We start from the raw sequence: 72,089 nt of genomic DNA on the forward strand, positions 1-72,089 counted from the left end.
TTCCTTTGGTTATTACTCCCTAGAATATCAACTCCAAATGCCTTTTTCTCACTTTTAGGGCCTTTGCCTAGCTAAATTGTTCTTATTATAATTTATTAGTGTTGAACAAGGACACGACACTTTAACCAAAGTAATTATTACCATTTAGAAAAATAATATTTCTTCTATTTGAGAGGTCTTTTATTCCTTTTCTGTATTACTCTAAGTTAATATTCTTTTTTATTGTAAAGGTGGTGTACAGCGGGTTACATAAGTCAGGGAATGAGAACACTTCTTTTTGAACAGTGTCATCCCTTCCCTCATTTTGTCCCAGGTTATTCCCTCTTGACCCACCTCCCCCACAAGTTGTATAGTTCATTTTCAACATTGTGTCTAATGAGTATCACTGCTGAATGAGTTCATCCTTTGTCCCACCATTGCTTCCCCTTCCCTTTCCCAAATCAGATAAAATTACATACAAAACAAAAGTTATTGAAATCAAAAACAGCAACAAAAGGGGAAAAACAGATATACAAAAAGTGAAATAAAAAACTTGCATTCATAAATCTACAAATAAAACCAATGGATAGTAGACTAAAAATTACACTTGAAGATGTTAAATTAAACAAGACTCTAAACATTCACACAGTGAGACCAAAGGCAAATATTCTTAGGAGAGGATCACAAGGGTTCAATATCTATGTGCATATAAAATGATGCTTATCAAAAGGGCTTTTGTCCTTTTCAAAACACAATTCCAAACTTACTTTTCCAGGACGCTTTATATTTACATATCCAACTATCACTGTGACACAATACCTGAGATTAAAAAACAAAAATTTATAATATGGAAAGGTTTCTTTTCATTCATGGTTTTATAGGTTTAAGTCCATGGTCAGTTGACACCATTGAATTTAGGCCAGTAACAAAGCAATGCATCATTGTAAAGAGCACGTGGTGGAGGAAACTACTTCATAACAGCTGCTAAGCAAAAAAAAAAAAAAAGATGGCAGAAAGGGGGTGAGGAAACAAAATGTCCCTCAAAAGCACGCCACACTAACCTAACATCTTTGTACTAGACCCCACCTCTTCCCAGGAGCACCAAGTTGAGAGTCAACAAAATCTTTGTAAGATATTTGAGGTCTGAACTATAGCACCTAATCTGTGTATTTCTTTTCTATTTTTTTCTTTTCTTTACTTTTTGTTGTTGTGGTGGTGGTGGTGGTGTTTGAAACTATGCACCTGGGCGCTGTCCCTCAGCTCTTCAACTCAAAGAAAGAAAGTGCTCTATCACTTGAGCCACAGCACCACTTCCAGTTTTCTGGTGGTTTATTGGAGACTTTCACAGACTTTCCTGCCTGGGATGGCTTTGAACCATGATCCTTAGATCTCAGTCTCCTGAGTAGCTAGGATTACAGATGTGAGCCACTGGCGCCTGGCTTATAGCACTTTACCTGATCAACTCTATGTATGATATAGAGTAGATAAACATACCTCCAAAGTCCATGTGTAAAGTTTAGTTACTTCTCAATTAGTTTCTACTGGGAGGCACCATAAAAAAGTGTGTCCTAGTGGTATGAAGTTAGGCCAATTGAGGTGATTCCTTAAAGGAGATGGGACCTCAGCCCTGTTCTCACCCTGCTTTCCTTCCCACCATCATTAGATGAGAAGCTTTCAGCACCATGTATTCCTTGCCATAGTACTCTGTCTTGCTCCAGCTCCAAGACAAAAGGGCAAAGTGACCATATGCTGAAAGCTCTGAAATTGTGGATCAAAATAAGCTTTTTAAAATGAAAAAATAAGCTTTTTCTCTTTGTCAAAGTGATAGGAAGTAAGCTGACTACCGTAATTTCTATTGGTAAGCCCTCCAAAATCCTAAAGCATCAAAATATCAGTAAGCAGTACAAAATACTCTTCAAAGAGCTTCCCTTCCAAGGAGGGCTCTCTAAATTCATTCACCTCAAGATATTTACTAGAAGTTTTCTCTGTATGAAATCAAATTTTAAGCTTTGAGGATACCACAGTGAGCCATTTTTGCTTCTAGAGGGCTTATTCCCTCTAGTAGCAATAGACAAAACAATTAGTCAATATTATCTAAATGATATCAGATGACAGTGAATGTTAAAGAGAAGAAGAAAGTGTTTTACAAGACAAACAGTTGTAGTTTTTATGTTTTGGAGTGCTTTTGTTTGATTTGGGTTTTTGTTTTGTTTTGGTTTTTTGGTGGGGGGGGGGGGGGAGAGGGGAGGCTGGTGCCAGTCCTGGGGCTTTAACTCAAGGCCTGGTCACTGTTCCTGAGATTTTTGTGCTCAAGACTACCACTCTACCACTTAAGCCACAGCTCTACTTCTGGCTTTTTTATTTTGGTAGTTTACTAGAAATAAAAATCTTATGGACTCTCCTGCCCAGGTTGACATTGAACCATGATACTTAGTTAAATTTCAGCATCCTGAGTTGTAGGGTCTTTGTCCATCCTGTGGAATAGGACGGGGTCTGAAGAAAAGTAAGTGCGCAGCTCGCCCATTCCCCAGCCTCCCTTAGCCCCAGAGACAATCAGACGCAGCAGGGAGTCAAGTCAAGCAAGAACTCGTTTATTACCACACAGCAAGCACTTTTTAAAGCAAAAGACTGCATGGCATGGGAGGAGGAACCAACCAATCACTGTAAAGGTCATCCTATCATGTGCCTAAGCTTTCTGTACTTTCCTTGCTGTCCAGGAGCTGTTCATGCACTGACGTCACTTTGCCTGATTGTGGTATCCAATTAGATTTTAACGTAAACAACTCAGGCTCTGCCCACTCAACTCCCTCTCAGCTCCATCTTTGCTGCCCATGTGTCCTACACTGAGTAGCTAGGATTACAGGTGTGAGCCACCAGCACCTGGTGGGTGGCAGTTTTTTAATAGACTGTGTAAAGTAAACTTTACCAAAAAGACAATATTTGACACAATTCAGATAAAGACTGGATTCTTTAACACCTAACATCTACTTCTAGATACTTGCTATTTGAATAGTAAAATAGAAGTGATGAGACAGAATGTCCAATAAAAGAAACTGAGCAGCACAGACTTTGACGTTAAAGCAAGTTGTGTGTCAATCTCAGCTCTGCCACTTCTATTTTTGGGGCAAGTCACTTGGCTTCTGCTGCAAAATGGGAATGTAACTTCCATCTCAGAGGATATCTCAATGATTAAATACGACAAGCATTGTGAAATATTTTGTGGAGTAGTCATCAGACAGTGCTTGGTATACTTGTTGCTCTTGAGCTTTGTCAGCACAATATCAATTGGTGGCCACAACACACTAAAACAGACATGGGTTCCTGATTTTTCAGCCCCAACTAGGAAAATTAACTTACTTATACCTCTATGTTGAAAGTATATTTTCAAATCGTTTTTGGAATGTCCAACTATATATAACAATGGCAAACAAGTGTAGAAAAACAAACCAACAAGATCGCTAGGTTAGAACAATAACAGCACTGCTGCAAGTGAAAAATAATTCCTTCAACAGCTACTTAAAAATATAAAGAAATTTTCTTTTAAGAGAAAATAAAGTCTTCTACAAAGTTGGGAGTGGAACCTATTTGGACATGTGACTTAATGCTAGAAATATTCCAAATCAGTAATGACGCATTGCCTATTTCATTTGAATGCATATTTTTCTATTTTAATGACAATTGTGAGTGGACAATGCATCAAAAACATGTGCTTGAACTAGGGAACAAGAGTCCTAATCTAATTTCAAATATAAACAAACTCATTTTGACGTTCAATGAAAAAAAAATTTTTTAGAGTAAATAGCTAATATGCTACATTATAGCCTAAAGTCTAGTTAGTTGGCCAAGTAATAAATCTGATGGGATGCAAGTACAGAACAGAAATACCAACATATTCTTCACTCATATTAAAGAAATATATTGGGGGGAGTGAGTAGTTGAGGTGGGAGGGAAGGGACGGTAGAGGGAAAACAAAGGAGGAGGCAACAATGCTTAATAGGAAATGTATTCATTACCTTGCTCATGTAACTGTAACACCTCTCTACAGCTTTTTTTTAACAATAAAAACATACAAAAAGAAATATTATCTAAACTTAATGCTATTTGGATCTTGAGTTTACATAAATCTTTTGCATCTTACAATAGTCTAAAAAGTAAAGAGAAAGTAGGCACTGGATCCTAGTTTTAGCCGACTTGACTACTATTTATTTACTAATGATAAATTCAGTGTGTGTGTGTGTGTGTGTGTGTGTGTGTGTGTGTGTGTGTGTGTGTGTGTGCTGGCGGGCACGTGTGTGTGCATGCACATGTGTACATGCACATGCACGTACATACTGTGAAATTATGTTACATTATAATTACTGAATACTACTAGCTCATAATTAAAATGAAATTTTGAGCCTGGTATCATATGCCTATAATCCCAACATGCTGAAAGGTAAGGCATGTGGATCATGAGTTTGAGGCCAGCCTGAATGACATAGTGAGACCCTGTCTCAAAATAAGACATCAGAATCCCTTTCCTTCATAAGGTCTAAATATTTCATAGTCCCTTTGGATCTTCTCTTCTGATGTACTTGCAGTAATTTGTCATGAACCAAGTCTTCCAACAGAATATTGGTTTCCTTTTATATACTCCAGACTCAGGTACCCACAAAAGTTGGAAAGCAGTAATACTTTTTTTTTAATTTAATTTTATTTTATTTGTGAACATACTGTACAGAGGGGTTACAATTACATGGGCAGGATAATGCGTACATTTCTTACCAAGCATTGCAGCCTCCTCCTTTGGTTTACCCTTCACATCCCTTCCCAGCCTCCCCCCTCCCCCCCAATCCCAATCCTTCTCCTTCCCCCCCTTCCCCCCCAACCCCCCCCCCCCCGCACCAACGTTGTAAAGCTCGTTTTGGACATGACAACTTGTACTTCTCATTGTTGCAACAGGTCCACCTGTATCCTTAAACAACTGGTTTTTCCCCATCTCCTCCACAAGTTATACTGACATCAAATATAGTGAAAGCAGGGGTTATACTGTGGGGGAGGGACATACAAGGCAACAAAGAGATAATCTTATAAATGCGTTAGAAACACATGCATGAAAGAAAAAAACATTAAAATACAAATCTAAGGGTTCATTTTCCTGACATCACATTATCTGACCTTTTCCGCTTGACTCATACATATATTAGATATTGCAAATAAGGGAAACCATGGGACCTATGTTTCTTTGGGCCAGGCTTACTTCACTTAATATAATTTTTTCCAAGTTGGAAAGCAGTAATACTTTTGAAGAAAAGAGTACGCTCATTGCTTTATTTAATCATTTTCATTCTTTATTATGTTTCTGATCTTCTCTCTAGTGTTTCTCTTCCCCATTATCTCCAATCTGCCCAGTTTTATAGTCTTTATTTTCTGCTCCAAAAAGCTCTTCCTTTAACCCTCTAGTCCATTACCATGATTCTCCTAACCTCACTCTTTTTCTCTTATTCATCCTTCCTTACAAAAAGAATTTCTACATTTTTTCCAGTCTTGGGTCTTGAATTCAGGGCTTGGGCACAGTCCCTGAGCTATTTTGTGCTCAAGGCTAGCACTCTACCACTTGAGCCACCGCACCACTTCCAGCTTTCTCTGAGTAGTTTATTGGAGATAAGAGTCTCATGGACTTTCCTGCCCAGACTGGCTCTGAATCATGATCTTCAGATCTCAGCCTCCTGAGAGAAAGATTCTAGCTAGGATTATAGGTGTGAGTCACTGGTGCCCAGCTGAATTTATACATACTAGTAAGTGCAAATAGTGCCACTGTTTTTTGAGCAGAAATCTCCCCCTAGAACCACAGGCCTACTTCTCTAGCCTTATACTATCCATGTCTGCAGCCCTTGTTTACCTCAAAATCAAGTTTCTTCCAGTTGTTATCTATTATTTCCTAGGTCATCCAAGTTTGAAACCATAAGTTATTTTAACCCTTCCTTCATCTCCTTAAGCACAGTCAGCCAGTAATCAAATCCTCTAGTCTTAATTTCTACTATTGACCATCTGACTTACAGCACCTACTCCTTTGCCTTATGCCCATTTAGGTAAATTTTATCCTCATTTAGCTTCAGGTGTTAATATGATAAGTGTATCCAAAACGTACTTCTTACACCAACAATTCTAACATATTATGAATTCATCAAAGGATTACTTAATTATGTCAGAGCCCTTATGATGTTATCATCTGTGACACATCCAAAAGTACACTTTAACATTTCCATCATGATTGGTGACAGTAATCATTTTTAATTTACTTCTTTGCTTTTTGTATAGATTGAAACTTTTAGAAAAATGAAACATTAACTAAAATACAATAGAAAAAATTAAATAGAGTATCAACAGCCAAATTATTCAAACAGAAGAAAGAAATTGTGAAGTAAAGATCACGTTATCTGAAAATAAACAGCTGCAAAGAAATGAAAAAACTTAAGAGATTTAAAGATGAGCATCAAAAGAGCTTATTATTGTGTTATACGAGGAAAAGAAAAAGAAACAGAATTTATTTAAATAAATAATAGCATAAAACTTCCTGAATCTGGCAAAAGAAATAAATATCCAGGCAAATAAAAGTCAAAAGTTTCCAATTAAATTCAATCCAAACAAGAACACACTAAGAAAATATAGCCAATTATCAAAGTTCAAAGACAAAGTATCTTCAAAACAAGATAAAGGAGAAACTCTAATATAAGACAGCACTAATAAGACTAGCAATACATTTTCAGCAGAACCTTCCAATCTAAGAAAAATTGGGATAATGTATTCAAAGTGCTGAAGGAAAACACTATCAGCCAAGAATACCATACCCAGCAAAGTGGTCCTTCAGTGATGGAGAGATAAAACACTTTCTAGACAAACAAAAGTGGAGAGATTTCAAGATCTATTTCACAAGAAAAGCTGAAGATCATATATTTGTTCACTATGAGTAAAGAATGTAAATTCATGCAAAGTGTCAGTCTTCTGTCCAGTACATGAAACTGGAAAACGAGGAGTAATCTACTATAAAAGACAAGAATGGGAAGGAACTAAGATACTCTGTGCACTCCCACCTCCACCTCCCCATCCCCTCTCCCAGCCAGAGCCTGGTATCCCAAAGAACAACAGAAAGTCACTATCTTGAGAAAGTTTCTCAGGGAGCCCAGAGACAAGCAATCGCAGCTTAACAAACCACAGGACACTTTACCATAGAACTTGGGTGTAAATCAGCTATAAAAGTATGTGAGGAGTATGAGTGGCAAGCAGATACTTGGAAAATTAGTTATCTGTGGGATGCAATGTTCCATCCAGACAAGAAGTCAGAAACTGCAAAAATCTGCTGTACTAGGAGTGAGAGTTCTAGCAGAGCCACATTTCAGACACACCTGGGTGGCATCTGTGGTTCCCACTTTGTTTCCACCCAGGTCCCACTGTGGAAAGAGCTGTGGTCCCCCAGACCTAGGTATATGCATGATTGATACACAGGACACCCCAATAAAGTCAAGCACAGCCTATTAGATGGAGGCAGATATTCCAGATGCCTGGCAGTAAAGTAGCCTTGAAACTAACTCCCTGCTGTGCCAAACAATAGAGTCATCACATCAGCTTGAAGGCAGAAGGCCTTTTGCACATGTAAGGTTGTCTAAGGTAAGCAAAGGCTTCATACCCAGGCCTAAAGCTGCCTCTTGTATCCTGCAAAAAAGCTATATATAAATTTGCATATATAGGGCTGGGAAGGTGGCTCACTGGTAAAGCTCTTGCCTTGCATGCCTGAGGCCCTGGATTCGATTCCTCAGCACCACATAAGCAAAAAGAAAAAAGCCGGAAGTGGCGCTGTGGCTCAAGTGGTAGAGAGCCAGCCTTGAGCTGAAGAGCTGAAGGACAGCTCCCAGGCCTAGAGTTCAGGCCCCACGACTGGACCCAATAAATAAATAAATAAATATGCATATATAGATATGCAAGAAAAATCTTATTTGTTGTATATGTCTGTTTTTGTTCCTATTTTGGTTCAACTGTTTTTGTTTTTGTTTATCATGGGGCATAAACTCAGGGCCTGGGCACTGTCCCTGAGCTCCTTTAATCAAGGCTACCACTCTACCACTCTGAGCCACAGTTGTACTTCCAGTTCTCTGGTGATTAATTGAAGGTAAGAGTCTCATGGACTTTCCTGCCCAGGCTGGCTTTGAACCACCATCCTCAGATCTCAGCCTCTTGAATAGCTAGGATTATGGGTGTGAACCACCAGCACCCAGAACAACTGTTTTTTGTTTGTTCATATTGATTTTTAGAATTTTATTTTTAATTGTGTTTTATTTATATTGAAAAGGTGATGAGCAAAGGGTTACAGTTATATAAGTAAGATAGTGACTACATTTGTTTTTAATCATTGTTACCCCATCCCTCATTATCTGCCACTTAACTCTCCCAATTCCCTTCACCACCACCGCCAAGTTGTAATGTTCATATCCAACATAGTGTCAAGTGAGTATCAATGTTGCTTTGGTTCATCCTTTGTCCTGTTTCTGTGATTCCCTTTCCCTTCCATATACTGAATAATCTTATATGCAAGACACAAAGTACAGAAAACTAAGAGAAATGAAAAAGGAAAAGAAAAAAAGAACAAACTAAGTACAAGGCCTAATAAAAACCTCTTGTTTCCATATATTGGAGTTCATGATGATACCCTTCATTATAGATGGTCCTATGCACTAAGCAGTTGTGTTATTGAGATCCCATGTTAAAAATATCATAGACATATTCTAGTTCATACAAATGAGAGGAATCATGCAAGCTACTTTTCTTTGGGTCTGGCTTACTTCACTTAAAATAATTTTTTCCAAGACTTTCCATTTCCATATGAATGGAGCAATATTATTCTTTCTGATGGAAGCATAGAACTCCATTGTGTATATATATATACCACATCCTCTTGATCCATTCATCTACTGAGGGACATCTGGATTGGTTCCATATCTTAGCTATGGTAAATAATGCTGCAGTGAACATGGTTGTGGTAGTAGCTTTAATATGGTTTTGTTAGTGGACATTTGGGTAAAGGACCAGTAGTGGGATTTCTGGATCATGGGGGAGCTCTATGTTTAGTCTTTTGAGGGATTTCCATACTGCTGTATAGAGTGCTTGGACAAGTTTGCACTCCCACTAACAGTCCAACAGTGTAGTAGCCTAACAGTCCAACAGTGCAGTAGTGTTCCCCTTGGCTGCATTCCTGCCAGCATCTGTTGTTATTAGATTTCTTGATAATGGCCATTCTAACTGGTGTAAGGTGTAATCTCAATGTTGTTTTGATTTGAATTTCTTTTATAGCCAGAGATGTTGAGCACTTCTTCATGTGTCTCTTGGCCATTCATATTTCCTCTTCAAAGAAGTCTCTCTTTATGTCTTTAGCCCACTTTTTAATGGGGTGGTTGTTTCTTTTGGGGTTTGTTTTTAGGGAATTTAATTTATTGAACTGTAGGTATATTTTTAGATATGAGGCCCTTCTCTGTTGTATGGCTGGTGAAGATTTTCTCCCAGTCTGTGGAGTTTCGATATACCTTGCTGGCTACACCTTTTGCCGTGCAGAAGCTCTTCACTTTAATGCAATCCCATTTATCCAGCCTTTCTTTGGTTCTTTCTTGTGTTTCTGGGTCTTTATTAAGAAAGTTTTGACCTGTACCAGGGAGCCCTAGTGTTTCTCACATTCCTTCTTGTAATATTTTCAGAGTGTCTGCTTTGACCTTGAGGTCTTTGATCTACTTGGAATTGATTCTGGTGCAGGGTGATATATAAATACCTAACTTTAGTTTTTTACACTTATTTAGTCAATTCTGGAGCACCATTTGGTGAAAAGGCTGTCTTTCTTCCATTGTTTTGTTTTGGTTTTTTTTTTTTTTGGCTCCCTTGTCAAAGATCAGGTGTCCATAGGTCTGCAGGTTCATTTCTGGGTCTTCAGTTCTATTTCATTGGTCCTCAAGCCTGTTCTTGTGCCAGTACTAAGATGTTTTTGTTGCTATGGCTTTGTAATAGAGTTTGATGTTTGGTATTAATATTCCTCCAGCACTGTTCTTCCTAAGGACTGTTTTTGCTGTTCAGGGACTTTTGTTGTTCCATATGAATTTTTGAATTGCTTCTTCTATTTCATTAAAGAAAGAAGTCGGATATTGGTGGGTATTGCATTGAATTTGTATACAGCCTTTGGCAATATTGCCAGTTTCATGATGTTAATCCTCCCAATCCAGGAGCATGAAAGGTTGGAACAACTGTTGGGAGTGTTGTTTTTGTTTAACTGAACTTTTTCTGTAAAGCATAGAAAGACCATTTATTCTTTACCTTCCATGTTGTAGCATTGCCTTCTTACTCCTTCCCATTTAAAGTTGTGTTTTGCTTCTGCTCCTTTCTTTAATCCAAAATTATCATACTTGATCTTCATTGCCTATCTTTTGGTGTTCTTTTTTGAATCATAGTTTCATCTCCTTCTCATAGCTCCTCCCAATGTATATCCTCCTTATTTCTATATGGAACTGTTCTTCTGTCTACCCTTTCCTGCTCCTGTTCCTCCATTCCTAATACTTCCTCAGTACCTAAACTCATACTTTAAGACTAGATCAATTGAATATCTTTTGTTTTTACTTTTCTTCTTGTTTTGTGCTCTGTTTGTTCACTTTTTTCTCTTTCATCCTCCTGGATCATTGGTGTCTACTTTTATTTGTGCACATGTATACACACAACTGAATTCTTCACATTTCACTTCCATAGATCCCTAACCACACACAAATTAATGTTTTCTACTTACCTCACTCCACCTTCCCCTCAGCCTCTCTCATAAAGTTTAGCTCTCACCATTTCCTACCCTATACAAACAAATATCTAATATTATTCCAGTAGAACTATCCCCTCCATATCCACCTCATTTAAGAAAAATCTTCCTAAAACATGAAGATGCACTTTGATTTCTATATTGAATATATGTTCTATACTCATGATTAAAACATTATAGCAATAACAGTGACTAATCTTCATTAGAGCCTACCACAAATACAAGATGTCATCAACTTTTAAGGAAGATATAACTATTGTAAATATATATGCATTCAACATTGAAGTACCTAATGTATCTGAAAAAAATATTAGTAGATTCAAACAAAAAATAAACTTGAATACAATAATAGTATAGAATATCAGTACACCACTTTAAACAATGTACAGATTATACAGATAGAAAATCAATAAGGAAACATTGTACTTCAACTATACTTTGGAACAAATGGACCTAATGGACATATACAGAATATTGCATCCAATAGCAGTAGAGTCCACAATTTTCTCAAATGCCTATGGAACAATCTCCAGGAGAAATCACATGTTAAACCACAAAACAAATCTTAGTAAATTTAATAAGATTGAAATCACAAAAGTATCTTGTTTTGGCCATAGTGGTATAAAAGTAGAAATTAATAACAGAAGGGATGACAGAAAATTCACAAGTTCATGAAAATTAAATAACATTCTCTTGAATAACCAACGAGTCAAAAATAAAATTGAAAGGGATTTTTAAAAATATTTTGACACAAATTAAAATGGACACACAACATACCAAATCATGCAGGATAGTGCCAAATCCATTTAAGAAGGAAGTTTATGGTAAGAAATGCTTACATCAAAGAGAAGAAATATCCCAAATAACACTAATATACTTCAAAGAAGTAGAAAAATAACAAATTAGGCCCAAAGTTATTATAAGGAAGTAAATAATGAAGATCTGATCAGAATAATTTGAAATAGAAACTAAAAAAATACCAGAAAAATCAACAAAACAAAGATTTGGGTTTTGGAAAGATAAACCCAATCAACAACCTTCAGTGAAGCTAAAAAAGGCAAAACTGAAATAAATAAAATCAGAAATGGAAAGGAAACATTAAAACTGACGCAATGAATAATGGAAGTATTGCTTACTCATAGAGTGCCTGCCTAGCAAGGCTTAGCCCTGACTTCAAACCTCAGTGTTGCAAAAGGCAGGCAGGCAGGAAGGAAGGCAGGAAGGCAGGAAGGCAGGCAGGCAGGCAGGCAGGCAGGAAGGAAGGAAGGAAGGAAGGAAGGAAGGAAGGAAGGAAGGAAGGAAGGAAGGAAGGAAGGAAGGAAGGAAGGAAGGAAGGAAGGAAGGAAGGAGAAAGGAGAAGAAAGAGAAATGAGAAAGGAGATAAGGGAAGGGAAGGGAAGGGAAGGGAAGGGAAGGGAAGGGAAGGGAAGGGAAGGGGAGAAAGAAGAGGTGGGGAGGGGAGGGAGGAAGAGGAAGAAAAGAAGGTAAGAAAGGAGGAAGGAAGGAAGGAAGGAAGGAAGGAAGGAAGGAAGGAAGGAAGGAAGGAAAGAAGGAACTGATATAATGGAAACATAAGGCGTTCCTACACGTGTTAGTCACATACAAATTACCATGATTGAATCATGAATAGAAAAATTCAAACATATCATACCAATAACAAATAATGACTTTGAGTCAATCATTTAAAAAAGACTCCATTTAAAGGCAAGCCTAGTACCTGAGGATGCAAGTAATTAATCCTTTTCAAACTATTCCTGATGAGAAGGAAGCACTACTTCCAAATTTATTTTATGAGGTCAGAATTATCCTAAAACTAAAGCTAGACTAGATTAGATCAATGAGAAAAGAAAAGAAGGAAGGAACTGACCAATATTTGCAATGAACATAGATTTAAAAGTATTCATAAAAATACTAAAAATTTAAAACAGCATATTAAAAACATCATTCACCTTGGTAGAATGAGAATGTATTGACCCATGAAGATTAATACATGGAATAATACAAGAATATTTCAAAATATTCAAGTCTACAAATATGATACACCATATGAACAGAATCAAAGCCTGTACTGTTAGCTGGAGGCTGAGAGCAGGAAGATCATGGTCCCAGGACAGCTTGGGAAGAAGGTTTCATGAGACTCCATCTCCACAGAGGGAAGCTGTATCCATTGGTGTGCACCTATGACCTCAGCGATGATGGGCAGTCTATAGTAGGTAGATTGTAGTTCAGGGACACACTCAGAAAGAAATTGAGACCCTATCTCTAAAATAACCAACAGAAAACAGTGTTAGAAGTGTGGTTCAAGTGGTGGAGTGCCAAACTAGTAAATGTGATACCTGAATTAAAATCCCAGTACTGTCTTCCCTCAAAAAAGATCATAAGTCTAGGACAAGCAGAAAAGGTCAAAAGCTATGTACATATGACCATATAAGATGATGTTAAGTGAAATGAACCCCAAGATAGGGACACGACTAGTGTTTCCTTTCTTGCTATTGTTTTTAAAAAATTTTAAATGTACTATGTAATTTTTTGTTTCTCTTGTATGTTCTTCCCCAATGGTATATATAACTCCTGTTTTCATTGTATTTGATGTCGGTGGTTTGCATCTTGTATATACATTTTTCTAACTTGGGGAGGGGAAGGGAAATAACAGAATGCTGAAATAAGGATACAGGATGACCCATTGTAACAATGAGATGTACAAGACACTATGTAGAAAACGAACTTTAAAACTTGGGGGGGGGGTAGGTGGGAGTTTGGGGAGGTGGGAAGGGAAGGGATGGTAGGGGAAAAACAAAGAAGGAGGAAATAATGCTCGATAAGAAATGTAGTCATTACCTTACTCAGGTAACTGTAACCCCTCTGTACAGTATTTCTACAATAAAAAATATATAAAAAGATTAGAAAAAATCTGACAAACTTTACATTTCTCATCACTAAAAGTACACTCTCAACAAATTATATACAGAAGGAATTTACCTCAGCTACTTGGGAAGCTTAATCTTCCAGAAGTAGAGTGTGGCATCATTGAACCACACTTGTGTCTCACTCAAACTATGTATAATTATTTTTCGTGGAAGGCAGAGGAATATATACAAAAGGTAAAATGCCTCTGTCCATGCTCTGCTGCTATGAATGAATAACACTAATTAGTTAATTTATGAAGAGCAGAAGTTTACTTTTCTTATAGTTCTGGAGGCTGGGAAGTCTGAAAGTATATGCTAGCATCTTGAATCAAAATTTTCTTTTGCTGAGTTTCTCTGTTCTGTAATTTCATATATAAAATTCTGTGTATATTACTAAAATCCTTAAAGAATCCCTGAGGACCAAGGATCACCAATCTCAATACCTTTATACAATACAGATGTGTCGAAGCTACACAAAGTCACAGAGGCATCTGTGGACATTGAGCATTGGACTCAATGCCTGACAGGCACTGGCAAGAATGAATACAGATTGTGAAGGAATGTTGTCAGCACTGGCACTGGGGTGACATTCCACTCATCCTCAACAATAGGGCTTACCTTTTTGCAAGACTCATAATCCTTTCGAGTCTCTCCCAAGAAATGCATTTAAACACAAACCAAAACATGTACTTCAGAGACTCTCATGCAGTGAATTTCTAAGAGGTTTAAGACCCCATAAGAGAAGATGCAAACAGAAAGGGAATCCAAACAGGGAAAGATGAAGTAAAACTCTCACTCTTTGCAGGTGACATAATCTTGTATTTAAAGAATCCCATGGACTCCAGTCCCAAATTACTCCAGCTGATCAGAAATTTTGGCAAAGTAGCAGGGTATAAAATTAACCCTCAAAAATCAACGGCTTTTCTGTATGCAAACAATGAGAAGAGCGCAGCTGAAATCAGGAAAGCAATTCGTTTTTTAATAGCCCCCCAAAAAATAAAATACTTAGGAGTTAACAGCTAAAGAAGTGAACCCCAAGATAAGGACTCAAATGTTTTTTCTTTCTTGCTATTGTTTCTAACATATTTATAAGATATTTCTTTGTTGCTTTGTATGTCCCTCCCTCACGGTATAACCCCTGTTTTCACTGTATTTGATGTTGGTATCATTTGTGGAGGGGAAGGTAAAAAAATAAATTGTTTAAATAGGGATAGAGGTGGACCCATTGCAACAATGAGATGTACAAGACGTTATGTCGAAAAATGAACTTTACAACTTTGGCACTGGGGCTGGGGAGAGGATATGGGAAGGGATGGGAAGGCGGGAAAAAAGAGGAGGCAACAATGCTTGATAAAAAATGTACTCATTACTTTGCTCATGTAACTGTAACCCCTCTGTATGGTATTTTCACAATATAAAAAAGAAGTGAAAGACCTCTATGATGAAAACTTTTAAAGCCTAAAAAATGAAATTAAGGCATAAATTAGGAAATGGAAAAGCCTCCCATGCTACTGGACTGGGAAGATTAACATCATGAAAATGGCAATACTGCCAAAGACTATCTACCTAATCTTCCATAAAGGAGCTAAAAAAAATAGAAGGGAAGAAAGACAGCCTCTTCAGTAAATGGTGTTGGAAAAATTGGTTAAACACCTGTAGAAAACTAAAGCTTGATCCCCATATATCACCCTGCACCAGAATCAACTCCAAATGGATCAAAGACCTCAATGTCAAAGTAGACACCCTGAAAACATTACAGGAAGGAATAGGAGAAACTCTAGGGCTCCTTGGCATGGCCAAAATTTTCTTAATAAAGACCAGGAAACACAAGAAATCAAAGAAAGATTGGATAAATGAGATTGCATGAAATTACAAAGCTTCTGCATGGCAAAGGACATAGCTAGCAAGATCAATAGAAAACCAATGAAATGGGAGGAGATCTTCACTAGTCATACATCGAACAATGGTCTCATATCTAAAACATACTTAAAACTCCAAAAACTAAATCACCCAAGAACAAATCCTCAAAGAAACAACTGTGCAATAAATAAGTAGGTTAAAGACTTAAAGAGAAACTTTTCTGAAGAGGAAATAAGAATGGCCAATAGATACATGAAGAAATGCTTGACTTCTCTAGCCATAAAAGAAATGCAAATCAAAACAACATTGAGAGTCCACCTCACCCCAGTTAGAATGGCTATAGTCAAGAAATCTCGATAGCAATGCTCCATAGGAAATGTACTCATCTAACTGTAATCCCTCTGTACATTATATTTACAATGAAAGTTATAAAACATAAGAAAGAAAGAAAGAAATGTTGATCTACTCTTCTACCAGAAGCCAATTCACTCCTACTACTGAATAACCTGCCAAACAACCTTCTTATTCTCTTTCTGATACTTAGCGCTGTAAGACTGGATGGGTTATATATAGTGGGAGGAACCTATCAATATGCAGCCTACTAAAGTCTATATACTTTATTATTATCTTTGTTTTTAGTTATTTTAAGGTTGGTCCATAGTACTTCAGGAAAGCATTAAATTTCAGTTCTTCATACAATACTTCAAAAACAGGTCAAAGTTGACTAGGAAAATGGAAAATGCTCCACATAACCAAACAACCAGTGGGGGACTATGACCAAATTGGAAATATGTTATTCTCTCTTTAATGTTAGGTTAAGGAGACCATCTGGAGGATGGCATTATCTCACGCCCTTTTTTTCCAGATGATAAATCTGGCCTTAAACATACAGAAGTTATTTCTGAAGCTGAAGGGTTAAAGTACTTGACACAGTGACCATTTTGTTGCTTGTTTCAGAGCAGAGCAACACGTGGTGCTAAACCACCTGGTTGTGTGCCTTTATAAGACCTGCAAATCCTTAGCTCCGGGCTCTCCTCCTGGGCTCCACTGTGTCTGAGTGTAGGATGAGGTACAGCATATTATTGGGGGCATATCCAGGATCCCTCAAAAGACCCCCGAAACCTCAGACTCCAAAGGTAAAACAGCGCTGTCTTTGTTAATTTGTCTTGTCCTGTCCTTTGTCTGTTTTACTTTCATTTTCCTTTGTGAGGACGGCCACTCAGATTCGTATTGTGTAAAGGGTTGTCGAAGTGGACGCACTTACACAAGAACACTGGAGGAACTGGGAGATGTCCCAGATCCTAGTGTGGAGTGGGGGTCCTTGGAACCCCGCCATGTGAATTGTGGTGTAGGGGTCAGTTCAGTGTTGGGCTGGAACTGACCAAGAGGGCCTCCTAACCAAGGCCCAACTCTCCCACTGTGGGTCTGCTCCTTCTGCTGTGGGGTATGAGTGTGGAACCCCGCTGTGACAGGAGTCAGGGGACCAATTCAGAAGATCTCCACTTCATAAGCTTTTTTTTAACTGTCAGGCCTGCATGTGTTTTGTTTGTACTGTTTGTTTTTTGGATTGTATAACTGACGGGACTGGAAACCATGGGCACCACTCCATCTAGCCCCCTAGACTTACAAAAAGAAACTAAGGAAGAGGAAAAGAAATTGTACCCCCAGCTTTTCAGGGAGATAACTTGGAAGAAGAAATGTTTCCTCCCCCATACTCCCCTTCCCAGGTTCCTTTTGCAGAACCTGAGAATGATCAAGAGGAGGAGGGAGCTATAGAAGCCTTGGCACCTGCCCTTAAAGTTTCTGAGGGGCCAGTCACTCGATGAAGCCGTGGGATCAACCCCCCTTCCAATGCAGCTATTTTTCCCTTACCCACCCTAGGTCCTGTGGATGCAGATGGTCAACAGCAACTCCAATATTGGCCATTTTCTACCAGTGATCTATAAAATTGGCACACCCAAAATGCCCCCTTTACTGAGAAACCCCAGGATTTAATTCGTTTGCTTGAAACTATTCTCTTTACTCATCAGCCTACTTGGGATGATTGCAGTCAGCTTTTACAGATCCTTTTTACCACCAAAGAGAGAGACCGTATCTGAGAGGCGGCCCGGAAACATAGCCCTGGCCCCACAGGAGCGCCAATCATGGATCCTGCCCTGATTGCTGCCCATTTTCCTGAGACCTGACCAACATGGGACTACAATACAGTTGAAGGTAGGAAGCGACTCCTTGACTACTGCCAGGCTTTTGTTGGCAGGTCTCAAGGTGACGAATCGCAGACCTACTAATATGGCCAAAGCTTATGTTAGACAGGGAGGAAGTGAAATTCCGGCAGCATATCTTGAGCAGCTCATGGAAGCTTTTAGTGGTCTTGAGACCCAGGAGTCGGCTCAGATGATTATGTTTGCCTATAAAAATCAAGCTACACCAGACATAAAGCAAAAGTTGCAGACCCTAGACAAACTTGGTGAAAAGTCTATTAGGGATCTAGTAGCCACGACAGAAAAGGTTTACAATAAGAGAGAGACAGAGGATCAAAGACAGGAAAAGAAGGACAGAGAACGTGAAATTGAGCATGAAAAGAGAGACCGGGCCCTGGTCTACTAGAGTCAGTACTTCTGCTCTGTGTATTCTGGTGTACTTTTCTAAAGTTGTGTAACAATTGTTCTACCATTCCTCCATTATTTGCAAATTTTTTGTCAAATCCAAACATAACTTTTCTTATTTTATTTTATTATCTTCAGTATAAGGTGGTTTCAATGCAACCAATTTATAAGTACAATAGAGCTTGATCAATACCACCTATTCTATCTTTCTGTACCCTCTTTCCCAACTCCACCCATAGCCTCACGTTCCATGTTTCCATTTTCACATATTTACACTGAATATAATTATTGTATTTGCCCACCCAAAATATATAATTTTGAATGAGGTAAGTGGCTTCTCTCATGCCCTTGTATTTGAGATGACTGTCAAAGCATGTACTATGAAAACACTTGTCTCCTGGAGTGCAGCATTGAGGATAAGTATCTGTGACTGGTAAAGCTTCTTATTTGGCTGTTTTCTCGGTCTTGTCCAAATTATGTCTACTCTTTCTTCTTAAATGATCCTTAATTTTGCTGAGGATATTCATGCTGTTTTTGAGTCATGTTTATGGCCAAAATGGCCAGTATACCTGATCCAGTGTAGCTAGGTCTTGCCAGGGTTCTTGTCCTTGTCCATAGGAAGATCAAAATTGATGATTATACACATTTGTTCAGCATCATTACCTTGAAGACACACATTGGTGGTCATTAGAACTTGCTCTTTAACTTCTCAATCATTGCAGTCCTCTTCTCCACCATAATTTCACCACTTATTAGGGCCACCTGGTGGTCTCTTTTGATCACTCTACTACCAGCTTTCCAGATATGGCAAAAGATGATGGCTTGATGGTGATAGTTCCATATTGCACAAAGACTGGAATTTCTCATCTCAGTTACTGCACAAGACAGAATACTGCTTGGTGGTGTTCAACATCTCCTCCTCATGCTTCAGTTTGATAACACTATGGTCTGAGACTTTCTGGAGAAACTTTTATACTTAGTCTTCAAATATGGCAGAGGCAAGGCACCTAGTGACTCATGCCTGTAATCTTAGCTACTAAAGAGGCTGAGATCTGAGGATCGTGGTTCAAAGCCAGCCCAGGCAGAAAAGTCCATAAAACTCTTAACTTCAATAAACCACCAGAAAACCAGAAGTAGTGCTGTGACTCAAGCACTGTGCCTTGAGCTGAAGAGCTGAGGGACAGCGCCCAGGCCAAGTTCAAGCCCCATGACAACAAAAAAGATAGTAGAGAAAAAGCAACATCTAACCATTTCTGTGTATCAATATCTGGATATGGCTGTTTTGATATTGGTGGCAAATACCTTGGTCTCCTTAGGGTGAGCTTGAGCACCAGTCCAGGGCAGCCTCAGAAATATCAATGATGATCTGTTTACTGGTATTCTGACCTTTTTCTAATTTATTAACTCAAACAGCATAAACTAACTTCAATTTGAGGTAAAAATTTGCCCATCTGTTTGATCACTTTTCTTGTTTGAAGGATGAGTTCATACATTGGGAAGAGCTATAGGCACTAAGGGAAACTTCAGGTTCTACTTGCCTAAGCATGGACAACAACATAAAGGTACCAATACCAGGACTAGTACCAAAGTGAGTCTGTACAATAAAGTTGATGGGTTTCAGCAAACATCAATTGAATGCATTCTCTTTTATTTTAGTTGAAGTCAATAGCATGCATTTCCTGAACAAGCTGTGGTTTCAGGCTACTTCACTGAGTAAAGGGGAGAGTTGGGATCCCATTGAAAGTCTTCTATTTGGCTTATATGTTATCCACAGGTTGCATCTGATCCATTTATTGAGTAAAGACTGAGTATCTCTGTTCTTTCTCTTTATCTGTTCTCTTTGCATTAACATTGATCTTAACACCACCAATGATATCTGGTTTGATATTTCTTCCATAATATGCAAGTTACTCGAACTGCCCAAAGGGTAGAAAGAATAGAAACAGTCCTGGAATCAGCTTCAGACATGGCCAGGCACCCTGGCCATCACAGTTTAACATAGCAGTTAGGGCTGTCCCATGTCCACTCACTTCCTACTGTACCTCTTTTAGTTCCATATAAAGTTGGAGCTAGAGTTTCAAAACATTTCAAGGGATAGATGTTGGTAAATTTTTGTTTTATTTTGCATTTTATTAGCCTATATTCATGTGTAGGGTGGTTTCATTTTGACATTTCTATACATGCATACAATATACCCTGATCAAATTCACCCTCATTCACCCTCTCTATTAGCTCTCTCCCCTCCTGCAGGTACCTGCTCCCCAACAGATCTCTTTTACTTTCCAGTAATTTTTTAGTGTATATAAATTGTACAAAGGGCTTTCTCTGTGGTATTTCACAATGCATGTATTACATTTTTGTCAGATTAACTCTCTCTGTTGCGCTCTCTCTTTTTCATTTCCCCCTTATTCTTCTATTATTCAACAGTTTTCACAAAGAAGTGGCTTTGCAATCAAGAACTATAGTTCCCTGTACTGGTGGATGCTGTGTGTGGCTATGTGACTAGTTTTTACCAATGGAATAGAATGTGAGCCCCTATTTTATAGCCAAGAGAAAAATGGAAACGCCTCAGTTTAACTCCTGCATAGAATTCCAGTACAATAACTCAGCATATAAGACCAAAGATTGACAAATGGGGTTGCAGTAATCTAAAACTGCTGCATAGCAAAGGAAATAGTCATTAGACTGAAGAAGCAATGTACACTTGGAACATCTCAGGAAGGAAGCTCCCTGCTAACCAAGAATGCCTACAAGAAGCTACTATATGCATGAGAAATAATGTTCTATTTTATCAAACCACTGAAATTTCCAAGTTCATTTGTTGCAGTGCCTATGACATCACAAACACAGACTCCTCACCCCTAAAGTGAGACCATGTACGCATTTATGTGCACAGGAGCACAGGGGTGAGAACAGAGTAGGGCATCCCACTCGCAGGCTATAAAAGGCCCTCACAATTATTTTGGTACATGACAATACAGACCCATATGCTTCCCATGTGTTTCTTGTCTGCTGCTTGTGGCCATCTGCCTATGTTGGTAATTTTGTATAGTCTGTAACTGATGGTATAAATATCCAAATGGCCCCTGGCAGGAAAAAAAAATGGTTTCTGACCCCTGCAAGTATTCATTGAAGAAAGCTGTGCTGGTAGAACAGTGGAAGCAGGGAGAAGACATAGAAGACTGTTATGATGGCAAAGACTGGTAGCCAAATGGATGTTAGAAAGATTTGATTGTGAAAGAAATGGCATGAGCTACTTTGGGAGTAGCGTGATTTCAGCTGGCAGATTTCAGCTGGTTTCTGTATCTAAATCTAAACTCTAATGCTTAACTGGCTAAGAACTTGGGCAAATCACTTCACTCATTTGGGCTATCGTTTTACATTGTTATTTTCATGATTAGAGTGTGTATCTATAGAAATTGAGATGCCAAGAAAACCCCAGCGTGTTCATCAGAAAGAGAATAAGGCTTACAACCCAAATCCAGGCTTTGTTGTTTATCTACTTTCTTCAGAACTAGCCACCTGGAATCTCTGGATCTTACCTTGTACTTTTCTTAATTGGAAGAAGGATCCACTTTATTTGTAAGATTGTTGGAAATATTCCAAAGAAACAATTTTTGTAAAAGTTCTTTAAATTGTAAAGTGTTGTTACAGAAGTTGGACCACCCACTTGGGTAGTTGGACCATTGTTCTGATTATCCTGTTCAATGTCAGACTATTCATTATTTCCATTTAAAAATGACATTAAAGTTCCTCCATAAGCACATGAACATGAAGAATGATACATCAGAGCCCCGGTGCTAAGACTACCCAATTGGCCTAACAATGGCAGTATGCACTTTTGGGACCTCTATGAAGGAAAGAATAAAACTGGTATCACATAGTTTACTCTCTCCCTTTCCCCCTCTTCCCTCTGAGCATGTTTCTGACTAGACTTGTCTCTCAGTGATTGCTGATCATTTGCAAAATTAAATATACATTGAAATGAAGATTTACTGCTGCAGGAGATATTCATTGAAAGTACTCTGCAGCTAAAGCATTTCTTTGTTCATTAGCTTTTTGAATTTATGGAAGAATTTTACCATGTATTCTTTCACATTTTTATGTGTAGTTGAAAAATGTGCCCTTTTTCCTAGATATGTAGATCTATATGTATGTAAACTTATTAATAGTATCATTAGATATGTAAATATGTACATATGAATAAATGAAGATTTAATATTTACATTGTAAGAGCAGTTTCTATATAGTATATTTGTATATTATTTTACATTATTTCATTGACACCTTTTTATATGTTTTTATTGTAAAAATACTGTACAGAAGGGTTACAGTTACATATGTAAGGTAATGAGTACATTTCCTATCCAGCATTGTTACCTCCTCCTTTGATTTTCCCCTACCATCCCTTCCCTCCCCACCTTGCCACCCCTCCCCCTCCCTCCCTTCCCCACCCCCGAAGCTGTAAAGTTCGTTTTCAACATAGTGTATTGTACATCTCATTGTTACAATGGGTCAACCTGTATCCTTATTTTGGCATTTTGTTATTTCCTTCCCCTCCCCAAATTATAAAACTGTATATACAAGATGCAGGGCACCAGAATAAAATACAGTTAAAAACAGGGGTTATACCATGGGAGGAAAATCATACAAAAGAAACAAAAAAATCACACAGTACATTATCAGTATATTAAAAACAACAGTAAGAAAGATAAAACCTATCTTGGGGTTCATTTCGTTTACCATTTTCTTATATGGTCATATGTACATAGCTTTTGACCTTTTCTGCTTGTCCTATAGCTATACCAGTTATTGCAAATAAGGGAAACCATGGGACCTATGTTTCTTTGGGCCTGGCTCACTTCATTTAATATGATTTTTTTCAAGTCTTTCCATTTCCTAACAAATAGGGCGGTGTCATTCTTTCTGATGGAGGCATAGAATTCCATTGTGTGTGTGTGTGTGTGTGTGTGTGTGTGTGTGTGTGTGTGTGTGTGTGTGTGACATTTTTTTGATCCATTCATCTGCTGAGGGGCATCTGGGTTGGTTGCATATCTTAGCTATGGTGAATAATGCTGCAATAAACGTAGGTGTGCTGGTAGTTTTAGTATGGCATTGTTTGTTATCATTTGGGTAAATGCCCAAAAGGGGGATTGCTGAGTTATAGGGGACCTTTATGTGGAGTCTTTTGAGGAACCTCCATACTGCTTTCCAAAGTGGTTGAACAAGTTTACACTCCCACCAACAGTACAATAGACTTCCCTTTTAGCCACACCCCCTCCAGCATCTGTTGTTATTAGAGTTCTTGCTTATTGCCATTCTACCTGGGGTGAGGTGGAATCTCAATGTTGTTGTTTTAATTTTTTTGTCGGTTTTGGGGCACCTGAACTCTGGGCCTGGGTGCTGTCCCTCAGCTCTTCAGCTCAAGGCTAGCGCTCTACCACTTGAGCCATAGCGCCACTTCTGCTTATGTGGTGCTGAGGAATCCAACCCAAGGCCTCATACATGCAAGGCAAGCACTCTACGACTGAGCCACCTTCCCAGCCCTCAATGTTGTTTTGATTTGCATTTCTTTTTTTATATATATTTTTATTGTAAAGATACTGTACAGAGGGTTTACAGTTACATGAGCAAGAAATAAGATTTAAGCAGATTTTACAGCGCTCTTGCTCTCTCTCTCTAGGCTGAGGTAGTTTGGGATGCCACAGTGACATGAAGAAATTTAACCACTGTGAAATATGGCAATTACAAAATATTTAATTGGCATTTCTAGATGATTTGTTATTGCAGATCCATTTCTTAAATATCCATTTTTGTTGTAATAAATACAAAACAATGAAGGAAGAACTTGAAACTAATAAATACTCTGATAGGAAATTGTGCCACAGGATCCAGACATTTCCCTGTGGTGCTTGCGGAGTTTTTCAAAGAAGAAGAAAAAAAGGTATTTGTGCAATTGTAGTCAAAGGATCCCAAATGTAAAGAGATTTTATTAGAAATAGAAACACAATGTGTCCATCTTAAATTTTTAATAACAATGAGGTTTATTGGGAGCCAGAAATACTCTTTTTCTGACTCTCTATTGTTGTTTAGAAACTACTTTCTCTTTGTTAGAATGTTATTTGTGGAAGAGGAAAAAACTACATTTTAGATTAAGAAATCTGGACATGACCACACCCCAGCCAGGGTTATTAGAATACTGATACAATGCTGCCCTCTAGCAATGGCTGAGGCTGGGTTTGGGCCATTTCTGTCCTCTCCCTAATCTATTTAGACACTCAGGGCATACAGAGTACAATCCTACAGAAACCCTACAGCCTCTATGTTGACTCCCTTATGAGAATCTTACAATGGTAAAGAGGAGGAATGGAGGCTCAGAATGGCCAAGTGTTTTCCTCAAAGTTACACAGGTTGTCACTGCCATACTTGGAACTGGAACTCAGATCTTGTTTTGTTTTTCTCCCCTGCGTCTTCCTCCTATTTTCTCTTTCCACCTTCCTGTCAGTGGAGAGGTAGTTTACTTTGTGAGTGTGTGTGTGTGTGTGTGTGTGTGTCTGTGTGTCTGTGTGTGTCTGTGTCCACATCCCTGTCTGTATGTGGGTCCATGTATATGTCTCTGTGTGCTGATTCTGGGCATTGAACTCAAGTCCTAGACATTGTCCCTGAGCTTTTACACTCCAGGCTAGGGCTCTACAACTGGAGGCACAGATTCATTTCTAGTTTTTTGGTGGTTAATTTGGATAAGAGTCTCATGGACTTTCCTGCCTAGACTGGCTTCAAATTGTGATCCTCACATCTCAGCCTCCTGAGTAGATAGAATTGCAGTTGGGCTCTGGTGGCTTACTTTTGGTGATCAGATTATGGAGAAACTAAGTGTTGTCAGAATAAGAAAGGGTCTATACACAAAGAATTATTGCCATGGCAATAAATTATTTTCTTAGGGTTATTTACATTGTTTTTAAACTCTATTATGTTTTTATTAGCATATATTAATGGTAAAAACTATTTTCATTGTGGTATTTCCACACATGCATATAATGTACTATGATTAAATTTACCCCTCTATTACTCTTATCCATTTTCTCTTGTTTTATTTTAAACAATTTTAATGGGCTTTACTATTCTATTTTCATACATACATACATATAAAGTAATTCAATATATATAAAGTAATTCAATCATGTTCATCCTTCTATTCCCTTTTCTTTTCACCTTGCCTCTTCTCACTGACTCCTACCCCCAAAGGAGTTCCATTTTACACTCGTGTCATTCATTTTGTTTAAGTCTAGATTGTGCCTATGAGAGAACATGTAACATTTGTCTTTGTAAGTCTCATTTATTTTGCATAATATAATGATCTCCAGTTACATCCAATTTTCTGCTATTTTGAATGGTGCTGAAAAAAACATGGATGTACAGTTATCTCTATTCTATACAACTTACATCCCTTCAGATATGTGCCCAGGAGTGATATAGTAGTATCATATGGTACATCTCTCTGTTTTTAAAGGTAACTCCGTGCTGATTTCCATAATAGTTGTGCCACTTTAGTTTTCCACCAACAGTATGTAAGGATTTCATTCTCCTCACAACTCTATTTGTTTCAATCTGACTGGTATGAGATGGAATATCTGTTTGGATTTGCATTTCCACTATGTCTAAGAATGTTGGATGTTTCATCATATATCTATTAGCCATTTGTACTTTTGAGAACTGTCCAGTCCATTTGCTCATTTATTAATAGGATTCTTTGTTCTTTGCTGTTAACTTTTTGGATCTCTTTGTATATTCTGTACATTAATCCTTTAATGAGTAGCTGGTAAATATTTTCTCCAGTACTTTGGAGATTGTCTCCTCGTGCTGGTAATGTTTGTTCCTTTTGCTGGGGAGTATCTTTTTAAATTGTTTCAATCTCATTTGTCCATTATTTTTCCTATGCATGAGGCAATTAGAATCTTATTCAGAAAGTTGTTGTCTACGACTATATCATTTATTGGTATCCCTATGCTTCTTTATAGTAAGTTCAATGTTTCAGGTCTTACAATAAGATATTTGATCCATTCTGAATTCATTTCTATACAGGGTGACAGATAGTGATCTGTATTCAGTCTTCTATATGTTGATATATAATTCTGGTAACAACATTCTTTGAAGAGGCCCTTTTCTCAATGTATGTTTTTGGTCAAAATCAGAGGCTATGTGGAGTTACTTTTGGTGAAAGGGGGAAGAATCCACAAAATAGTAACCCCAAGTCCCTAGGAATTATATTTTGGGATAGGCCTTCTGCAAACCTTGACATACAAGCTCCAAATTCCCTTTGTTCCAAGGCAAACATTGTTGTAGACAGTGGTAAATGAAAGAAAATTGTTATAGGCCTGAGCCAGTATAATGAACTTGCCTTCCTAAACCTCTTCACCTAATATTCAAATAGTTTAGGGAAATAATACAGTTGCAGATAGGCTGGAAAAGACAAAGAACAAATCTTCAGAAGGGTTCATATCTAGAAGAAGGAAGAAAAGGAAGGATCACCTTTATTCAGATTTCCAACTTAACCTTCAAATGTTGGCAGTAACTTGCTAACAATTTTTTTCAGTTAGTTGTCATAGGACTCATTTGGCTCTGAGTAACAAGGATACATATCATGGAGCACTTGCATGCATTGAGTACTGCGCCAAACATCGTATGTTCAAACACCAGTTCTGCTGATTGTTAGCTCTGTAGCCTTAGATCAGTTCCTTTACCTCCTTGTGCCTCAAATCCTCAGTCAATAAAATAGAAATAATGATATCACCTGTTGGGTCTTCCACCGTCCCACAGAAGAGAATGGGTAAGTGCACCGCTGGCCCTTAGCCCTGGAGACAATCAGAAACAATGGGGAGTCAAGTCAAGCAGGAACTCGTTCATTACCACACAGCAAGCACCGGTGGCATAAAAGGGGAGGAAAAGGAACCAACCAATCACTGTAAAGGTCACACTCTATCATGCACTTAAGCTTTATCCAATCAGCTTTTAAGGTAAAGAACTCGGGCTCTGCCCACTCAACTTCCTCTCAGCGCCATCTTTGCTGCCCATGTGCCCCACAATCACCTATTATCAGTGTAGTTGTTTTTCTCACAGTAAACTCAATGAAACACAAAACAGAAACAATGTTATTTTAGTGACAAAGTGTGACATATGATTGAAAGGAGCATTCCCACTCTAACTGAATCCATCAAGGCCTTCAGCCCAAGCTGGCCCTCAAACAAAGCAGCCAGAAGAGAGATATGTTAGTCAACTCTTCTTCACTGTAACAAAAAATCTGACACAAACTACTGAAAATGAGGATGTTTCTTGTGACTGAACACTTCAGAGGTTTCAGTACATGGCTGCTGACTCAGTTGTTTCAAGGCTGTGGTAAGGTAGAATGTCATAGTGAAAGGGAATTTTAAAGCAATGCAACTGCTATGCCTAGGTCGCAGGACCCCCACCAAGAGTCAGACTCTACAGCTGTTTTAAGCTTTTACTTAAATGGGCTGCAGCTCCCGCCTCATCCTACACTCTGACACAGTGGAGCCTAGGAGGAGAGGCCTGAGCTAAGGATTTGCAGGTCTTATAAAGGCACAAAACCAGGTGGTTTAGCGCCACGTGTTGCTCTGCTCTGAAACAAGCAACAAATGGTCACTGCCTCAAGTACTTTAACCCTTCATTCCCCACCTTGACTTATGGTCCTGAGACACAATCTTGTGGCTCCGGCCCAAAACTAAACTCCAACAGCTTTCAATCTTGAACGGGTATAATCCCTCTCTGACCATAGCCATACCATTATACAACAATAACAATAAAAATCAGTCCATTTTTCTTTTCTTGAGGCATATGCGGAGTGGTTGGGTAGGATGCTTGGAGACTTCCCATGTTTCCCCACAGTCATCCAGGGCAAAGGGGTCAGCTGGTCTGGCGTGGGAGCAGTGGATCCAAGCAACAATGACATCCACCTTAAGGGCAGTGGGTGTAGCCAGTAGCACCATGTAAGGTCCCTTCCACCGTGGTTCCAGAGATCTCAAGTTGTGTCTTCGAACAAACACCCAGTCTCCTTGTTTAAACAAATGGGGGGTAGGAATAGAAGCAGAATCATATAATGCTCTAAGCTGGGGCCACAAACTCTTATGCACCAGCTATAAATAGTCAGGCTTACACAGAAATTCAGTATCATCCAAAGCAGCAAGCAATTCAGTCTGAAGGCTAGGGATAATGGGTGGAGGGTGTCCATACATTATTTCAAAAGGAGTAAAGCCAAGCTGATAGGGTGAATTTCTTACTCTAAACAGGGCAAAAGGAAGGAGCGATACCCAGTCTCCGCCAGTCTCCAAGGCCGATTAAGTTAAGGTCTCTTTTAGAGTCTGATTCATTCTTTCTACCTGCCCTGAACTCTGGAGTCTATAAGCACAGTGCAATTTCCAACCCGTCCCCAGTGCCGTGGCTATTCCCTGACTTACTTTTGAGATGAAGGCCAGTCCATTGTCCAACCCAATGGTGGATGGAAAGCCATACCTGGGTAGGACTTCTTCCAGGATCTTCTTAGCCACGACATTCGCGGTCTCATGCTTTGTTGGGTAGGCTTCAACCCATCCTGAAAAGGTGTCTATGAAAACTAGCAAATATTTATATCCAAATTTTCCAGTTTTAATTTCTGTGAAGTGTACTTCCCAATATACACTTGGCCTATCTCAACGGAAGCGAGCTCCTTTTGTAACCGGTTGATTGGGGGCATTGGTGAGCTGACAGGCTTTACAATTTTTTTTTTATTGTAAAGCTACTATACAGAGGGTTATAGTTACATGAGTGAGGTAATGAGTACACTTCCTCTTGAACATTGTTACCCCCTCCATTGTTTTCCCCCTACCATCCCCTCCCTCCCTCCCTTCCCCGAGGTTCTTTTTTTTTTTTGATTGTGATTAAATGATTACATAATTTCAGTCACAAGTTCATTCTAACTTCCCTGGAGCAAATTGTCTACCACAGTCTGTAATATATAACAGTGTTCACATGTTATATACCATATTTGTGATCAGCAGCATGGGGATATTTAGTAGTGGTTCAACCAGATGAGCGGGAGTTCTTTGTTTCTTAAGTCCTGTTAGTTTTGTCGTATCACCTAACCTTTTGGATTTAGCATCCACTTATCAGGGAGACCATGTACCGTTTGTCTCTTCGTTCTTGGCTTACCTTGCTCAACATGATTCCTTCTAGCTCCATCCATTTCCCTGCAAATGCCATTATTTTGTCATTTCTAATGGCTGCATAATATTCCATTGTGTATAGATACCACAATTTTTGGATCCATTCATCTGTGGTGGGGCATCTAGGTTGTTTCCATATCCTAGCTATTGCGAACAGTGCTGCAATAAACATGGAGGTGCACGTGTCCTTGTATATTGGTTCCTGTTGTTCAGGGTAGATGCCTAGAAGTGGTATGACTGGGTCGTAAGGGAGGTCAATCTTTAGCTTTCTAAGGACCCTCCAGACTGCTTTCCAAAGTGGTTGTATAAGTGTACATTCCCACCAGCAGTGTAATAGGGTTCCTCTTTCTCCACATCCCCTCCAGCATTTGTCGTTGGCTGATTTGTGGATGTGGGACATTCTGACTGGGGTAAGGTGGTATCTCAGGGTTGTCTTTATTTGCATTTCCTTCACCACCAGGGATGATGAACATTTCCTCATGTGTTTCTTTGCCACTTTTATTTCTTCATTTGAGAAGTCCCTCTTTAGTTCCCTTGCCCATTTAGTAATTGGTTTGTTAGGTTTGGGAGGGATTAGTTTCTTGAGTTCCCTGTATATACAGGATGTTAACCCCTTGTCTGATATATTGCTGGTAAATATTTTTTCCCAATTAGTTGGTTGTCTTTCTAGCTTAGTTGCGATAGATTTAGCTGTGCAGAAGCTTTTTATTTTAAGGTAGTCCCATTTGTCGAGTCTCTCTCCAACTTGTTGTGACCCTGGGACTCTGTTCAGGAAGTTCCTTCCTGTGCCTATTAGTTCAAGTGTCTCTCCTACTCTGTCCTGCAGTAGTTTCAGAGATTCAGGTTTAATGTTAAGGTCTTTAATCCATTTTGAGTTGATGTTGGTGCATGGTGATAGGCTGGGGTCCACTTTTAGTTTTCTGCATGTGGCTGCCCAGTTTTCCCAGCACCAGCGGTTGAAGAGGCTGTGTTTCTTCCATTGTATGTGTTTGGCTCCTTTGTCGAATATCAGCTGGCTGTAGGCCTGTGGATTTATATCTGGATCTTCTATTCTGTTCCATTGGTCTTCGGGTCTGTTTTTGTGCCAGTACCATGCTGTATTTGTTATTATAGCTCTGTAGTAGAGTTTGAAGTTCGGCATGGATAGCCCTCCCATATTGTCTTTATCCCCTAGAATTGTTTTGGCTATTCTAGGTCTTTTGTTGTTCCATATAAATTTTTGGACTGTTTTCTGTATTTCAGTGATGTACGTCATTGGGATTTTAATAGGAATTGCATTGAATTTGTGTATTAGTTTTGGAAGTATCACCATCTTTACTATATTAAGTCGGCCTATCCAGGAGCATGGGAGGTCTTTCCATTTCCTAGTGTCTTCTGCAATTTCTTTCTTTAACTTTTTATAGTTCTCATTAAATAGTTCTTTTACATCTTTGGTTAGGTTAATTCCTAAATATTTTACTTTTTGGGAGGTTATTGTGAATGGGGTTGCTCCCTTTATTTCCCTCTCTTCCTGTATGTTATCAGTGTATAGGAAGGCAACTGATTTTTGTGGGTTTATTTTGTATCCTGCTATTTTGCCGAAGTGACTTATGATTTCTAAAAGTTTGGGAATGGAGTTTTTGGGATCGTGGAGGTATAGTATCATGTCGTCTGCAAAAAGGGATAGTTTAACTTCTTCTTTCCCTATGCGGATCCCTTTAATGTCTTTTTCTTGCCTTATTGCCCTGGCTAAGGGTTCTAGGACTATGTTGAAGAGGAGTGGAGACAGTGGGCATCCTTGCCTTGTTCCTGTTTTTAGGAGGATTGGTTGTAGCTTTTCCCCATTAAGTATAATATTGGCTATTGGTCTGTCATAAATGGCTTTTATTGTTTTTAGAAATGTTCCTTCTATTCCTATTTTCTCCAGAGCTTTTAGCATGAATGAATGTTGAATTTTATCAAAGGCCTTTTCTGCATCTGTGGCGATAATCATGTGATTCTTGACCTTGGCTCTGTTGATATGCTGGATTACATTTATTGACTTACGTATGTTAAACCATCCCTGTGTCTCTGGGATGAAGCCTACCTGATCATAGTGAATTATTTTTTTTTATGTGTTTCTGGATTCTGTTAGCTAGAATCTTGTTAAGGATCTTTGCATCTGTGTTCATCAAGGAAATTGGCCTGTAATTCTCCTTTTTGGTTGGGTCTTTGCCTGGTTTGGGGATGAGTGTGATATTGGCTTCGTAGAATGAGTTTGGGATAGCTCCCTCCTTCTCTGTTTCTCTGAAGAGCTTGAGGAGTATGGGTATTAGTTCTTCTTTAAAGGTCTTATAGAATTCTGCTGTGAATCCATCTGGTCCTGGGCTTTTTTTGTTGGAAGACTTTTGATAGCTTCCTGTATCTCATTATAGGATATTGGCTTATTTAATTGGTTAACTTCTTCTTTGCTCAGTTTGGGTAACTTGTATTTCTCTAAAAATGTATCCATTTCCGCCAGATTTTCTTCCTTTAGAGAGTATAGCTTTTGAAAGTAGTCTGTTAGAATTGTTTGGGTATCTTGGGTACGTGTTGTGATGTTTCCCGTGGCATCCCTAATCCTATTAATATGGGTTTCCTCTCTTCTTTTTTTAATTAATCTTGCCAACGGGCCATCAATTTTGTTTATTTTTTCAAAGAACCAGCTTTTTGTTTGGTTTATTTTGGTTATGGTTTTCTGATTTTCTAATTGGTTAATCTCTGCTCTCAATTTGGTTATCTGGCTTCGTCTAGTAGCTTTAGCTCCCATTTTTTCTTGTTTTTCTAGCTGTTTTAGTTGCAACATGAGATTATTTACTTGGTCTGTCTCCATTCTCTTGATGTGGGCACTGAGGGCAATAAATTTGCCCCTCAGTACTGCTTTTGCTGTGTCCCACAAGTTTCTTTGTGAGGTGTTTTCATTTTCATTGAGTTGTAGGAAATGCTTTATTTCTTCTCTGATCTCTTCTGTTACCCAGGCCTTGTTAAGGAGTGTGCTGTTCAATTTCCATGTATTAGAGAAATTTCTGCGGTATGCTTTGTTATTGAGAGCTAGCTTGATTCCACTGTGGTCAGATAGGATACCGGGGATTATGTCGATCCCTTTGTATTTGCTTAAGTTCCTTGCATGAACTATGATATGGTCTATTTTGGAGAAAGTTCCATGAGCTGCTGAGAAGAATGTGTACTGTGTTGTTTTAGGGTGAAATACTCGGTAGATGTCAGTTAATTCCGCTTGAAGTATGGCCTCACTTAATTCGGTAGCTTCTTTGCCAATCCTCTGGTTGGTAGACCTGTCCTTTGGTGAGAGTGGCGTGTTAAAGTCTCCTAGTATTATCGTATTGGGATCTATTTTATTCTGTAAGTTTGAGAGCATTTGTTTAACATATCTGGGTGCACCGATATTTGGGGTTATATCCTCCTCTTGGATTGTTCCCTTTATTAATATGTAGTGTCCGTCCTTGTCTTTCTGTACTGATTTTAATGAAAAGTTTATTTTGTCAGATATCAGGATAGCTACACCTGCTTTCTTATTGGGGGAATTTGATTGGTAGATCCTTTTCCACCCCTTCACTCTGAGTTTGTTTGTATGTTTGGCTGAGAGGTGGGTCTCCTGAAGGCAACAGATGGATGGGTCTTGTTTTCTGATCCAGTCCTCAGTTCGTTTTCTTTTAATTGGCGAATTCAGCCCATTTATATTAAGAGAAAGTATAGAGAGATGCATTGTTGTCCCTGCCATTCCGTTTTCCTAAGTTTTTCTTCTTTCCTTTCCTCCTGTGCTTGCTCAGTTAGACTTTGAGTAATGCCTGTTTGGGGCAGGTCCCAGTTCCTGGTTGCTTTCTTCAGGTTGTGTCCCCCCTCTTAGAATTCTTTGTAATGCTGGCTTGATGTTTATGTATTCATTTAGTTTTTCTTTGCTATTAAAAGTTTTCAGTTCTCCATCGAATGTGAATGCTAGCTTTGCCGGGTATATCAGTCTGGGTTGGCAGTTATTGGCTCTCAGGGCTCGTATGGTGCTTTCCCAGGCTTTTCTTGCATTCATTGTTTGTGTGGAGAGATCTGCAGTGATTCTAATATTTTTCCCGTTGTAGTATAGCTCTTCTTCATTTTTGCTGCATGCAGGATTGTTTCCTTATTATTCAGATACATCATTGTTACTATAATGTGCCTAGAAATGTTTCTCCTGGGATCTTGCTTGTTGGGTGTTCGATAAGCTTTTGTGATGTAGTTAAGATGGTCGTTTTTGAGGTGGGGAAAATTTTCATTGACTATCTTGTTAAATAGGTGTTGCATTCCCTTGCTCTGGAATTCCTCATCTTCGTCCACTCCGATTATGCGAAGGTTAAATTTTTTAGCATTATCTGCTTGCTCTTGAATTTCCCTTTGGTTTAATTTGAGTGATTTTTCCATATCTGTCACTTTTTGGTCCAGTTGGTGTATTCTGTCTTCTGTATCTGACACTCTACCTTCCATTTCATTCACTCTGTTGACCGTGGCTTCTATTGTGGTTTGCATGGAGGAAATGGATCCCTTTATGGATTCAATGTTGGTTCTCAGAGTACTGATCTCACCTCTCAATGAGGTGAGATCAGTATGCATTACCTCTAATTTGGCTTCTATTTTTGCATCCAACTTTTGTTTGATATCCTGTATATCTTTTGATAGTTCATCCTTGTGCTCTTTCAATTTCTGATCCATTTCTTGCTTTATTTCTTGAGTCATTGCCTCCAGCAACCCTTGGATGCAGCTTTTGTCTTCCATTCCTGCTTTGCTCCCACTGGGGCTCTCCTCTGCGTGGCTGCTGGCTTTTGAGGTGAGCTTGCTGTCCTGGATAGTGGTAAACCTTGTGATTTTTCTCTGTGATTTTCGCATGGGGGTTCAGGAGACTGCTCTTCAATCTTGTTTTGGTGTGTCTGTCTTTGCTTGGTTGCTTATTCTGTATTGGTAGAGAGAGTCTGTGCCTGATCTGGATTCTGTTGGGAGCCTATTTCCAGCTGCTATTCTGACTTACTTAGGATTCTCAGCTCTCTGCTGTAGATTGCTGGCAATTCCCGCCTTTGGAAGGATTGAGCAGCCTAGACTGCTTGTGTTTGCTCCTACGGGTGCTCTTGGGAAGATCAGATGCTCTGGATGCACTCTCCCAAATACTGGAGTCTGCTATGGGCTCCTGATGTGTTTTTGTTTGTTTGTTTTGGGCTGGTTGTGGGCTTGAACTCTAGGTTTGGGTGCTGTCCCTCAGCTCTTCAGGTCAAGGCTGGCACCCTACCATTTGAGCCACAGCCCCACTTCTGACCCTTTTTGCTTTGTTCAGGCGCCGGTCCCCGGGCCTGGTTCCGGCCCCAGCCTGGAGCGCGCTCGTTAGGCCTGTGCTAATGTGTATACCACCTAGGTTATGCAGCCTGGAGGACACAGTTCAAATTTCTTCTACTGTTGGTAGTCTTGACCCAGGGGCGCTGTTCCTGGCTTGGGCATTTAAGCTCCCTTCCAGGGGCACTCTTGCTCTGGCCTGGCCAGCAGAGTGTGCTCCACCGGCTGGTGGAGCTCTCGAACAGTTCCCAGTTTTAGTGGGTCCTGTGGTCCGGGTATTGGGGTAGGGAGTCTAGGTCAGGGTCTGGGGATTCCCTCCAGCTCTGGTCTCCCTTGATGGATTCACTGTCCCCTGTGGGGTACTCACCCTGTAGGTCGTCAGTTGTTGTTGCAATCCGAGTTCAGTTGGGGTGGTTGCGGGCTGGGTTGGGCGGCCCCCGCTGGGTCATTGCGATCGCGATTGGGCGGGTGGTCTGCCGACAGGTCCCTTTGTCGGGTGGTCTGCCGACAGGTCCCTTTGTCGCTGCTGGTGCCGAGCGGCTTTGGCGGGATGGAGCCTCTCCGCTCTGGTGGAGAGTGAGGGGTGGGGGTGGGATCCTCGTGGAGACTCCCGGCTGGTAGGTTTCTCTGTTCCTGGCGATCCGCTGTTCTGCAATCCGGTACCTGGTGGTCTGCAGGCAGCCCCCTGTGTCTCTGTGGCTCCGGCAGCCCCTGCCGGGCCAACTGGCCAGCGGCTTGGTGCACTGCCGCGCGGCCAGTAAAGGTTGGGGGAGGGGTCTTCGCTCTTCTCTGTTCTGAATTTCTTCTTTTCCTCTCTTTCTTTTTTTGTTATTTTCCACCTCTGGTTTTTCTCTGAGTGTTCGTCTTTTTGTTGTTGTTGGTCTCTTGGGGAGATTAAGCGTTGGAACTCGAACTCTCTTTTTGGTTGGAGAGAGCTGTGGCGTTTCCCTACTGCCCCGTCGCCATCTTGGTCCCCCCGGGCGGCTTTACAATTTTTAACAATGTCCTCACTGAGTTGATTTCCTTGCCTAATTTTCACTTCTGAGTATCAGAGCAAGCCCTGCATTCTTCAGGTTCCCATATGAGATACCAATGGATTCTCTTAAGAATCCCCTTGCCCAATCTTTGTGGCAAGATAAGTTTCCCCTCACCAGTTTTCTACCAGTCTTTGTTTCTCTGTCCGGGGTTTATAGGCCATGGTAATTTTCTTTATCCACTCCAAGTCTTCTTGGGAGTACTGAGGCTCAGGAGGCAAAGCTCATGGCCCTGGGTCTACTAGAGTCAGTACTTCTGCTCTGGGCTGGAGGGCCACCTCCTTATCTGCCTGATCGGCCAAGTTATTTCCTTTGGTTATAGAATCAGTTCCCTTTTGATGGCCAGGGCAGTGCATAATGGCAATATTTGCTGGTTCCCATACGGCCCGGATGAGGCTTAAGATTTCTTGTTTGTTTTTAATAGTCTTTCCCTCAGCTGTCAGCAGCCCCCTCTCTTGGTTTTTTTGTTTGTTTGTTTTTGAGTCCGGTCGTGGGGCCTTTACTCTGGGTCTGGGCACTGTCCTTCAGCTCTTCACCTCAAGGCTAGCACTCTACCATTTGAGCCACAGTGCCACTTCTGGCTTTTTTTTTTTTTTCGGCTTACGTGGTGCTGAGGAATCGAACCCAGGGCCTCATGCATGCAAGGCAAGTTCTCTACCATTGAGTCATCTTCCCAGCCCCAGCCCCCTTTCTTGGTAAATGACTCCATGGACATGCACACTGGCAAAAGCATACCGACTGTCCGTGTAAATGTTTAGTCCCTTTTCCCATTTGTAGGGCTTTTGTTAGTGCCACTAGTTCTGCTCTTTGTGCAGACAATCCCTGGGGGAGTGCTTCTGCCCTCACTATCTCAGTGTCTGTGGTGACTGTTGTGCCTGTGTACCTTTTTCCATCTCATATAAAACTGCTGCCGTCTGTGAACCAGGTATGCTCAGCATGTGATAGTGGCGAGTCCAACAATTCTGGCCTCTTTTCCTTGGCATGGTCTCTCTTTTCATGCTCAATTTCACATTCTCTGTCCTTGCTTTCCTGTCTTTGATCCTCTGTCTCTCTCTTATTTTAAACCTTTTCACTGCGACTATTAGATCCCTAATAGACTTTTCACCAAATCTGTCTAGAGCCTGCAACTTTTGCTTTATGTCTGGTGCAGCTTGATTTATATAGGCAAACATAATCATCTGAGCCGACTCCTGGGTCTCAAGATCATACAGGGTTTTTTGACTAAAAGCTTCCATGAGCCGCTCAAGATATGCTGCCGGACTTTCACTACTTCCCTGTCTTACATCATAACATTTGGCCATATTAGTAGGTTGGCGAGCCAACGCCTTGAGACCTGCCAACAGAGTCTGGCAGTAGATGAGGAGTCGCTCCCTACCTTCAACCGTATTGTAGTCCCATGTTGGTTGGATCTCAGGAAAATGGGCAGCGATCAGGGCAGGATCTGTGATGGGCGCTCTTGTGGGGCCAGGGCTATGTTTCCGGGCCACCTCTCAGATACGGTCTCTCTCTTTGGTGGTAAAAAGGATCTGTAAAAGCTGACTGCAATCATCCCAAGTAGGCTGATGAGTAAAGAGAATAGTTTCAAGCAAACGAATTAAATCCTGGGGTTTCTCAGTAAAGGGGGCATTTTGGGTGTGCCAATTTTATAGATCACTGGTAGAAAATGGCCAATATTGGAGTTGCTGTTGACCATCTGCATCCACAGGACCTAGGGTGGGTAAGGGAAAAATAGCTGCATTGGAAGGGGGGTTGATCCCACGGCTTCATCGAGTGACTGGCCCCTCAGAAACTTTAAGGGCAGGTGCCAAGGCTTCTATAGCTCCCTCCTCCTCTTGATCATTCTCAGGTTCTGCAAAAGGAACCTGGGAAGGGGAGTATGGGGGAGGAAACATTTCTTCTTCCAAGTTATCTCCCTGAAAAACCGGGGGTACCTTTTCTTTTCCTCTTTCTCAGTTTCTTTTTGTAAGTCTAGGGGGCTAGATGGAGTGGTGCCCATGGTTTCCAGTCCCATCAGTTGTACAGTCCAAAAAACAATAAACAGTACAAACAAAACACATGCAGGCCTGACAGTTAAAAAAAAGCTTACGAAGTGGAGATCTCCTGAATTGGTCCCCAGACTCCTGTCACGGTGGGGTTCCACACTCATGCCCCACAGCAGAAGGAGCAGACCCACAGTTGGCAAGTTGGGCCTTGGTTAGGAGGCCCTCTTGGTCAGTTCTGGCCCAACACCGAACTGACCCCTGCCCCACAATTCACACGGCGAGGGTTCCAAGGACCTTGGCCCCACACAGCATGGTTTCCAACTCCCGCCCCACACGGCAGGGTTCCAAGGACCCCCTCCCCTGCTCCACATGGCAGGTTTTCAAGGATCCCTGCCCCACAAGAGGATCTGGGACATCTCCTAGTTCCTCCAGGGTTATGGTGCACGCGCATCAGCTTTGACAACCCTTTACAAATAAGAGCAGCAGTCCTCACAAAGGAAAATGAAAGTAAAACAGACAAACGGCAAGACAAGACAAATTAACAAAGACAGCGCTGTTTTACCTTTGGAGTCAGGTTTCGGGGTCTTTGGGGGGATCCCAGCCGAGCCCCCACTAATATGTTGTGCCTAGGTCGCAGGACCCCCAAGAAGACCACCGAGAGTCAGACTCTACAGCTGTTTTAAGCTTTTATTTAAACGGGCTGCAGCTCGGGCCTCATCCTACACTCCGACACAGCGGAGGCCAGGAGGAGAGCCCCAAGCTAAGGATTTGCAGGTCTTATAAAGGCACACAACCAGGTGGTTTAGCACCACTGTTGCTCTGCTCTGAAACAAGCAACAAATGGTCACTGCCCCAAATACTCTAACCTTTCACTACTTACCTCATAGTGGCCAGGAAGTAGATAAACAGGCAGGAAGTAGCCAAGGCAAGATAGTGCCTTTAAAGATACCACCCCACAAAGTGACCTACTTCGATCAGCTCAACCCTATCTCCTAAAGTTTCCACCACTTCCCAAAATAGCACCACCAGCTGGGGAGCAAGCCTTCAACATATGAGTCTGTTGAGAACATAACCTATTCAAACCATAACAGGAGGACAGTCCTATTTAGACCTTTCATTGATATATATCTGAGTGCCCCTGAATCCAAACCCCCAGTCCTAGCAAGGGGCCTCCATGTTCCCACAGCCAGAGCTGTACAACAGCAGCTGCAGCAAGACCAAGCTACTATGTGGGCTGTTGACCTTCTTATACAGGGTAGTTGTTAAGAAAAAAACAAAAACCAATCAACAAAGACTGTTTCAGAGCATGTAAAACTTCTAGGCTCTTCTCTAATAGACTAGAGGAAATCTTTGAAGGATTAAGGTCCTTATAATATACAGGCGGGGGTAGGGATTGGTGACATCTGTGTTCTTCCTGCTTAAGGGACCTTATTTTTACATAGGGGCCAATATGGCTTGAAGAAATTTGAAACACCATTTTCCAGCCGACAAAATTGTCCCAAGTACTAAGGTATATGATAGTCTAGCTCCATGGAGCTTCTGAGTAGCTCTTGAAACATTTCTAAATATAACCTCTAGGGTGGATGGAACAGGGACTGACTTCTAACAAGGTGTGATTGGTCTTCATTAGTTCCATTTATCTCTAGTGAAACTAGCTTGAAAAGGAAAAGGCAAAAGGAAGATGAATAGATGGGGAGAAAAATAAGAAAATAATCACTAGCATTTTCCATTATCATGACTACTAGAAAATCAGTTTCATTGTTATAATATTTTCCTTCCTGTATATATTTTACAGGCATGAGTTGTGACTTCTGTATCTTTCTTTTGCAATAGAGGGAAAACTGAACAAAGCTTTTCTGAGATAAGAGCAATCCTGGTTGAACATGGAAGCCCACATTCCATTTAGGTTTGGACTGAGCCAGATGTGACCCAATGGACATAGATTGAAGGCAGAAAGCTGGGTCCCTAGAGGCTGTCTCCTGCCTAGAATTTATTCTGCTCATCTTACTGTTCTCTGTTCTCTCTTTTCTCTCTCTCTTTCTCTCTTAGCAACGATACTGACAATTGAGGCATGTGTACACATCCCCCAAAGCTAGATTTATATGTCCAGTACCATGGAACTGCCAATTTGTCTGCCAATCTTTGCTCTTCCAGAGAATAATTTTCTGCTTCCTGGAATCAAATTGAGCAGCAGAGTACTCAGGGAGAGTTTGGGTTCTGTGATTATCTTATCTGTGTTTATCACTGCCATCAGCTTAGACTGAGTCATCTACTGTCACCTGTTGATTGCAGTAGGGGCCTCAACTACCTCTGACCCTTTCTTCCATCCTGCCTCCAGTGTCACCAATTTAACTTTCCAAAACATGTATCTAGTTAGATCACTCCTACTATTTTTGAAAGCTTTTGGTGTAAGCCAATTATAGGAGTATTAGTGGATAAACAAATTTGTACCAAATTTTCCATTATCTTGATTCCTTATCTCCCTGATCTTTGGCCACAATTTAAATCTATCTTACTTAGGTAAGTTCTGGTTTACTGTTTGTCTCCTTCCTGAATTATGGCATTGGGATGGAATTGTCCTATGAGTTTGGGTCTCATCTGTTTGTATACCAAACAGTGGTTGATATAGATTAGATAATGAATATTAACTGAGAGGACTCAATACATCAAATACAAGTAGCCACAATAAATTCTTTATTCATAAATGATCTTTATTTAGTTTTATGATTACAAATGTATTACATGCTCACTGTAGAGAATCTGGAAAATACACACTGTAGAGAATCTGGAAAATACAAAGAAGAAGAAAGAAGAAATTTTTAAAAAAACACCCATAACCCCACCACCTGAAGGCAAACACTGCTCATATTAAGTTCTAACTAACTATGCCTGTTTAAAGACCAAGCCCCTTATCAAGAGTACCAACCATGAAGCACAACAGCCAAGGGGAGTGAGGGTAATTAACCACTGAAGGGGTCACCCAGAGGTCAGAGCTAGAGATTCCACAGGGAAAGACAAGAGCCATAAACAACAGATCAAGAAGTCAGAAGGCAACAACACAAGAACAAGTTGGGTTACTATTACACTGTCGTGAGATGGTGCCTATCAAGAGTTTAGACCGTACCTTTCACATGGCACATTATCATTCACAGTTGGCCATTACTATCACTATTATTAAGATTATGGGTCAACACAAATGGTGCAGGATGGAAACAATGAACAGGGCAAGGGCCCTGGAGAACCATTTTAGGTACTATGAGATGGGACATATAAGGGTAAATCTACTGGTTGTAAAGGGTGATATAAGAGTGGGTATCTCTCTTATAGGCTCCCTTGCCAGGTGGAATAGGACCAGGGTTTCCTCAAGTTTGCCAGATGACACATAGCAAGATACTGTTAAGGTGTTTTTGAGGTAGGATATGATTTCCTGCCTAGACTTCTCCCTGGACCAAGCAGTAGCACTGGCCTTGATGGTGATGGGAATTCAGAACCTTATATACCATACACTCTGTAGTCCACACTTGGGTTGTCAGGACAGGTCACAGGCATGTGGGTGAAAGAGAAAGTGAAGGCAACAAAGTAGGAGATACAGTGGGATATGCCTGAAGGAGGAGGCTGAAGGGTGAAGGCAACGAGGCTTCTGATGTAGTTGAATGGAATGGGTCCAGGAACCAGTCCTGAAGTTAGCAGCAAAATCACAGGAGAAGATTCCTTGTGTGGAGCACTACTTGTTGATGGGTAGCTTCTGATGGCCTGTGCTCTGTCGAAGGTGGTCATGAAGACTCTCTTGGGGGTCTCCATGCTCTTTCAGGTAGTAACAGCGTTTGGGGACATGTTGGTGCTGAGAGTGAGAGAAAAAATAAAACAGCAGAAATAAGAATCAGATTTCTAGTCGGGCACCAGTGGCTTACACCTGTAATACTAGCTAATCAGGAGGCTGAGATCTGAGGATTGCTGGTCAAAGCCATCTGAGGCAGGTTGTGAGACTCTTATCTCCAATTAACCACCAAAAAGCTGGAAGTGGAGCTGTGGCTTAAGTGGCAGAGCACTAACCTTGAGAAAAAATGCTCAGAGACAGCATCCAGGTCCTGAGTTCAAGCTCCAGGACTAGCTCTCTCTCTCTCTCTCTCTCCCTCTCTCCCTCTCTCCCTCTCTCTCTCTCTTTCTCTCTCTCTCTCTCTCTCTCTCACACACACACACACACACACCACTTCTTATGACTCAGGGTGTTCTCCCTGGATAAGTCTAATAAGTTAGCAAGCCTGCCAGAGAATTGGGCTAATTTACTTGTAAAAAGTGTGAATAAAGACTAGGCTAACCAAATTCCATATGACCTAATTACACAACACATGCATTTATAGGGAGGACCCAGGCACATAAAGAAGAAACAGCCCTCCCTTAGTACTAGACTTACAATAAGTAGAGTTGGGAACGAACCCTGTCAGTTCCCTTATAATCAGAATGCCATACTTTATCCATCCCAGCTTCTTGGTAACTTGGATTGGACACTGCTCTTGAATGTGGTTAATATACTCCAAACGACTGTGTCTTCCAGCTCTCTGATAAAACTCCAGTTTGAGCTGTTAAGGTCTAGGAGTTGAATAATTTCCTGGTGTATTCCCCATTGTTCCCTTCACATGTTTCAACTCAAAACCACCCATGCATTTTCCCATCGTTACCTCTTCAGTCGGCTGCTGAGAGCCCCGTTCACTCTCCATGGCCTCCTCATTACTCCTCTTGCAGGCTTTCATCGGCAGAACCTGGCTTGCGTTGCCTGGGGAATCCTTCTCTTCAGCCAGCTGGCACTCAGTGAAGAGAGACCTGTCTATCAGCTCCTTTAGGCTGCCAGCCACCTTCAGGAAGATCCGACCCATTTTGGTGGTAACAGCTTCTGAGAGTCCTTCCAGAAACCTGGTCCTTAGAATGGCATCCGACCAAGACAAATGTCGGGCCAGCAGCAGGAAGTCAGTGGCATACTGCCTAACTGACTTCTGGCCCTGCTTGGGATGGCAAAGAACAGCGCTGAGGATGTCTATCTCAGACAGAGAGTTATATATGCCCTGTGATCGCTTCAGAAAGGATTTATTTTCATTTGAGAGGGCGTTTCCAACCTCCATCTGTAGAACAGACCACCTTTCTGCTGCCCCAAGATGAAGAGACACTAGAAATGCCATTTTCTCTGAATCGTCCAAAAAGCCCTTCATCTGCTTCTCGTCATCAATCTCTACCTCCTCCTCCACAGGGCATGAGCCACGGGCTGCTTCTTGCTCTTCTAGAAGGTAACAGAGTGCTGGGGTCAACATACCAAAAGATGGCACTTCCTTTGGTGGTGGTTTCATGGTTTCCTGGGGTGGACCAGTCATGTGTGGTATGGACTTGGATGCAGAGGCTGTAACTTTGATATGAGAGGTAGAACCCTCTCCAGAGTCTGTAGCTTCAGTTTCCAGAGTGGGGATCATTCCAAAAGCTGTTTGTGGTGTTGACATTGTTCCAGGAGTGGGGGCCATCATTAGTGGTGTGGACACCCCTTCAGAGGCTGTCATTGCCATTTGTGGCACAGCTCTCCCACCAGAGGCTGTGGCTTCTTGTAGTGGCATGGACATCATTCCAGAAGTTGAGACTTTCGTAAGTGGTGCGGACACTGTTCCGGAAGCTGAGGTTCTTATCGGTGGCTTCACCATCCCTGCAGAAGCTGTGTATGTTGTTTGTGGCAAGGACATAGATCTAGAGGTCACAACTTGGCTTTGCAGTGTTGACACTGCTCCAGCAGGCATGGTTTTCATTAGTGGCACAGATAGGTCTCCAGAAGCCATGGCTGACATCAAAGGTATGGGCACTGTTCCAGAGGTGGTGGCTCTCATGAATGGCTTGGACATCCCTCCAGAGACATTGGCTATCATTTGTGCAGTAGTTATGTTCCCAGAGGCTGGAGGTCTCGTTAACTCCGCGGCCACAGCTCCAGAAGCTGTGGTTCTCCTTAGTGGCATGGACATTGTTCCAGCGGCTGGCACTCTGGCTGGTAGTGAGGATATCTCTCCAGAGGCTGTAGATCCCATTCCAAGTATGGACATATCTCCCAAAGCTGTGGGTGTCATGTGTGAGGTATACCTTGCTCTAGGGCCTGGGGTTCTCAATTGCAGCCTAGGCATCCCTCCAGAAGCTGCAGGTCTCTTTAATGGGGAAGACATTGCTCCAGAGGCCGAAGCTTTTATCTGTGGCATGGGCATCATTCCAAAGTCTGTGGCTGTCATTTGTGGAGCTGAGACTGTTCCATACGTTGGAGCTGTTGGAGGCATAGTTATCTCTCCAGAAGCTGTGGGTTGCATTAGGGGCAGAGACCTCTCTTCAGAAGATGAAGCTCTTATCAGCAGTGTGGACATCTCTCCAGAGTCCAAGGTTCTCATGATTGGTGTGGATACTGCTCCAGAGGCCTGCAATCTCATCTGCATTTCTCCTGATGCCATAGCTCTCATGATGGATGTGGATAGCCCTCTAGAATCTTGCATGCTTATTGGCTGACTAGGCATTGGCCCAGAGGCTGTAGCTCTCATTAGTGTAGTTGTTGCTCCAAGACCTGGGCCTCTAATTATAGGCACGGACATATCTCCAGAGACAGCAGCTGTCATTTGGGATGTGGATATGACTCCAGAAGCTGTGGCTCCCATCGGCAGTGTGGACAGCCCTCCTGGGGCTGGATCTGTCATTTGTGGCATGGACAGAGCTCCAGAAGCTGTATCTCGCATTAGTTGTGTAGACATCTCTCCAGACATTACAGTTGTCATTTGCTCTATGAATGCTGCTCCAGAGGGTTTGGATGTTGTTAGTGGCTTGGACAATATCGCAGAGGCTGGAGCTTTTATTTGTGGCACAGATATCACTCCCAAGGTTGTGTCTCTCATTAATAGTGTAGATGGTGATCCAGAGACTGTGGCTGTCATTACTGGAGTAGACATTGTCTCAGAGGCCGAGGCTCTCTTTTGTGGTACAGATGTCAGTCCTGAAGCTGTGGTTCTCATTTGTGACGTGGACATTGTTCCAGAGATAGGGGCTTTGATTGGCTGTGTGGTCATGGACCCAGAGCCTGTGGTTATTGATTGTGACCCAGACATCATTTCAGAGTCTGAGGCTATAACCGCCTGTGTGGACATCACTCCAGAAGTTGGTGCTCTTGTTCGCTGTGTGGACATTGCTCCATTGGCTGTGGCTTTTGGAAAGCCTGTGGACATTGTTCTTGGGGTCTCAGCCATCATTATCTGTGTGGACATCACACTAGAGGCTGTGGTGAACATCTCTGTAGTGCTTGTGACTGTCAATGGTGGAGTGGACACTTCTCCAGGGGCTGGGGCTCTCATTCGTGGGGTGGAGGACATGGCTCCTGAGTCTAAAGCTCTCACTGGCTGTGTGGACATCACTGTAGAGGTCGTTTCTCTCATTGGTGGCACATACATGATTTCAGAGTCTAGACTTTGTGTTAACAGTGAGGATGTCAGTCCAGACCCTGGATTTGCCATCAGTTGGGTGGGAATCACTGTAGAGGTTAGGGCTGTCATTAGCAGTGGGCACATTACCTCAGTATCTGGGGCTGGCTTTGGTAATGTGGGTACTTCTCCAGCACTTGGGGCAGCCAATAGTGGTACAGACATTGCTTCTGAGCCTGAAGCTGACATCAGCAGTGAAGACATGACACCAGAGTCTAGGCCTGACATCAGTGTGGTAGACATTTCATCCAAGTTTTGGGTGGTTGTTGGCTGGGCTGGTGTTTCTCCAGAACTTAGAGCTGACATGATCAATGAGGATATCACTTCAGAATCTGTGTCTGACATCAGAAGGGATGATATCTCTCCAGAAGCCAGCGCAGTCATTAATACTTTGGACATTGCTTCTGTGTCCTCATCTGTAATTTGCAAGGGAGACATGGCTTCTGAGCCTGGAGCTGTGATTGGCTGTGGAGCCATCACCCCAGGGTTAAGATTGGGAATTAGGAGTGGGGATATCTCCGCAGGATCTGGGGCCAGCATTAATGGTGTAGACATTGCCTCAGAGGATGAGGTGCTCATTCCAGGGGTGGACAGTGTCCCAGAAGATGGAGCTGCCGTTGCCAATGGCAAGATCTCTGCAGAATCTGATGTTGCCATTAGTGCTGTAGACATTGTTCCAAAGTCAGGAATTGTCATCATCCCTGGGGACATCAACCCATAGTCCGAAGCAGGCAGCAATGGAGACAATGTTCCAGAATCTGAGGCTGGCATTAGCAGTGGAGATAGTGCCCCAGAGTCTGAAGATGGCATTAGCAATGGGGACAATATTCCAGAATCTGGTGTAGGCATTAGCAGTGGGGACAATGTCCCAGAGTCTGAGGCTGGCATTAGTGGTGGGGAAACTGCTCCAGAGTTTGATGTTCCTATTAAAGGTGTGGACAGGCTGTCAAAAGCTGGAGACGTCATCATCTGTGTGCTTATCCCCCCAGGGTCTGAGGCTGAGGTTGACACTACAGGCAACTGTACATGAGACTGCAGGACTTGGACCTCTGCTCTGGTCTCTGTCATTGATCTAGAAAAAGTTGTCCCTCTATTCGGGGGGTCAACATTTTCCTCCCTTGTCATAGTGTTGAATCGCAGTGAATGTAAGGGTATTGACATATCTGCCATGACCACAGGACAGTACGGAGGAAACCCCTCAAATGATGGCCTCAGAAATCCTGCCCAAAGCCAAGTAGCAAGAAAATCTGTAAATAAGAAATACATTAGAAGTTAAAAGTACTGTCACAAACATTGGAAAATAAACAAAAATTAATGATTTGTGGTGGAGACCTGTTTTGTGTATGGTAGTCCTACAAGGTTGAAGAAACTGTGCAGCAACAAGTAACTTTAAAGCTGGAGTCAATATTGCTCCAAGTATCTTTTCTTTTCAAATCATCCTACCCAGTTACAGAGCAGTCTCTGTTTAAAAATGCCAAATTGTTAAAAATAAATAAATAAATAAATGCCAAATTGTTTGAATAGGGATACAGGTTGACCCATTGCAATAAGTAGATGTACAAGACACTATGTCAAATAACGATGTTTACAATTTAGGCGAGCAGGGGAGCGGAGGGTAATTGTAGAGATGGAAGGGAAGGGCGGGTAGGGGAAAAACAAAGGAGGAGGCAACAATGCTTGATAAGAAATGTACTCATTACCTTGCTCATGTAACTGTAACCCTTGTAACCCCTCTGTACAGTATGTTCACAATAAAAAATTCATTAAAAAAAAAAAATGCCAACAACCTCAAATGAGGCAGGAGCACCACCTGCTGGCCAATTTCAAAAGTGCAAGCCCCTAGGTTATGTTCCATCCCAACACAGCACTCACAAGTCAGCCAAGGTACTGGTAGACCTCTATGGGGAAATCCTTCATGAAAATAATTATTAGTTAATAAAGTTCACTGAATCCAGAGATTGACTTTTGTCTTTATTTTACTACTATGATGTTTCTCAGTGTACTCCTCAGGAAAGCTAGAGCATTAATCTATTCAGTGACTCACAATAACATTCCAAAAGTAAAATCCTGCTTAACATCATCGTTATTATTAATAATAGTAATGACAAGCAGCATTTTTGCTACTAGTGTCTACTGCATACTTAGTTTATGTATGGCACTGTACAGAGTTTAAACTGTCTGTAATGTGCAAATCTGCAAGCATAAATCCTACTTGGGCCTTACAATAATTGATATCATTATTTCAATTTTATAAGCTTTCTAAAATTAGCCAGGAAGAGGGGGAGAAAAGAGGGTCACTGTGACCCATTTTATATGTCTTTAACTCTCTTTTCCCTGGGGTTGCCTAGTTTTTGCCAGTTCTAAGGTTGCATTCTGACCTACAAGACCAGGACTTACATGAAGCCTAGTCTATAGTATATGCAAATTTCAGGTTTCTCTAATGACATGGGGTGGGTAATCTAAGAGCTCCACCTCTTCTGGCTCATCTCCATAAACAGCCCCACAAGAGGCTCTTTGACACACAATTTGGAAACCAATCCAGACATTACAAAAGATTGACATGTCCCCAAAGCCTGCCTATGCCAAAAGTGGAAGACTGGTTACTTTGAGACAATGTCATCAGTCTCATGACATTGTGCCTCTATAATACAAAAAATAATGGGAAGTAGCACACATTTCTGGAGCATGCACTGACTGGCCAGGACTCTGCTAGGCATTTTACCTGTATCACCTCATTTAGTCCCCAGAACAGCAGCAATTAAAAAGCCTTTTTCTTCCCCTTGCAAATAAGAAAGAAGAAGGCACAGAGAAGCTCATAATTTCCCTATAGTCATAGATTTTCACGCCCATGAAACTCCAAAGCCCCCTACTCTTCTTTGCAATACTATCTTCATGAACTTTTTCCCTTATTCGGTCCCACTACCAAGACTCTTCCCCATCTCCAACCTGGAAAACCTCAAGAATGGATGAAATAAAAGAAATATTGGCTTTCTGATGACACTTTGGTTACCCTGATAGTGCAATAGGAAAGTGAGTAAAATGAACAACTATAGACTTCCACCCCCATCTTTAGAAAACTCCCTGAACATACCACAATTTCCCATTAGGCAAAACTCAGAAAGACCTTACCTTGCCAGCGGCAGAGAGGAGGGATAGAGTGTCCTTTGCACCCTCGCTCTTTTAGTCTGGCCAATTGACTTATACCCTGTGCCAGTTCGTTTCAACAAGACCCAATACCAGCAGCTGTTCTCGGCAATCTCCCTCAGCTATCCCCTGCCACACCCCCCTCTTGCCCGCCAGCCAGCCTGCCCGCCCACCCGCCCCACTGCTCCTGACTTGCTAGTGCTTGCTCTGGCTCTCTGGTCCCAGATTCCTGCCTCTATATAGGCTCTGACATTTGCCTCTGGCCGCCTTTCACTTGTCAGCCCTCCAGAAGCTCCGCTTTAGCTCTTGGCCTACGTAACTCCACCTCTCTTTTCCCTCACCCCTGACAGTCTCATCAGTTTTTGCCCCACCCCGTTATGCCCGCCTCTGAGCGCCCCAAAGAGAAGAGATTGATTCAGTTTAAGAAATGAGACTGCAAGGGTCCTCGCTCCAGAAATGACATTTATGCCCTCTGCAGTTGGCCAAACACAGAGCCCTGGGAGTTGGATGCTGCAACTGGGCTGACCAGGAAGCACAGGCTGGGTGTTAGAGGTAAGGGGACTGGGGCTGGAGATCAAGGAGAGCAGCATCAAGGAAGTTCAGACAGGTTCAAGTGCAAGGAAAGCGGAGTGGGAGAAGGTAGGCAGTGGAAGGAGGGGCTGAAGAAGAAGACTCTGCAGTCCTGAGAATGAAAAGCACTGGTCAGCCCCCTGTGTGAAAGACACAGAGGGTAATATAGTCACCAGTGTGCCTGCCACACTTTGTGGACTCAACAGCAAGAGCCCACAGGTTTCAGGCAGCTAGCAAGAAAATCACATCAGTTTTGAGCCTACCAGAGGAGCACTTGTCTCATAAACTGGGCTCCAGCCTGCTTTCTACAACTCGGTACAAGGTCAGAGCCAGAAGTAGCAGAAACATGCTATAGTCCTCTAGCCTTCTTGAATCAGTTCCACTTAAGCCTTCAGTCTGGGAGCAGTGTATATGAGCTCTGATAGAGAAGAGGCTTTAGGTGATATCAAGTAGTCACAGGATGAGGACTCAGGGATTGAGATAGAGGTATTCTGGTCATCTATTATACACCTCTAAATCAGCAACCAATAGTAACTCCTAATTAGCAGTCAACAATAACTGAGCACTTGAGCTAGGTGTTAGATACGCATTAAATCATCCAGACCTCCTAGCAGCACTTGGGAGGCAGGCAATGCCATCATTCCCATATTATAAATGGAGAAGAGGGCTTGGGAAAGGATGGATGTGAGCCCTGGTCAAGTCTGCTTCTGAAATCATTTTCTTCCTTTGTAATCAGGTGATTGAAACAAGAAATGCTCTACCCACTACCATCTGTCCCCACCCTGCCATGTGAGGAAAGCCTGTTATCCTCCATGGCTGGATCATTATGGAGTAATAGTAGTAGTAATGAATAATAAGAATAAACAGCTGACCTTGATTAAATTCCTCTCATATGCCAAGAATGGTGTTAAGGGTATCACAAGCATTATCTCATCTGATCTTTACAACTGCTCTGAGCCAGGACCCTTTTAGTTCCCAGTTTTCAGATAAACAGGCTGAGCTTCAGCTGCTCAACTGACTTAACCAGAAGTCCATAGTCTCACCAAAAAAAAAATCCAGATCTCAGCATACTATATTCTACTCAAGAAAAAAATCAATTGCTCTCTGTTCTCCCTTAAACAAAAAACAGTCATAGAAAGCTCACTCTATTAATCATAGCTTTATAATTACCATTAGTAATATTATTAATGTCCCTAATAATTAGTGATAACAATTACTGGGCTGGTTACTGTGCTAAGTAATATATATATATATATATATATATATATATATATATATATATATATATATATATGTAGGTGTGTGTGATCTTATATGATACAACATTTTTGAAGTTGGTGCTACTATCTCTTTCATTTGCCAGATTACAAAAAATATATCCAGAAACACAGATAAACTAGCTTTCCCAAAATCACACAGCTACAGAACCCCAATGGGTCTAAAAATCAAATGTTACCTAAATGACTGATTGACACATTTTGCCTAAAGATTAAATGAATAATGTTGTAATTACAACAGCCACTAATGTAACCATTGAGAATTACAGTCTAGTGTGGATATAATAATCAATTTTTAAAATTAATTTACTTTATTGTTATCATAGAGGTGATGTACAGAGGGATTATAATTACATGAGGCAGGTAATGAGTACATTTCCTTTTGTACAGTGTCTTCTATTCCCTCAGTCTCTCCTAGTCCCTCCCTCCCAATTCCACCCACGAGTTGTATAATTCACTTGCATCATGTCCAGTGAGCTCCACTGCTGCACTTTCTCACCCTCTTTCCTCGAGTTCTGTCCCCTCCCCATCTTCCCAAAGATATATACATGAAAATACCATATAGAAGGTAAAGAAGACTAAAACCTAAAAACAAAAAATAAGTCTTTTGTTTACATATCTTAGAGTTTGTATTATATTATTTTATGTAAATATGAAGAGGCACTTAGGCATTGTGCCTTAGTGTTCCTCTCCTGAGAGTGTCCTCTTTTGGTCTCATTGTGTGTGAATATCTAGAATCCTGTATAATTTGTCCCATCCCAGTGCATTTCAGATATAACTTCTGTATATCAGAGAGACAATTAATCAGATTTTTATAAAAATAAATATACTTCTGTGCACAAAATAGTCAGGAACAATATATGCCAAAATATTAACAGTAACCAATTGTACTTGAAGGGTAGGTTAGAGAGGATTTTTATTTTTGTTTTATCTTTGTCTTCTCAGATGTCTAAAATGGACTTCACATACTTGTGTGAAGTTAATTTTTCTTATTAAAAACACATACAATGTAAGCCAGGCATGGTGCCTATAATCGGAGAACTTCAGAGACTGAGGTAGGAAGATCATGAATTTGATGCCAGCTTAGGCTACATAATGAGACTGTCTCAAAAATATATACAACTTCCTCTGATTCTGTTTCTAGCTCTTTCTGCTTCTCTTCATGCATGCTTTCCCTAGGGATCCCCAACACACATCCCCAGCAACCTTTCTCCCCCAACAAGCTTAACAATTGCACCATTTGACTGTTTGGTCAGAAGTGAGCTCTAATGTGTCTCAAATGGCTTGCTTTTGTTCCATATTTTGGGTTTTCCTTGTTTTCTAACTTTTACTTGAATTTAATAATTACACAAGTAATCTAGGAATTTACTCTCAGATAGGAGTTTGAAATCCTCTACACTGATAAAGCTAAAGTCCTGAGATTACCCCACCCTGCTTCCCACAAGTCCCCTTCTTCTGTTAGTTCACAGTTGGGTGTGTCTCCTTCCAAACTTTTTCTAGCAGCAATGGCATTCAGAGTTAAATCATGCAATTGCTTGCAAAACTCAAGTGTGTGTAAAAAGCTCCAGCTAGAAAACCATTCTGGCATTGGTCACTCCTGGGCTCCAAGTTCTGGTCCACTGTGACCATTTTCATCAGCCTGCTTCTAAAGAGGCTAGTGAGAAAGGGTTCTTGCCCAGCCCTCTGGGGGCAAAGACTTCCGTTTTATTAAAGCCAGAGTCTCTAGGAACACAGAAAAAGGAGGCCTTCTAAGGAAGGAAAAGCCCAGAAATTGTTGCTTGGCATATCTCTCAGGTCCCTCACATCCCACCCAGTCTGCACTGATCGATCCGGCTGGGAGGTGTCATGCTCTTGCCGCCTCACAAAAAGGTAATTGAGTTTAGGGTGGGGATTGCATGGCTAACTGCTTGGGGGAAGAGGAATAAACAAGAGACAGTTCAATATGTCAACAAATAGCTTTCCAGCTGTTGAAAATAAGCTTTCCTCTGGATTCTCAACAATACCCTCTCCCTCAGCCCTAGCAAGCAATCACCCAGATAACTGAAAACAGACAAGCAATACCTGCACCACTTTAGGATCCTCTCTTTTCCCTGATCATTCATAAAAGAAACACACACACACACATACACACACACACATACACACACACACACACACACACACATACACAACCACACTTGCTCCCCAACAGCTTTGACACTTAAAATGCCCACCGGGTTCTTTGTAAATAAAGCAGGGGAAAAATAGCTAGCATTTGCTAAGTGCTTACTATGCTGGGAACTGTGTTAAACACTTTACATACATTATAGTATTTTAGTGCACAGTAAACCAATGAAGTAGGCTTCTTTTTGCCACCCCCCCCACACACACACACATACATTTTCTAAATCAGCAAAGGAACTGAAGTCAAGAGAAATTAAAATTCAGTAACTTACCTTGGCTCTCGCAGCTGAGAGGGAGTGAAGCTGGGCTTGTCACTCGGGTCTGTCTGACTCAGCCAGTGCTCTTAACTCACGGGAGAGTCACACACTGTCTTCGAGTGTCTGAAGGGCTGTCATATGGAAGAGAGGGTAGGTGTGTTCTGGGTAGCTCCAAAGAAAAGGATTTGACTGTTAGTTGGGAATTATGCTTTCATTGGATGTGCTGCAAATTCCCCCAAACAACGTGTATATGCATGTCCAATTCTATAGGGAAAAGAACATTAAAAGAAGAGTGAACGGAACTGCCTTGTGTTAGGTGCCGTCCTGAAGGATCTGTGGAATCAGACAGAACAAGAGGGATACCGTACAACTGCAAATGGGCAGTGTCCCAATTTTCTTAAATAAGGAAACTACATACCCGTATACTGTAAACTCCAGAGCTGCAAGCTTGATGTCAATCCTTGGACAGATTCTGCTGTAGATTATGCTGCAGGTAATTTATAAGCACTTAGAATAGAAGAAGCAATATGAGGCACCTAGACGTACTGGCGGGACTCTAAAAAGGAGACCAGCTTCCTGGACTTGCAAACCCCCAAATCTGGGGACAGAGGTGAGACTGCCAGATTTTTCTTTTACCAGGTAAAAGCATTAGGAAATAAAACAAAGCACTCCCAAATTAGCATCTCAAAAATACAAAGGGCTTTCTTTAAATTCCAAAAAAGGTGGGGGGGGGGGAGAACTTGAGGGTGCTGGACAGTCCTTTAAACAGAATAGGTTTTCTCTTCTCACTAATAACTTACTACACAGTCCTCAGGCAACCTTCTTTGCACTGGGGACCGGTGCAACTTTCCTGGAGGGTGGAAACTTAGCCAAAGACCTGCTTTGGGGTTCACTCCAAGTTAAAAACCTCAATAGAGATAAGATCAGATACCTGTAAGACAGGAAGTCTTTCTGGCCAGAAGCACGAAGAATAGAGTTTGACCTTAGCCTAAGGGAGGACATTAACACAAAGAAAATATCCACAGGATAGGAGTCAGAGAAATGAAAGTTGCCAAGTGGGGACGAAAGCCCTGCTGAGGCTGGCCTTGGCCAACATGTTTGAACTGTGACACTCCTTGGACCATATAACTGCCTTGTAGGAATAAATGCCTCGTGCCATTAAGCATTTGTATCACAAATTTGTCTCTGACTTGAGGATCACCAAGCAACCTTCAGTCTATTGCTTGCCTTCCTAGGTCAGAAGAAGTCAAAGTTGACTGAATACTACTGCTTAAGGGTAAGGAGGAGACCTTCTAGAAGGAACTATCTAGGCTTGATCTCAAGTTTCACATTTGTATGATGTAAATAAGTGTATGGATGGATTTCTTACACTTCTTTAGAGCCAAGAAGAGCCTTGATAAATCAGCTTAGCATGAAGATTTATATTGCAAGTCCAGTCCCATGATTTACAATATATCTGCCTGCATCTGAATAGTTTCTCTTCTGTTTTGTGCTGCACTAAGTTCCTACAATTTGTGCTTTGTGAACATAGCAAGCTATGAGCTCTACACCCTAAAGAGCAGAAGGGTCCTCTCTACAACTGCTGAGCAACTGTCTCAAAGCCTGTGGCCTCCCCTCAAGAAACGTGTGGAAATGCAGGTCCTTAAAGACGAAAGAGAACAAAGTGGTGTATTTTTTGCAAACTGGTCTCTTTTGTAGAAGATTTTAAATTGTAACTGTGACTGTATCTGTTGACATTGATGTCAGGTCTAAAAGTGACTCCAACGTAATATACACTGTTTGCCATACCCTGTAAAAGTGTTTCCTCAAAATAAAAGTATGGTGGCAGCAATAGCAGCTGCCCCTTGGATAGACGGGCAAAATGCAAATTTGAGGCAGGAACTCCACTTGCAAACAATCAGACTCCCAGACTCAGTAAGCCAGAGATAAGGCCAAGGAATTTGCTTTGTAGCCCAGATGATTCTGAAAGTAGAGTTCAAGAACCACCTGCTTAGGTGTTCAGATACCCTGATTTTAATGTCAAAGAGGCCTGGGCTCAAATGCCAGCACTTTAGGGAGATTCACATCAGTTTCTTCATCTGTGAAACATGGATATTGACAGTACCCACCTCACAGGCTCTTTTAAACCTTTTAAGCGAATAATGTGTGTAAAGTATCTGGTACATAGGTGAAGCCCAGTGATGATCTCTGCTCCTGCTTATTCATCAGCTCTGCTGCTACCTTCTCTGTGTTCAGCTTCTGCCACTGATGCCAAACTGCTCAATCTTTCTAGGTTTGGTATTCAAACTTCCCGTGAGAGAGGCTCTTATTGGTCCAAATTTAGTCACCACTGAACTTACTGGGCAAAGTTCTCATCCCAATTCCCATCATAGGCTGCCTGTGAGCCAATAGAATGACTGCTCGTGTATCAGATGCCTTTTTCTGGCTCAATCAGCTCTTGCTTGGGGGAAGCAGAGTCATGTGGTACCAAACATAGCCACCTATTCATAACTGCTACTTCTCTCAGCTAGGGTCTGTGGATGGAAACTCCTTAGAAGGGGCCCGTGGGTGTGGTAAGAATTCTGAGGCTTAGCCAGTCCAGTACACCTAGGCTTCTCATTTATCCAGCCTGCCAAAGGAATGAAGCATTCAAGTTCACTGAAGTCTCTATTTAATTCCCACTTTTCATCTCCATCAGGCTAGGAACACCAAATTTCAAAAAAATAGACCACAGTTAAGGGGGGGAAAGAAAAGACTTTACCCTAAAATGAGACCTTCTGTTTCTAGAACACGTTTTCAAGTTTCCAAAGCACCTCAAATCTATTTCCTTACTGCAAAGCTTACAGACTGGCAGCCGCAGGCTAGATCCAGACTGTAGACAGATTTTATTTGCCCCACACAATGTTTTGTTTAACATTTTTAATTAGTTGCCAACATTGAAAAGTCAGGAGATTTCACATAAAAAGCTGGATTTCTGGCTTCTCTGGGAAAATCAGAAGGACTTAGATCCTCATTCTGACACTACACCTGAAACTGACAGTCATTCCCTGTCAACAGGACATGTGCTTGTAGTACCCTCCAAACTACCTTTATTTTTTCACAGTGGCCTACTTGGCTCTGGCAGACATTGGAAACCCCATTTAAAATCTATGGATTAGGTAACAAAGGTGTATAGGGCACAGATTCTGAAACCTAAATATCTGGGTTGGAATCCCAGCTCTGCTCTTTACTGGCTTTGACACACTGAGCAAGTGATTTAACCTCTCTGACTCCCAGAGTTGGAAATGACAGTTATAATAGTGACTGACTCAGGCTTATTGAATGAACCAATGAGTAAATGCATGTGTAAAACAATGCCTGGCACATGGCATGCACTAATTGATTTTTCTTTCATTGTCCGTAATTCCCTAGGTGCCTTTTGGACATCTCAAAGTTTCTAAAAACTAAAATTTTGTGGAAAGCTTATTTTGTGGCAAAGCTAGGCCTCAGTTGTTGTGAAGCTATTCCTTTATCTTATTTAAAAATACTAAAATGTTTCCACTGAGTTCTGCCCCAAATCCCGTTAAGGAATGTCAGATAATATATTTTACCATATTGGTTTTTATTAAGACTCAAAATTCTGAGCCCCAAAACATGTCTAGATGGTTTAAGATAAGGCATTATAATGCCTTCCTTATCTTAATGTTATTAGTTTGGATATCCAATTGACAGGTAGAAAACTGAGCTACTATATAGATTAAACAATTTGCCAAAAAGTCCCACAACTCAAAAGCAGAAACCATTTTGCCCCTTATATATGAAACCCATAGTACCTAGTACTGTGGCATGCAGTGGGGCCACAATAGGTACACTACCAGGAAGGGTCCCTTGAAGAACTGAATGTTACCATTTACCAAGAGTGACAAATCCTACCCTTAGTAGCATTCTTTCAACTCTTTACATTAATCTTTGCTTTACACTGATGAGCTAAAATTGGGATAGTGATTATTGTATTCGTTTTAACAGAAGATGAAAGAGATCCAGAGAAGAGAAATAACTTACTCAAATTCACACACCAACAGACAGGCAGAACTGAAACTAGAAACCAAATTCTACAATTTTGCTACATAAATCCCAGGGCCAGTCCAAAAATGACATATGCTGACCTTTCTACATACTAACCCTCACTCTCTGTAGACAGTCCTGAAGTTTTCAACATACCTGATGAAAGGAGAATTTCCCAAGATCTCAGCAAATATAAAACTGAGACAGCATGTCTGGTTGGACCTCATCCTTCCCTGTACCATAGGCGGCGATGTACAGACACCATCCAGTCAGAAGGCAGGGAGGGGAGATTTCTCAAATCCCAAGAAAAATCACAGAGACCCTACTGTTTGCTCTTCTCTGTTGATTTTTAAGAAGCTGACATTTACTTATGCCAAAGGCCAAAAGAAATGAAAAATCTACTGGAAAAGGAATTTCATCAGTCATGAAGCAATATATTAAAGAAACCTTTGCACAGTACCAGTTCCCTTGTTTGAAATGCAGAAAACAGCAGAGAGATGCTGTTTCATATTGTTAGAACATCAGAGACCTGAGCACGAAAACAGCATCCCCAGGACCTCTTTCCAGCCCCGTGCCACTGCACAGGGGCACTTTCTGACATCATCTCCAACTTGACAAGTTGGAAACAAGAAGACAGGCTATGGCCTGGGTAACCTAATGGCACACGTAAGCTCATGATTGAGTTCCTGCTACCAACAAATCTCGTACTTTGATCACACACCCACAGCGACCCAGATCTTTGAATTCAGCAATTCTTCCTCAGGTTTCAGCGAGACATTGGCAGCCTGCGCTATTTTGGGACAGTTTCTCTGCTGTGGATGCCACTTTTGGAATACATCAGGAACATGCTAAGGACCTGGAGCGCTCTATCCTGGACCCTTTGGGGGTTTGCATTCTCTGTCTGTCTGTCTGTCTGTCTGTCTGTCTGTCCGTCTGTCTCTCTCTCTCTCTCTCTCTCTCTCTCTCTCCATGTCTACACACACACACACACACACACACACACACACACACACACACATATTTGTCTCTCTCTTTTGGCTGATCATTTGAAGGACAGCTGCTCTTGCCAACCTAATCCTAGGGGCCTGACTACCTTGCCGGGCCACAGCTCAAAAGAGGCAATGTGGCTGCCAGCACCATCACAGTAAGGGGCATGGAGGCACCTGAAAGCTTGGCAGAAAGAGAACCATCCTCAAAGGGTCATCAGTAGACAAAGTGAAGAAGGGAGCTGGGGAAGACAACATTTTTCGAACATCTGATTCGTACGATCACCACTTCCTACTCTGATGCAACTGATTCGGCAGGCACTCAGGAGCTTGTGAGCTCCATTTTCCTGTTCTAAAATCTGTAAGTACTCGGGCTCACTGATGTTCACGCTATCTTCTGGGGAGGGTAAGAGAAGGGCAGGGCCTGAGCATGGTCACCATTATGTGACTCAGGTGTGGGCAAGTCCATGGTCACCACCACCCTCTTCTTCTCCCTGAAATGCTTCTTAGTTTGGAAAATGAAAAATGCCTCTTTGTTCTTCCCCCATGCCCCTCTAACATACCGGAAATCCTACCTGTCCTTTAGGGTTCTCTGTTTATCAGTGTGCTGCGCACACCTGATTCCTCATATTGGACTTAATGGAATAAGTGAGGCCCTGATATTTCAGTTTCTTAAATTCGACCACAGCATCTATTGTGGGCACAGCCCCTGCTGGGCTTCTCCATCTTCTATGCAGTAATTTGCTGAAAATGTGAAAGATGTTATAAGCGAGAGGGTATAAATGAGAAGGTAGAAACTCCTCCATGGTTAAAAAAAAAAAGAAAAGAAAAAAAAAAAAAAAAGAAGAGCAACGTGGTTGATTCTCAGCACAGTTATAAATGCTGCCACAAATGGGGAGGCTTCACGCTAGGCAGTGAGATGGTCCCTTTCAGTGCCTTCCTATTTTGATGTGAAAAAAAGGCCAAAATAGCTGTCAACTCCCCAGGAAAGGAACATTTCTGATGCTTTTACCACTTTACTGAGAGCCTGGACATTGTTTCTGGCCAGCTTATCAGTCCTCAAAGCAGGTCCAATGGCTGTTCTGCAGGAGAGGGAAAGTCAGCCCTTCATCCTTCTTTTAGGGACTTTTGTAGTTTCCTCAAAATAACCAAGAGGACAGAACGAGGCCTTGAAACCTAACCTATTCCCCCAATGCCAAAACCAAATTATTCTCATGGTATGGAAGTCATGTGGAGGTGAGAGTGAGGAATATCTGTTTTAGGAAGCTATTTGGAAAATCTGCCATGACACATACTAAAAAGCCTCTTGAGTCCTCACAACAACTCCTTTAGCTATAAATAAGAACAGGGCAAGATAAATCAGTCCGGTCACTTTATTCACACACACACACACACACACACACACACACAACACCACCACCACAGAAGGAACATTGTGTTTGATCATAGAGAAAATATAAGATGTTCATTCAACAAAGGGGGACTACCTCTACTTTCTCTGATTGACAAACCTTATTTGTATTCTCCTAAGAGTGCTGGGTCTGAAGTGGATTAAGGAGAAAAATGTTGATATCAACACTGGAGAAATCAAGAAAAGAAATTTTCTGGATGTCTAGTAGAGAATAGATTACTTCTCAGACTATAGGAAAAAAAACATTAGTCTTAGGAAGAATTGTTTTCATCTTAATTACTGCCTTTAGTGTGTGTTTTGGTAACATGGTGTTTTCCAGTCCTCTGCCATTGGACTATGGAGGTTCATTAACTGGAAGGCATTTTTTAGTCAGTCTTGAGTATTATTGGGAGCCTGAATTTTATGTCTACATTGTGGCATTCCAGGAGCATTAACAATGTTCCCTTCAGCTTCTAAATCTTTCCCTATCCACTCCTAAGAACTTGAAAATTCCTAAGTATATAATTCTTTTTAATTCAGGGCTTTGGCGTCTGCTAAAATGGCAACTTCTTAAGAGGGTCAACCTGTTAAGCATCATCTGAGCACATTGCATCCTGATATATTTTAATGGGGGGAGAAAAAGGGAGAATGGAACAAAAGATTGCTTTAAGTACAAGCTTGAATCTCAGAGAAGCAGCCCCAAAATAGGACCCAGGTTATGATCATAAGTACCAAGAAACTCTGTTGGCAGAAAAGAAGGGCTTTTTCTTGCTAGAATGAGACACAAGAAACCTTAAGAGGAAAAATATCTAATTAATGAAATTAGGAATAAAAAGGAGAAAAAATCTCAGCAACTGGATTAAATTAGAGATGAGAAAATTCCTTATAAGAATGGAGGGGAAGGGCAAAAACAAATCGCTTAACTAGGGATACAGGTGGACCCATTGCAACAATGAGATGTACAAGTCGTTATGTCAAAAAACGAACTTTACAACTTTGGTGGGGGGGAGGAGGATTGGGGGGAAGAAGTGGGGGGCGTAAGGGAAGGGATGGGAAGGGGAAACAAAGAGGAGGCAACAATAATTGATAAGAAGTGTATTCGTTATCTTGCCCAAGTAATGGTAACTCCTCTGTACAGTATTCTCACAATAAAAAAAAAAAGAGAAAGAAAAAAAAAAAGACATAGAATAAAGTATATGACTTGGATACCTAAAATTTAAAAAAAAATATCTTCAGGGACTGGGAAGGTGGCTCAGTGTAGAGCACTTGCCTTGCATGCATGAGGCCCTGGGTTCGATTCCTCAGCACCACATAAGCAGAAAAAGCTGCAAGTGGCACTGTGGTTCAAGTGATAGAGAGCTAGCCTTGAGCTGAAGAGCTGAGGGACAGCGCCCAGGCCCAGAGTTCAGGCCCACGACTGACAAAAAATATACCTTCATACTAAGTTAGTTTGAGCTACTGAACTAGGGCTACCAAAATGTTCAGTAGACTCCATAACAGAGCATCAAAGAGATGTTAGGCCTTCCATCCCACCATGCTGACATCTCTTCAGCCCAGGGACAAAGGAGGGAGACACATGGGAACTTAGAATTTGAGATCATTCTCTCACCCTTTTTTTCCACTGAAACCAGCATTATACTCATTTCCAAGAAGATCTGTGCTAAATACAATGCCACACATGTAAGGCATGAAAAGGGGTAGTTTAGGCAGAACTGTGGGCTAAGGATGGAGCATTCTATCTCTATAATAGTACACTCTCCCTATAGCCTGGTAGACAGGAGTAAAAGCACCTAAGTTGAGATCCTGGCTATGCCACTTCCTAGTCATGTAGCCTATTTGAGTTTCATCTGTGAAATGGGCACAGCCATAGTTGAATCTACCAGATAGTGTTATAAAGATTAAACATGATGGTACATGTGAAGCCCAGCATGGTGCCTAGTAGTACAAAAGAAAGTGCTGAATGAAAATCAGCAATGAGGAAGCTTCCTTGCTCTCTACTCTGTAAGTCATCATCTGAGAATGGCTTACAGCAGCAGGTAGTCCCCACTCAGTGCAGGCTTAACCACAGGAGGGTTTGGGAGCTCATCATCACTTTCATTTAAAATGGTCCTCTTCCCCTTTTACTCCCAATCTCCTTAAAGGAGAGCAGCCTGAGCCTTTCTTCCCACTGGCCCTGCATCCACTCTATCCCCCAGCTAACTAATCTGATGGATTCATTGCTAAAGATTCGTGATGTTTCCTTGGCTTTCTCTGTCTACCGACTGGGCTTTGCTGCCAGTTTCCTGGCGCGGGGAGGGGGGGGGGGGGAGAGGGGGGATGAAATCACTTTTGAGAGGGCAGTGTCCAGGACAGGGCAGCTCTTAAAACATTAGCAAAAGGAAAGTAGTCCCACACAAAACTTTCAGTTTCTGGTTTCCATAATGCTCACTGTACCTTTATATATACAGCAATCCACGCAGCAGAAGCCATGCCTGTTCATTCCTGACCCTGTGGCTGCTCACCCACTGCTGCTCTCGTCCTCCTAAACCACCCCTCTTTGCCCCTCATTTTCCCTCTAGGAACTCCCTTCTTTGAGTCCCAGGATACTGAGACTTCAAGAGGCTTTTCTCGGCTTTTTCTCTCTGCCCCTCCCAGCACTATCCTGGGGATATGGAGTTCACTCTTTCAAGGGGTGTGGTGACTGAGAGGAGCACTCTGGATTTGGGCCCTCTCAGTTTTGCTGCTACTGGTTGGGGGGGGTGGTGGAGTGGGAAGGAAGAAGCCCCTGCTTAGGGTGCCTGCTTAGAATGGTACCTTTTTTTTTTTTTTGGAGCTGAGGACTAAACCTAGGCTAGGTCAAACCTAGGTAGGCTAAGCAATTGCTGTGCCACCTTGCTACATCCCCAGCCTGAATCTGATATGTTCAGATCTCTTGAACAGGCCTACATCTCAAAAACTTAGCAAGAGTATGCTTCCTGAACTAATTCAGCTTGGGAGTTGGCTAAGACACATACTTCAGCAACTGTCTCCATAGAGATAGTCTCTGGGTTTGGGCTTCAGCCCTGGAATCTGCATGTTTAAAAAACTCTCCTTTAGATAATGAGAACTAAATCCCTGCCAAAATAAGAACTTTTTAAAATTAAAAACATAAAGAGCAAAACAAAACCTACGAAATTATACTTGTGCACATACATGTGCACGCACGTGCACACACACACACACACACACACACACACACACACAGAGCCTTCCTGAAACTCTGAGGGTAAAGCAATTCATTTTCTCCCGGCCACAGTTGGCCCTCTTCTTGTTTTTAAAATAAACTTTTCAAAAAGAAGCAAAAAAATCTGTCTTTAGGCCACACCTTAAGAAATAGCACTCCATCTTGAGGAATGGGGGTGGAGGTGGGGAAGAAAAGTCTCATGGCTCTGATTCCTATCATGAGACCCAAACTTATAAAGCCTAGGCTGTGTGACCTTGAGCAACTTAATCTCTCTGTGATTTGTTCTTCACCTGCAAAATGATGATAATAACACAATCAGTAAATATGTACCTTACCATGTAGTTTATGTGGAATTATATGTTTCTTCATGAAAATGTGCATAAAACTATGCCTGGTAATACAGTAGGCACTTAGCAAACATTGTCTGTGATTTTTACTATAAATACATATATATATGTACATATATGCATCATTTATGTATCAGATTTGTACTATAACAGATCTGTAATACCCACAAAGAATAAATAAGAAGATGTATGTGCTATAGATCTAAATAGATTGAAATTGGTTAAATTTAGCAGTAAAAGTACCTAAAGTCCTCAGGGTTCCAGAGACCAGGACAATCCTGGATATTTGTGTGAGAAAGATTGGTCAACGGTTATTCAGAGCCCCCAAAAGATGGCAGCTTGGGGTCTATTACATTCAGAATGTGACTCAGACCCTAATGCTTAACCTGTTGCATTAGATTTATGGGCTTATAGGATTTCCTTCTAGGACCTACTAGGACTAATTAAAGTTTTAGGACTCCTAGGAGACCAGCTATGATTTGTATAGAGTAGATCTTGAAAAGAGCCTTTGCAATTGGATTCCCAGCTCTAGTTCCACATGCTGAAGTCTCCCAGGTCATCATATAGTTATATCTGTCCATTATACATATATATATATATATATATATATATATATATATATATCTGTCCTTTTTTGACCCAAATCTCCAGACATTAATTTTGTAGCTTTCACTACCATGCATTTCTCTGATGAAAATAATAATACCAGAGCTGAAAGGACTGCTGTCATTGCCTTAGGATCCCTGAGTGGTCTTGAGTTCTGTATATAGAGCTACTGCCTGCCTGCCTGCCATCCTCCCTCTAGCCCTCCCCTCTCTGGCCAGATCTGTCTTCGAAGGAAGATGATAAGCCAAAGAAGGAGATGAGGTTTCTGGGAAAGACCAGAAGGAGGACTTCTCATTCAAGGTCTATGTCCTCACCACCTCCTCCCTTAAATACTGAGCTGCTACCAGCTTCTTGCCCTAGAAAAGTAACTGAGGAGAGAAAAATCCCATCTAGTCACATGAGATCAACCAGGACCAGGTGGACCCTGATGGCTTTCCATCCCCAAAGTCTTTGCCTGGGCTCTAAGCCAAGAATTCAAAGTTTCTTGTTGGACATGTCCATTTGGAAGTCATGCTGGCACCCTAAGTCAAAGTCCAAACTGAACTTCTCACCCAGAATGTCTTCCACCCTCCACTCATCTTCCTAGCCAAACCCTCTATCCCTGCACATCCAGCTCCATGTCCTTCAGCTGAAAAGCCTCCCTCAGCTTCTTCAGATATCAACTCAGTCATCCTTATTACTGCCTCCAAGAAGCAGATGCATTCCTGCATTACAGCACTCCCATCAATTAGAATTTATATGTGCCACTAAATGAGGTGGTCCATAACACCTGTCTGGGACCATATTAAGTTCTCCTTTGCATTCTCTGTATCTGCAAGCTTGGAACAGTAAGGTGTTATTTTCCTTACTTGCAAATGGAAGGTGCAAATGGTAGGAGCTTCCTTCAGAACTTAGAAGGAATAAATGAAGTAACATAGACAATATTGTCAAAGGTAATGGTAATGATAAGAAGGAAGAAAAGTTGGCTTAGCATCCATTCAGTGCTTTCTAAATGCCAAACATTGTTCTGGGCCCTTTACATGATTTTGAGAGTAAGCTAAACAGAATTAATTGAATTATTCTATGGAAAATAATTATACATGCCTGCATTTATAGATATATTTATGTAAATAGATAGATGATGTATAGATAGATATACATGCGTATTATAAGCTCAACATAGGTAGCATATGTGTGTATCTGCTGTTTTATAGGAACTGTATGTTTTGCCCTTTCACTAATCTTCATATCATTCTTTTTTTTTTTTTTTTTTTTTGGTCAGTCATGGGGCTTGAACTCTGGGCCTGGGTGCTGTCCCTCAGCTCTTCAGCTCAAGGTGAGTGCTCTACTGCTTGAGCCATAGCACCACTTCCGGTTTTCTAGTGGTTTATTGGAGATAACAGTCTCAAGGACTTTCCTGCCCGGGCTGGCTTTAAACCTCGATCCTCAGATCTCAGCCTCCTGAGTAGCTATGATTACAGGCGTGAGCTGCTGGCACCTGGCTCATATCATTCTTTTCTCTTCTCTATTCATTCTCCTTATCTAAGCCCCTGTGGCCTGGGATAAGTGAGAGATGATCTAGGAGTCTCTGTATCATTGTCACTGATAATCGGTTAGTGAAAGAGAGAGAGGACCTTGGAATTGTGTTTAGACTTAGTGTATGAATTCTTTTCATTCAAGTTACCATTTCTTCGAGGATAGGAACTATATTATATCAGACTGTACCCCTTATAAACACTGGGACTGTGGTGAACATGTGGTAGGCCCTTTGGGTCTGAACTTGGCCTTGAGAATGTCCTAGTTATCAGCACCATCAACATTTTTAGTGATTGATATGGCAAGTCCTGGACCACAGCTGACAGCTTCCCATGAGCACACAGAGAGCAACAGCCAGAGCCACCCTGTAGCAGCCCTTTCGGCAACATTTTGCTGGGGATGTGCCACCAGACCAAGAGATCAAAGACCTACATCCCAGAGGCAGATCGGCTATTGACCATTCAGGTGACTGGACATAAGTTGCTTCATTTCCTGGGCTTCATGGTCCTCACCTGTAAACTGCAAGACCTCCAGGCTGTCTGGGAATTTGTGGTATGGCAGCTGCAAAAACTCTTTGCCAAAAGGCTGTGGAGCAGTGAGGTGTTGCTAATTTCAAGTGCTGGGGCTTCACTCACCAGGAAACATTCAGACAGAGGGGGTGGAAGAGAGAGCAGGGGTTTGTGTATCCAAGACATATGGGGGACTATATTTGTTGTCCTTCTGCTTAGCAGCATTAGCAATTCAAGCTGGTGCTGCCTGTGGAACAGTCTGTCCTTTGGGATCCTCTGGGACAGGAGAGGTTATGGAGCAAAGAGTCTGTAGCCAACACACAATATAGTGAAAAATAGAGTGATAGCAATGAGGCACCATGAACACAGGTTCATACACATGCTTTCACACTCCTGATGGCCCCCAACACTGCCTCCAACAGCAGCTGGAGCTAATTACACACAGACAAACAGGGCCTTCTCCAGAACTTCCCTCCAAACTGTCAACCCGACCTACCACCCCCACCAGCAATGCACACCCCTGGGAATTGCCTGAACTCTCAGAAGGGGTGTTGCTGGCGCCACTGCTAAGTGCCTAGAAAGAACATTGGAAGGGGGGATGCTGGGAAGTAGGAAGCCACCATGTGGTTTCCCCAGCCTATGAGAGTGGGGTGGGCAGAAAGGAGGGGATGACGGGGCAGGGAGAGTGGGAGAGCTGGCTGGGATACAGATGAAGCTTTGTGTTAACAGATGTGCTCTCCTGGCAGGAGGGAGCCCAGTCACTTAGCTCCTCCTTTCTTCTTCATCTGGGTCCACCCAGGGATCCCCCTTAACCCTTCCCCCTCTTCAATCACTGACTTCCTCTCCACCTCTGTATCTAGAATAAAGCTCAATGAGTGTTAAATGAACAGATAAGTGAATGAACACATGAACCCTCCTCAAATCCTGTTCTCACCTCACATGCCATAATAACTCCATAAGCCCTTTCCTCTATATTTCTTTCTATACAGTCCCTTTGGGCAGCTTCAACTCTGACCTATATGTGCCTAACGTCCAAATGTCCTTTTCTAGCCCAGACTTCTCCACCTGCCTGAATGCAATGCCCAATATGCCCCACACTGAAATCTTCAGCAGTGACCTCTGAAGGTTATTCTAGCTGTAAATCTTGGTTGGCCACCAAAGGGTGGAGGAGAGAAGGATGTGCTATACAAGCAGGACCACACAAAATCCTTATCCCAGACCTCTCTTTACACCCGGACATCAAAGTCTTTGCCTTCCCCTTCTTAAATGTTCCATCCTCTACTCCCTATTTTTTCGCTACTCAACATGTGAGGGTGCACACACAGTCACACACTTACACATATACACACACATACATGGTAAGGGGGGGGAGAAAGAAAGAAGGAAGAAAGAAAGGAAGGAAGGAAGAAAGAAAGGAAGGAAGGAAGGAAGGAAGGAAGGAAGGAAGGAAGGAAGGAAGGAAGGAAGGAAGGAAGGAAGGAAGGAAGGAAGGAAGGAAGAAAGAAAGAAAGAAAGAAAGAAAGGAAAGAAAGAAAGAAAGAAAGAAAGAAAGAAAGAAAGAAAGAAAGAAAGAAAGAAAGATAGTTGCCAATTGGAGCTAACTGCAGTCTGTGCATATAAGACTAGAGCAGGCAAGCTGTCTTTACAAAGAAAAGCCCTTGAAAAATATCCGATATGGACTGTTACTTTTTTCTCTGACACCCTCCCAAACATACTCTTGTCACTTTGAAATCCTAATATTGCCACCTCACACTCACACTATTCCTCAGCGAGCATACACACACACACACACACACACACACACACACACACACACATACACACACACAGCCCACTTCTCATCCCCCGACACCTTTTTACATTCTCAAGTTCTGTCCCTGGGCTCACTAATAACCCAGGTAAATATTGAACCAAGTCTGGTGGAAAATTAGAATTTCATTCCACCAGAGCAATGCTGAAGGGAAGACTCAAAATGTTTATGGAGAGTCTACACTCAAATTCTTTCCTGGTCTTGGCAAGGTAAGAGCAAATAAAGCCCCCCCTTTCCTATAGACCCTTCTAGATTTGGACAGCAACCAAAAATGGGTTACAAACACAGTAGCCTTTGGTTTCTGACAGTATCAGGGCCTATGAAGACAAGATCCAAGTTAAAGGTTGGCCATTCACTAGTTTGTCACTTTGATCAAGCTATTTGACCTATGTCAGTCTAGTGCCTCCTCCATAAATCAAGATAAATAATATTACCTATGTCATAGAGTAAGAATTAGTGACCTAATATACCCAAAGTAATATTATGTACATATTAGGTGCTCAGTAAATATCAGTAATTATTTTCATTATACACTAACTGTTCGTTGTTAATACAATAAGTAACAATTCTAATTGAACCTTCCAGAGAACTAGTACAATGTCTTTTTCACCCATTTCTTCAATTAACAAATACATGCTGAGTGTTTACAAGTCCCTGAGCTAAAGTCTTGGGGTTGTATTTACAAAGAAGCCATGACCTTGTCTTTGGAAATAAATACTTCACCCAAATCAGTTATGGATTAATAAGGCCCAGTGGCACCTGCAAGAAGCAATCACAAATGCTCCTGGAAAGACACATACTCAGCCAAGCTTTCATAAGATTACCAACGATGAAGTCTGACTGAGTGTGAACTTATAATCTAAAATTACAAAACTAACAAGGAGGAAAAAATGAAAATAGGTGTAGATCTTCAAAGAGCTCATGTATTTCCATTACATGATATAGGATATAGAATATGCTTTATGAGTATTTAAAGCAAGATTTTGGAAACAGGATATAGAATATGCTTTATGAGTATTTAAAGCAAGATTTTGGAAACATTAACAAAAAACAAGACACTAGCAGAAAAAGGATAACTTGTTTTTTGTCAGTCGTGGGGCTTGAACTCTGGGCTTGGGTGCCGCCCTTGTGCTCTTAAGCTCAAGGCGAGCACTCTACCGCTTGAGCCACAGCACCACTTCCAGAAAAAGGATAACTTTTTAAATTATATTTTTATTATCTTTATTGAACAAAGGGGGAGTTATCATTAAACAACTTAGTTCACTAATACAATGCATCTTGATTGATGGAAAATGATAACTTTCTAAAAGTATGATCTTTTGTAAATGGCAAAGCTAGGGCTCAGAGAATATTGACTTCTTTGGTGTTACATAGTGAAGGACAGAAATCAGGTTTTAGCATCTATGTTCAGTCATAGTGATTGGAACTGGGTGTTCTTCCTTGAGACCTCCAACCTTGAAATAAGTACAAAGTACTATTCTAGATCGTTGGAGACCTTGATGTTTCTTTGATAACTTAAAATACCTCAGAGAAACTAAACAACACACATATAAAGATATATATTACTATCAGGCTGTATGACAGAACTACTAAAGATTTGGAATGGTAGGCGGTGAACCAGTCCTTGAAGAATAGAAGGATCTGTGGGGACGAGAAGCTCAGGCTGCCCGGTGATGTAAAAGAAGCTGGAAGGAGCCTGAAGCACATCATGAGAAAATGAAACTACAGAGTACAAAGGAGCAGAGAAGAATGCATGAAGTGTGTAACAGTAACATTGGATACTTATAAAGTAGGGCTGTGCTATCACATCAGACCCTATACTTACAAAGGGCCTAGCATGGGTTAATGCTCTGGTACAATCTTAAAATACTTAATTACTTTTAAACATGATTTTCCATATTTTCAGTATATACCAGGACATAGCTAAGTCCTACATAGATTGATAAGGAGAAAGTATGTTTGTAAAGGCAGGGTCATTTGTGGGAAGGAAAAATCTTGAATACTACTTTGATACTTGCTCTGGAGACAAGGAATCACTGAGTGTTTTGAGCAGCAGCAGAATACAGTGAGAATAATTTTAGAAAGCTACTTTTTAGAAAAGGGGGATGTTCAGATGGGTTGGAGAAAGGAGACATGGAAATTAGTCAGGAAGTTATTGTGATAAAACAATAGAAACCTGGACAGAAATAGTGCCAGAAGACATGAAGAAGAAAATGAGGTTCATCGTGGATTCAGCTATTCACTGTGTGGATGTTTATTAGGAGCTGGGATTGGGAATGCACAGAATACCTCTAACCTGAGATAGCTCAGAGTTTTAACAAAGGACATAGATACTGAACAGATTATGATAGTTCCATGTGTTAAGGACTACAATAGGATTGCACCTATGGTGTTTAAGAGCCCAGAATAAGGATACCTAACCCAGATAGGATTCAGAGACATTCAAGAAGATGCCATACCTCAGGTGCATCTTGATGATCAAGTAGAAACTCTAAATCCATAAAGAAAGCAGAGAAGAGCACTCATGAAGATAGAACAGGATTCACATACTCACATAATCTGTGCTGTGTATCAGATACTGTAGAGAAGGCTGACAATCCTTGCTCTCAGACTGGTAGGGGGTCAGGACAAATAACAACTAACCAGAGAATAAACTAGCCAGGGAATAGCAGGTCAATGTGTTGAGTGTTCTGAACACTGTGGCAGTGTACAGGAGAGATAAGATGGGAGGGATCAAGGAAGTCTCTTCCACAGAGGCGTCTTCTGGACACTATGTACTATACATGAGGAGGAAGGAAGGAAGGAAGGAAGGAAGGAAGGAAGGAAGGAAGGAAGGAAGGAAGGAAGGAAGGAAGGAAGGAAGGGAGGGAGGGAGGGAGGGAGGGAGGGAGGGAGGGAGGGAGGGGGGGGCAGGAGGGAGGGAGGGAGGGAGTGGGGGGAGGGGAAGGGAGAGGAAGGGAGGTAAAGCAAGCCTTTCTTACACAGAGACTATGTGTGACTCTAAGGGAATTCTGTATGATTTCTTATGATTAAGTTCTAAAATTGATGAGCAAGAGCCTGGGAAGATATGACCAAGAAAACAAACCTTAAATGCAAGCTAAGGACTTTGTACATTATCTGAGTAGCAGTCCTCAGCCTTTACATTAGAATCATCTCAGGAGTTTTAGAAATAGTCATGACTGGTCTAAGGGAGAAGCATTGGAAATTTAGAAAATTCCCCCTAGTTTGCTCAAATATGCAGCCCGGACTGATAAGCATGTCTTAAGGATGGTAGTTCTCAAATTTAAGCACTTGTCATAACTACTTAGAGGTTTTACAAAGCATAGGTTGAGGTCAGCACCCCCAGAGTTTCTCATGCAGTAAGTGCTCTAATGAGTGCCTATGCTAACAAGTTGTCAGACAAATAGATGTTGCTCTTTCTAGGACCTCACTTTGAGAGCTCTGGTGGAATTATCTGATTTTTTTTTATATCTGAAAGATAACTCAGGACAAAAAGGAGAAGGATAGAAAGTGAGAGAAGAGATAGCTATGCTTGGAATAAAAGTTAGAGAAGACTGAGAGGGTGCTTACTGCAGGACTATTCAAAATAGCTGTTATGGAATGGTCTAGGTGTCCATTTTTCTGATGAATAGATAAAGAAAATGTGGATTGTGTACATTATGGAATATTATTGTCATAGAAAAGAATGTAATTATGTGATTTGCAGGAAAATGGATGAAACTGCAGATCATCATGTTAAGGAAGATAGTCCAGACTTACAAAGACAAATAATGCATGTTTCCTGTCATAAGCAGTATTTAGATCTAGAGGGGTAAAAAGGATGACATAAAACAAAAAGTGACATATAATAAAATGGATGACTATTTGGAGAACCGAAAAGAAAGAATTGTGGGAAGGGACGATGATGGGGAGGGGATAAATTTGATTGACGTGCATGTGTACATATATGAGAAGATCACAATGAAACCCATTAAAATTCATTGTAAAAAGGCGAGGAAGTGGGGGAGATAAGAATACAGGTGTGTGGGATCAAATTCCATTATATTCATGTGTGGAACTATGACCGTGAAACCTATTACCTTATATAATTAATAGATACTAATTTTCAAAGGAGATGACTGAGAATGAGACATCTTTAACTAAAAAAGTGACAGTAGTTATAAAGAAAATGGCTTCCATTCAAAGAATGCTTATTGTGTAAAGTTAGCAGGGCTAGTGACCAGTGACTGGCAGAATGTAGAGGTAAGAAAAAAGGATAAGTGAAAAACAACTCTGGGAATTTTACCTTAGGCAACTGATGTCTCTGTATGTGGATTACTATAGTCAAACGTTAAATGTATGCTGGATGCCAGTGGTTCATGGCTGTGATTCTAGGGACTCTGGAGAGTGTGATCTGAGGATGAGGTTTGAAGCCAGCCCAGGCAGAAAAGTCCATGACACTTTTTTTCCAATTAGCAACCAAAATGCTGGACTGGAGGCATGGTTTAAGTGGTAGAGGGCCAGCCATGAGTGGAAAAAGCCAAGCGAGAACACAAAGACCTGAGTTCAAAGCATGGTACTAGTACCATTTATAGATGTAGAATGTGTTAACAGGCTAGAATGAGGGGAGAGGAATAGTCCCAGGAAATTCAACAGGCATCTCTCACTCATCTTTTAGCATCACAAGTTTTCACTTCAACCCTAATCAAATTGGAACTGTACAAAATACATGGCAAGATAAAGGAAGATTAAGATTACCCACTCTCCAGCCCCAGATATGAGGCCTGCTTCTCTGCTCTCACCCTACATATGTTGATTTTGTTCATTCCTTATTTAACAAAGCTGCATAAGGACCACTGCCTACAGACCTTTGAGATGTGGATAAAGAATTCATAACATGCTCTTAAATAACTAACAAAACAAATGGAAAGGTAGCCTGCAAAAAGAATTCATTCTTCATAGATTTAAAATGTATCAAAGTGAGCAATTTCCAGTGCGTCATCAGTAGGTTGTGACTATTTGTAAGTCTCCTCTATGGACAAGTAGATTGTCAGCAATCAGCCAGAGCAGCAGAAATGATGGATGGGATCATTGTCCATTAGGGTATAGCTAGCTTATGTACCATGGGAG

The 72,089-nt window shown here is 41.4% G+C and overlaps 1 protein-coding gene and 1 pseudogene across 1 annotated transcript; both read right to left on the reverse strand.

Moving 5' to 3' along the window:
- Window positions 1-19,479: 19,479 nt before the first annotated feature.
- On the reverse strand, window positions 19,480-38,588 carry LOC122116382 (annotated as a pseudogene).
- Window positions 38,589-41,427: 2,839 nt separating this feature from the next.
- On the reverse strand, window positions 41,428-46,351 carry Rtl9 (retrotransposon Gag like 9). Its single transcript, XM_042690015.1, has 2 exons — window positions 42,383-46,351; window positions 41,428-41,544 (listed from the first exon to the last, which is right to left on the reverse strand). Exons 1-2 carry the CDS (start codon window positions 46,349-46,351, stop codon window positions 41,428-41,430), a joined length of 4,086 nt encoding a protein of 1,361 aa, XP_042545949.1.
- Window positions 46,352-72,089: the final 25,738 nt, after the last annotated feature.

The sequence above is a fragment of the Dipodomys spectabilis genome, unplaced genomic scaffold, assembly GCF_019054845.1.
Source record: "Dipodomys spectabilis isolate Male_0828 unplaced genomic scaffold, ASM1905484v1 ptg000132l, whole genome shotgun sequence".
NCBI lineage: Eukaryota > Metazoa > Chordata > Mammalia > Rodentia > Heteromyidae > Dipodomys > Dipodomys spectabilis.

Bases quoted from the DNA above. Each gene is read 5' to 3' on its own strand.
- Rtl9 (XM_042690015.1), bottom strand. From the start codon at position 46,351: ATGGCAGATATGTCAATACCCTTACATTCACTGCGATTCAACACTATG. The intron at 41,545-42,382 runs GTAACGATGGGA...TCTCACTCTCAG, and splicing joins CTCAGCAGCCGACTGAAGAG to CACCAACATGTCCCCAAACG.